The sequence below is a fragment of the Thunnus thynnus genome, chromosome 15 (genome assembly GCF_963924715.1).
Source record: "Thunnus thynnus chromosome 15, fThuThy2.1, whole genome shotgun sequence".
Lineage (NCBI taxonomy): Eukaryota > Metazoa > Chordata > Actinopteri > Scombriformes > Scombridae > Thunnus > Thunnus thynnus.
The window spans coordinates 4,888,996-4,961,084 of NC_089531.1; the positions used below are offsets into that span (position 1 = coordinate 4,888,996).

The 72,089-nt window shown below is 39.4% G+C and overlaps 1 protein-coding gene across 1 annotated transcript; it reads left to right on the forward strand.

Moving 5' to 3' along the window:
* Positions 1–2,493: 2,493 nt before the first annotated feature.
* dbpa (D site albumin promoter binding protein a) lies at positions 2,494–37,143 on the forward strand. The gene is made up of 5 exons (XM_067611994.1): positions 2,494–3,671; positions 10,535–10,803; positions 11,585–11,783; positions 31,974–32,227; positions 34,851–37,143. Exons 1-5 carry the CDS (start codon positions 3,476–3,478, stop codon positions 35,064–35,066), a joined length of 1,134 nt encoding a protein of 377 aa, XP_067468095.1. The 5' UTR covers positions 2,494–3,475; the 3' UTR covers positions 35,067–37,143.
* The last annotated feature ends 34,946 nt before the right edge of the window (positions 37,144–72,089 follow it).

Genomic DNA, 72,089 nt, shown 5'->3' on the forward strand with positions numbered 1-72,089 from the left:
AAATAAATCATAGTGACACACACACACAAAACAAGACCACAATGACAAACATGCAAGACTGCGGTTTAAAAAAACACATTAACACGCCTGAACATGCTGAACATGAGTTAATTGCCAGTGTCAAAAGACCAGGACATTCTCACACCCACTTCTTTTTTTTTAGATAAATATTAGAGATGTTTTTGTTTTTAAAAAAAATATTTTAAACTTTTTAATATCATAATTTTACATGTTTTATTTTAACTTTTTAAAATATATATATATATATATATCATTTAATTTGATTTAGTTCAGTCACATTTACAATGCAGAAATAAATGTTTTCCTGCAGACGTGAGAGGCTAATCCTCACACTCACCCCCCCTCCCTCCGCTGTGTCACCCACTCACCCCCCTCCCTCCCCTCCCCTCCTCTCTCAGCCTGCCAGTCACGCGGCAGTAGCATGGGGAAGCCTGTGGGCGGAGACTGTGACCTAATTTTGGCCAATGGGAGCCCAGGAGAGCCAGCGAGTGACCTAGATTCAGCCAATCGCGGCGAAGTACAGTCGCCGGTAGGCAACAGTCGGCGCGTGCCGGTGCCATGTGCTTCCTCGGCGTGAAGCGCGCGAGAGGCAAACAGGGACAGTCAGGGAGAAAAACAGGCGAAGCTAGATCCTCCTGGCCGTTTTTTTTATTAGATAAAACACAATTTAACCACCTTAATATGTCATTATTTAAAGACTACACGACATACAGTAGTGGTGTAAGTAAACACACTACTCATATTATTGAAATAAACATTTATAAATACAGAAATTCAACGTAAATGCTCCTAACGTATGTGTTAGGAAGTATAAATATGATTTGACAGTTGTAATGCCCTTTTTTTTGCTTTGTTTGAGCTTCTCGTTTTGACTCCAAATCCTGTCACGTTGTAGGGTTAAAAAAAACAGACATTTTCCCACATTTCTGAGCTGCGGTTTGACTGTGGAGGAGATAAGAAACAAGGCAGCTCAAACACCCTGACGTCTCATGTTAATCTTAATATGAGTCTGTGGTCATCGCTGTTGTTTCGGCCTCGCTGTTTAAATGACAGCGTGAGAGAAGAGCAGAAGGGGCGGGGTGCGTTCACGGTCCATCCAGGAAGGAGCTCAGCTGAGGAGGGGCGTGACTCGGTACGCAACAGTCGCGGCTGCTGTTCGCTATTGGCTGAAATCAGCAGGAGGTGGTGTGTTTTATGTAAATGTATGTTGCGTTCAGGTGATACGGGAGGAAAAAGAAATATATCAATAGTGGCACTGTTTCAAGCAAGCACCTGAAAGTTTTACATTTTGGATTCTGTCAGAAAAGGAGAGGTGTGTTTCTTATGTTAATACATTTTGGGTTGTTGTACTGCTGGAGGGGAAAACATAAAATATAGAAATATATTGAAAATGGCTAAATATTCTACCCATTAATGTAGATTTTTTTAAAAATTTAATTTAAAATTTTTTATACAAGTAATTCAACGAATCCTGCTGTCATTGTGAGACAATGTGGATTTTTCTTAACCTTATATTCTTTTCATGTTTTTACAAAACAAAGTCTATTGTTTTATGCAATATTGCTCAGAATATGGCATTCAATTTTATTTTCAACTATTGTAAATTCTTTCTTTTTAAAATATTATTTAGAATTACTTAATTTTGTGTGTATTTTTGAAAACCTACTTGGCAATAAACCTGATTCCAATTCATAGTGACTTTGCATGTTGCATTTTTTGCATGTTATTTTTAATTAATATATTTCTTGCAACACAAAGAAATAAATCAAATGATTAAATACAACCCTTCCAGCTGAGGTGAACTCTATTTTCTACTCATAAAAAACAAGTGAGATTTTCTGCACACTTGACCCTCTAAATATAATCAAGGATGGGTTTAACAATTGCAGGTGTTTTTTTTTCCTGACTTTGCATTCATCTTGCAGTTGCCAGCTGTAGTAGTACACGCTATGCACAAAACTTTTTCTCTCTTTTTTTTTGACATTTTTGCCTTTGTTTGAGAGTTGAAAGTGCTGTGAGAGAGGAAACAGGAGTAGAAAAAAGGGTGTATGACGTGCAACAAAGCTCAGTGGCTGGCATCAACCAACCAGACGCTGCATTTTTGTGGTATGTGTTTTAACCAGTAGGCTCCCGTGTGAATATTTTTCTCTCTTTTTTCCCTACTTTTTAACTATAGGCTAGTTTAACAACATTTTCTATTGGCACTGAATCAAAGCTAAAATGTCTTAAATTTGTGGCTTGACACCTCCTTAAAGTGAAGTTGGAAATTATATATTTTTCTATGCGGAAGTTCATATTTACCAGCTTTCCCATGAAAGGTGAACGCCTCACTTCGGCTGTAAGGGAAGGGGGCGTTGCCGGTGGGCGTGTCCCTTGTATGCAAACGATCCACGCCCCCTAGCGTCTTTCCCCCGTGAGCGGTGACGTCACGCGAGCGGCCCGTGTTGGTTCCAGCTGACTGGCAGAGAGAGAGAGAAGAGAAGAGAGAGAGAGAGAATCAGAAAGAACGACGAAAATAGAGAGGTGTGTGTGTTTGTGTGTGTGTGAGAAAAAGGGAAAGAGAGAGAGAGAGAGAAAGGGAGGGGGAGAGAGAGAGAGAAAGAGGGAGAGAGAGAGAGAGAGGAAAATAAGAGCCATCAGCACCATCTATCTGACTCTCATACTATTGGATATTATTATTTTGGGGGGATCTTTCTTTCCTTCATCTTATATTTTTCGCTCATATTCAATCTCAAGTTTATTTTTGTCATTTTTTTTCCTTCTCTTGGAGACTTTATTACCCCACCACCTCGACTCGACTCTATTCTACTGTTTCTAATCCTATTTCCTCACTCATTGCATGGGACTACAAGCCTTTATTTCTGTTTTTATTTGTTTGTTTTCTCCTCCGGACTAAAAAAAAAAAAATCTCCGAGCGATCAACCAACCAACCAACCGACCAACCGACCGACGGAACGGACCGGACCCGACCGTGAACCACCGCTTTATCTCTACAAACTCGAAGGGGACTTCACTCGTGCGCTCTCCAGGATTTAATTCGTCTTCCTGTGTGCATTTATTAGTGCAGAGACGAGTTTGTGTTTTTTTTTAAAGGGTTGACAGCAACTCCTGAAGCTCAGTCAGTCTGAGAGGATGAATAAGACTCACACGGTCAACATGGTGCCATTTTGGAGATAAATCCCCCCCCTGTTTTAATTTCGTTTTCTTGAAACATTTCTCTTCATGTGACGGGCGGAAAAGCGGGACTATCAGGTGGAGATCTTGAGCGCACACAGGCGTCACCTGTCCGCGCACCTTTTTGACGGCGCGCCTGTCTGTCAACTATCACTAATTGGATTATTTTGATCTTGAACTTACAAGTCTGCAGGTTGCTCTCCCTACTCCTCCTCCTCCTCCTCCTCCCCCCCGCGTCTCCCCTCTCCTCCTCCTCCTCCTCTTCCCCCCCTTAGAAGTTATGTCAAGGCCTCTCACTCAGCTCTTGCCGCCGGATCTTCCTGCCGGGGCCACCAGCCCCCAGTTCGGGGCCAGTAACCCGACTGGAAGTGGCCCCCAAGGTGGCCACCTGACCTCCATGACCAACCTCAAGTCGCTGCTTCAGCTGCCAATCAAGGCCGACCAGAGAGGCACCAAGGACTGCTGCGAGATGAAAGGTGAGTGCGTGCACGTGTGCGTGTGTGTGCACGTGTGTGTGAGAGCGAGGGGACATCCTATAGGCATGAGACGTCTTAAAGGGACATTATGAAAACACCACAGCCAACAAGTCACTACATGGAGAGAAATTATAGTACATGTGAATGTGCTATAAGTGAATTATAATGTATTATTATACATTTTAATGCACTATAAGTGCAATACAGGAATACATTAGGTAAAGTACATAAAGTACAGTTAAGATACCACAAACTTTAACTGTAATTTCACCCTATAAACACATTTGAAGCCCCTGCAGAAACATTATGGGAATATTAAAGTGATAGAACATGAAATAGAAATAATAATAAACTCATGATAGAGCCTCAATCCTTGCAGAAATATTGCAGGAATCATACAGTGATTATTCATTTGTGGATGTGTGTGTGTGTGCGCATGTGACTGAGTGGGTAGGTGTGATTGTCAAAGACAGAGGCCCTGCTTGTCCAACACACACACACACACTCACACACACACACATATACACATACATGCACATGCACACTCTGTTTTCACTTCAGCCTTCCTCCTTCTGGCCCTTTTTGCATTTGGTGAAATGAAATTATCAGCAGGAGGGAAGATGAGGATGGCTGTGTTTAAAAAAAGAAACACAATCTGGAGTGGATGCCATCAAAGAAAACACAGCCAAGAAAAAGAAAAAGAAAAAGAAGAAGAAGAAGCAGAAGCAGAAGCAGCAAACAGTCGTTTGTGTTGAATCTAATTTGCCGCTCTGTTTAAAAGAGAGGTTACTGAAGGGGATTGAATTGTTTCCCATCCACCAGCTGCCATGACAAATATTAACCAGGCTGCCTCTCCTTCCTCTCTGCTGTGGAGATGTCATAACTCCTAGTCAGCTGCTCTCTCTCTCTCTCTCTCTCTCTCTCTCACACACACACACACACGCACACACACACACACACGCACACACACACACGTATACATTGGTTTTGTTGGGCTTGTGAGGACATTGCCTTACTTCCCTGCAGGATTGCTCTTATCTAGAAAAAAAAATTATGCTTAAAATCAGTGTTTTTGTCAGTGTGAGGGCATGCAAAAATGTCCTCACATGCACAGGGGTCTGCCCTCGCAAGTATAGTTAAAACTCAACACACACACACACACATGCACAGAGAGGGAGGAAAAACAAAGAAATCACACTGTCCAAGTGTTCCCTGCAGGCTGGCGGCCCCTGGTGGCATTTAGATTTAAGTGCAGCTCCTTTCTCTGGAGTTTTTTCTTTTGTGCCTTTGCATGAGGAGGAGGAGGAGGAGGAGGAGATGGAGATGATGGTGAGCACGGCTGACAGGCTCTCCACGGAGTGAGAAAGCAGCTCAGAGGCCCGGACAGCCTCATTGTCAGCGCCCGTTGAGCGCATCCCCCTAATGATAGGTGATGCATTCAGGGGCCGTGGTGTAAAAAAGATGTCGGTGTTTGATGTTTTTTTTTTTTTTTGGTTTTGCCCGTGGCTTCTTGACGCCTTTCCCTTTCCACGATGCAGAGTCGATGTTTCGCTCCTGCTGCGCCCTCCTGCGCTTCTCCCTGGCTAGCTTTGTTTGACGCCTTCACAAACACCCACTCTATCTGGCACATCTCTCTCTCTCTCTCTCTTCTCTTTCTCCCTGTCGTTCCCTCTCACGTCTTTGAGTTGTTTTTTTTGTTTTTTTTCCCCTCTCTCACACTTTTCCTGTTTCCTTGCTCTCTTCTCCTCAGATCATTCCATCTTCCACTCTCGCAGCCCCTTTACTGATTTACATGTTCTCAGGTTTTATCTTGTCATCTTTACGCCGTATGCTCTCATTTCTCCATCTTCTTTCCAAACCCATTTTATTTGCATTCGTCTCTATCTCTTCTTCTTCTTCCCTCCGCTCTAAAATCTCTTCTCTCTCACCTCTCGCTGGGATTTGCATAGATCCTCTGTCCTGTTACCAGTCCTTCCTTTTCTATTTTCTCACTGCCACCTTTCTTTTCCTCTGCGCTGTGGTCAGTCTATCAGGCTGTAATGACTTGTCTACTCCAGTTCAAAGCGTCACCATCACTTCGATTAAGCTTTGTCACTTCCACTTATTCCTCCCATTCGTTTCCCCTCCTGCCCCCCTTTTTTCATCCTCTCCTCCTGTTGCTTCCTAACAAAGGGATTTCCCCGTTTCTTCCTATTTCTTCCATCCCTACAGAGCCTGGCAGGTGTTAAGAGTTGCTTTATTTTACTATACTTCTTTCTTCATGCACACAATTTAGTAATTTGTGCTCTTGCATGAAGAAATTGTGTCCAAAAATGAGTAATTTATACTGCTGCAGATTGTTAATCCACTGGAGCAGCATTATTAGCAACATGCTAGCAGTTTTGTTTTGTTTTTAAGGTGCCTAAATACTGAATTCATTCCATCATATTAATGTTTTTAGGTTATCACATTTGTCTTTGTCACCTCAACCCTTTTTTTAATGCAGTTGTGATGCTACATCAGCAGTTTGTTCAAGCAATACTGGTCAATTTAGCTGCTATTAGTTAGGTTCAAATACCACTTTGTAGCCTAATGTAGCGCAAAATAAACTGTGAAAGTTGTCAGTATAAATGAGATGCTTGGGTTTCAAGGCTGGATTACCAACCGGGCAACTGCCCAGGGGCCCCAAAAGATTTACTCCATGTCAATTGGGTCTACATAATTTGATTAATTGCAAATTAGTTGTACATTTGCAGCACTCAAGTACAAAATCGACAATGACAGGTCCTCCATCTTGTGGTCCTGGTCTTGAAGAGGAATTCTGTGTTAAAATCTAGTTTGAAGACTTTAATTGTTTTAGTTTTTTGAGCTCATTTGTTGTAAAGTTGTGTTTTTTATCAAACCGCGGAGAGAAAACTGAGGGAAAGGTTGTGTTATTCCATCATGGGAGTACTGTAAGGCTGCTACCAACTGCTATTTTCTTTAATAATCGATTCACTGTTCAGTGTATAAAATGTCAGATAATATTGAAAAACACTGATCATTATTCCCTGAAGCCCAAGTTAACATATTGAGATGACTCGATTTGTCTGAAGGTGTTGAGTTTACTTACAGTCGTGGAAAACTGAGAAAACTAGCAAATATTCATATTTGTGTGAATATTTTTGGCATTTTTTTGCATACAAATATTACTTAAACGATTAATCAATTATCAAAACTGTTACCAATAAATTTCCTTAATCAACTAATCCTTTAATCAACTAATCATCTCAGCTGTAGAGAGCTACAGTGTATAATGGGGGGTCAACAGGGGCCCAACAACAAACTGTTGCCCTGTTGGCTCCATAGGAGGTTAAACCGGCCATGTTGGCTTCAATTAAGTATACGTATATATAATAATAATGATATATGTGTTAAAATTTCATCAATATTGCTTATGTTCTTGTTAATTTGTTCACACAAATCAAATAATTTCAACATTTTTCCCTCCATGACACCTGCATGGCTCCTTACTTTCCTTTCATTGTGTATCTTTGTCTTTTTTTTCACCCATTTGTCCTCATCGTCTTCTCTTGTCTTCTTTCTATACTTTATACTTCGACACGCCTCCTGTCATCTGTCTCCTTGGATTCTCCTTTCATCCCTCCATCTCACTGGAAGTCACCAGTCTCCTCCTCCTGCTGTTACCGCAGTCCTTCCTCTCGTCTTTCTCACGTTTTCTTTGTTGATCCTTTGGCCGTTCTTCCCAGCATCTCACTTTAATTACTCTTGATTTGTAACATGGCACTTTTCTTTGGGCACCGTGCCCTGTACCCTCTTTGTTTACTTACTTTCTCCACTGAATTTGTTTGACTTTTTACGTTTCTGTCTTTCAGTCTTTCCTCACACATTTCCAAGTCTTTTCTCTCTCTCCACAGCTCTTTCTTAACCATAACAGTGCAACATTTGGAGAAATACAGTTCTTGCTATCTTGTTAGAGGCACTTGACATGATATTACATCAGCTACAGGCTAGCCTAGCTCAGTACAGCAAAAGTAACTATTAGCATAGCTCCATTTTAAGTGAAAAATGTGTCTTGACTCTATTTTTTGTGTGTAGGAATAAAAACAGTAAGTTAAAATCCTGTTTTCATTGTAGGGTTTCCAATATTGTTCACCTGTTGTACATACTGCTGATAACACACAAGTTACTAGCTAGCGACTGTAGTTAGTGACAACTTCTGTAGCAAAATCTGCTGTAGTTTGTCAAAAATAGCTCCAAACTGGTAACGTCTTCTAAGACCGTGTCAAATTTTCTACATTTTATTGCCACTTGTGTTAAATAAAAAGTGTTTGTTGTAACATTACAAAGCTAGGCTAGCAGTTTCACCCTGCATGCTTTCGGTGTTTATGCTAAGTGAGGCTAAACATGTCCTATCCTTTTAAAAAACAGACTGAACTACCATTTTATGTTTACTTCATTAGTCTGACATTTGTCCATGATAGCTGTTTTCTGTTTGGGGGTGTTATTTTAAAATTTTTCTCTAAGCAATCAAATCCAGCTAATTTTAAGTCAACACAGAAGCAGTTAGCTGCATGCTAGCAGTTAATATTGACGTAGATCAAATATGCAGATTTAACAGTTGTTATGTCTTTAAGTTGACTTGCAATAACCTGTACATTTTTATCAATCTCACCTGTTGGGGGTCTTAAAGAGACAGGAGCTAAGACTGCCTGTTAAGAGACAGAGGCTGAACTGAGGGGCTGCATAAAGGGTCAGTATAAGATAAATAATGAGTTTTTTTTAACTGTGAATCATGCAAAGATACTCTAGTGGAGCCCCAGAAGAAAAATATAGAGATGGAAATTAGCACAATAGGTCCCCTTTAAAAAATGACTCCACACGATTAATAGATTATCAAAATAGTTTGCGATTAATTTAATAATTGACCGCTAATCGAGTACTCGTTGCAGCTCTACCCGATTCTTAATCTCCTCAATCACACAGTCGCAAGATTACATCTACACAGAGTAACAGACACAGAGATGAAATTAGATCAACCTTTTCATCTGTTGGATTATACCTCTTTCTTTCTGTCTTTCCCTCGGCCCATAAGAGTTTGGTAATAAATACGCAGTAGATTAAAAGGAAACTGCCAGGCAGATGAGGAAGATGATGATATCAGAGAGATTATAAAGGACATGAATATGATGGACTCTCTGCTCTACTCTTCCTCCCTCCATCTCTCTCTGTCTCTCTTCTGCTATTTTCCTGCTGTAATCTTTGGTGTATTTATGTGCTTTAATCCCTTTAAATTATAATTTCCGGCCTTCCCGATGCTCTGCCTCAGTCACTCCAGCTTGTTCCCCCCTTTCTCGTTACTCTCTTGTCCCTGTCAGCCCGGCCCAGTTAAATATGCTCTTTTATTACTATTTTATTGTGTTTTATTATTCAGCGTGTCATTTATTTAATATGCACTTTTTGCAGCCTAATTCTTTAGAATAATATTACAAAAAGATCAGAGTACAAAACCTTCGCTGTAGTTCTCTTCATGCAGTGTTAAATGAGGTTCCTGTTTTATTTGCAGGATTCTCATTTCAAACTCAAAACAACTTTATTAATCACACTCGGGGCGAGTTACGAGCGGCTAAACTCGATAAAAGACGAGATCAAACCTACGCAGCATATAAAAGTCAGATTGCAGAGCAGATGAATGATTTTCTTTTTTTTCTGGCGATGGTTTATTGATGCAGTCCAAAATCTATCTTTCCACTGGACAACCATTCTCACCGAGAGGTCAAAGTTCAGGGTCGACTTTATTTATAGATGCCTTTTAATGATTGCAACTAAGTGCTGCACAGCAAGCAAAAGGACACAATGCTAAACAGATGTTTGTTTGTTGACTGTTTTTTGTCTTCTGGGTTAGATTTTTAGATAAAATATCACTTGAATGTTACGCAAATAAGCATTTGGGTCTCTTTCTGCACATAAATACGGTACAAGAAACCAATCGCAGATCAGAAAGTGATCAGATTTGACCCAAAATCAGTCGTAACCTGGAGTATTTGTTTCAAACCACGTCGGAGAAAAGCTTGTGGGACTAAACGTGCATCCTGTGCCTTGCTTAAGAGCTCTCAGGATGCACTGCAGCCTCTGGGATGTGCAGGGAATCAAACATGGCACCATCTGGCTGCCAGCACAGTGTGCGAGTGTGTGAGCAATGCAGAACCAGTGCTGGAATATTTCCACGTAATCGATTTGTCTCAAAACTTTAATGTGTCCATAACTGAACCAAATTATTGATATGATATATAATTAGGGATCATTTGGGACACCTGATCACGTGTTTTGCTTTAGTTCAGAGTCAATTTATCACAAGATGTCTTAAAAATGAGCCATTCTTAAATGTGAAATCATGTGTTTTTGAAATTTAATGACTTTTTTCCAAAGTGGACACGTACTGTGTTGCAATAAAAGACTGTTTTAGCTTGAAGTGCAAAAAAAAAAAAAAAGTGCCTCATGTCAGGTTTCATTCTAGTGTCAGTAAACCCTGATCACAGTAGTTCAAAGACGCTTTAATTACAGCGAACAAATTAAACCATTGTGGAGGAAATGATCAGCCTTTCATGCCTAGTTAGTTTTGCTGGATTGCTTTACAGCACGAAATACTAAACATCGACACTCCACGATACTCAAACTCATTTCATTTCCACTTTTTTCTAGCTGCATACTTTGAACTTGGGAGTTTTTCTTACCTTGTGAGAACACATATCACTTATCGACTCTTATCTTTCCTTCGCCCTTCAACACAAACACAAGGAGGAGGAGGAGAAACATGTGGAAAACACAAAACAGCCTCTTTGAGTATTAACAGTAACAAACGTTTCGTCTTTCCTTCCCTCCAGACAAAGACAAGCCCGTGGACTCTGATGAAGACTCGCTGGGCGTCAGTGCCGGAGGGCCCGGCGGGGTGGGAGGAGCCCCGGCCTCCGGCGCCCTGCGGCCCAACTCCCAGTCGGCTTTCCTGGGGCCGCTGCTGTGGGAGAGGACCCTGCCGTGTGACGGAGGCCTGTTCCAGCTGCAGTACATGGACCTGGAGGAGTTCCTGACCGAGAACGGGATGGGAATGCACAGTAACGGACCCAGCTCCACCAGCGCCCAGATCCCCTCTCAGGTAAGACTGGTTGGAGATATCATGAATTTCTTTCAGCTATGATATCTTGCTTATGGCAAACGACAAACTAGTGGCACAAATGGCTCCAAAACCACCATTGCTTGCAGTTACGTATAAAATCTGAGATTAACACCAGTACAATAAATTCAGCTAAGTAATGAACAATTTCAAAGATGTAATACAATCTTTAGAAGAGCAAATTCAAGCTTTATTCAGATTCATCTGGTATGATTACAAGGCAACCGGCCCAACTATCTTTGGAATAATGGGAAGTTTTCCTGTTCTTTCCTTCCTCCTGAATGGTGTAATTAATTGGCAGCCCAGTAATTCTCTCATTAGAAGCGCCGCCATTCTTTCTGATATGAACAGAGTGGATGATGGTGCGTCCGTGTGCACTGTACTGTTGGGGATTGTCTGCAAACCATCCGATGCCAAACTGTCTTCTTGAATCTCTGCCATTGTTGCTTTGTTATAGATTAAAGATTAATGATTTAAAAGCACTAAGGACTAACATTCATTTAAAAACAATGAACTATTGTCTGCGTTTGGCATGTGGACGTCTCAAAATGTCCGCGAGAGGCACTGTGGTTCAGAACTGTTGATCTGTAGTTTTGATCTGTAGTTTCCAGTTGGTGGAGAGGTGACCATGTCCAACACCTGGATTTAATTTTAGGAGAATTTGATGACTACAAGTAATAAATTAATAGTGATTTAATCCTGTTCTTGTTGTGGTTTAGTTTTGAAATAGTTGGTTTTTTTCTTCATTTTTCTCTCCTCCCAGAGCTCCCAGTCAGCAGTGCCCAACCAGAGCTCCCAGTGTCCCCCTTCCTCTCCTCCGCCTTGCTCCTCCTCTTCTTCCTCCATGTCCTCTTCATCCTCCTCTTCCTCACTGCTGGGACTGGAAACCATCCAGCCACAGCCGCCACCGCAACCCCAACAGCAGCAGCAAGGCATGATGGGAGGACCAGAGTGTCTACATGGTGAGTGGATGTGGATTTTTAAAACATCAACAGTGAGCTGGAGGGAAATTTGGAAGCTCTAATGGCCTTTTTATACGATTTTGACCCTTTCAGATGGACATTTGATAGAATTTTTGACAATTTAGTAAATCATCTATCAGTTATTTCAAAGTTAAACATAGAAAAGAGAAAACTTTTCTAACTGTAGCTCCTGACAAATCAACTGAGAGATTAAATTTAAAAACATTTCCACACCAGCTAATGCAGTCAGACATATATGAAGCTGTACATGCAAAGGCCTGGATGTGATTTGGCACTAATGAGGCCTCAGACTCATGATACATTACATTAACTAACCCGTTTCAACCACTCGACACCTTCAACAATAACCAGAGTAGGATTTTCTCCAATTATATGTATCTCTGTCTGATAAATGGCTGACACTCTGTTCTCCAGCCCTCCTCAGCTTTCTCCAACTGCCTGTTTTCATCCGTTATATATTCATAATTTATTGTTTCCTCTCTCTGCTGCTTTTGATGTGAACCAGAACTGCCAGAACCTCAGATGAGGCTTTCTGTGTCTTTTCTCCCAAGACTTCACAAGTCTGACAACTTCCAAATCTGACTAATAGAAACCATGAAGCTATTCTTTATGATGCTGACGATCGTGTTTTTTATCCTGTGAGCCATCGAATGAATCATCACCGCAAATATGACAATGATTTATTGATGACAGATTCCTACATGTCTTTGTTAATGTTGAACCGTTATATACACATTCAAGGGAAAGATGAGAGAGTGAGAGAAGTAGATGTTTGGAGAGAGCGATGTTTTTTGGGTGATCTGTGTTAAGAGTTGTTGTAACAGTTATTATTATTTTCCTCTTTTCACATGTGCATCTAATTGTTGGTCTTGCAAATGAAGCCTTATTGAATTGAACAAAAGACAAAGGGACGATTATACTGTTGCATCTAAGTCCAAGTGGACCATTGTAACCATAAAAATCTCATTTGGTATCGTGAAATTGTGCAGAAAGAATCAAGTTAACCATTTGCATCCACTTAAATTTCCATTTAAATCATGTGAAAGTCAGAAAAGAAGACTTTCCCAGCCTAAATCAACTACCACATCTGCCATGTTTCAGGCAATTTAAAAAGGTGTGATTGCCATGTCAAGTGTTGCCATGTCTGTTGGTTTTCCAGAGCTACATGCACTAGTCCAGAGGGTGGTAATAATGCACCTGAATCAGTCTTGTAACTGCCAAAAAACGCAAAAAGAAAAATGACTTAAACACTTTGGAACACACAGTTACACACAGTTTACTCAGAGCAATAACAGTTTAGCTAGCTTACAACTATCCATAAACTAACACTCGCATTCATGGATCATTCACTCTCACAGATCAATGCTCTTACTCATATACATCATCTAGAGTTTGAACTGATCAGAGATCAGATAAACGCTACAACAGCTCAACGCTCCTTCTGTACGATCGTATGTCTTGAAAACATCAGAGCTGCTTTTCCCGTTGCGTTAATGAGGCTGAGAGAACATCGGCTAATTTCAGTGTAACTTCAGCTGCCGTTGTCACAGAAGACAAAGCCTTCAAAGGCTTTTTCCACATACCATCACTGATGTTACACTCACGCTTGGAGGAAGTAAAGATTATGTGTTAGCCTTGGAGAGAATGATGCATCTATACGTCACAAATTCAATTCCTGTCTGGAATGCTTCTTGGATGCTTTTACACCTAGCTTGGTGTAACTTTTAAAAGCCGAGAGTTGCAGCTTATGGTCGGCGTCATCTTTACAGCCAGGACCTTCGAAATAGAGAGTGTGAGGTGTTGCCTTTCACGCTCTGGAAACAAGCCCCGCTACCTCGGACCAAAGCGGACGCTAGCTTACTGGGGACACCGAGCGCTGCACATTTGGGCTAACATTAGCTACTTTACCTAAACTGCGCCAACATGGCAGGTATCGTAATCAAGTACCATTAAACTGAGTGAAACACTGCGACTATAGTTCAACTCATTGTGAGTCCCGGAGCCGAGGAGAGCAGCAGACGAACCAACTGTCAATCACAGCTGTCAATCAACGCCTACATGGCAGACATCAAAGCTACTTTAAGTCTTCAAATCTTATTAAAGGAGCAATAATTTCCAAAATGACCACCTGCAGACTTATTAGAGATCCTGAATTTAGAGATTGAGACCATAATGACCTGTTAATAAAAATGATTGTGTTTCTAGAGAGAAGTTGATTCTTTTTGAATGTGAGTCAGTTGGAGCTAGCATCTAGCGGCTAGCGGCTATTGGTGACGTTGCACTTTAAGGTTCTTATGCTGTTGAGTAATGATCATGAGTAATGATAACATTTTTTTTGAGTAACTTGCGTAACATTTTTGGCCACACAACATGAATCTACAAAGATGGACCCACATGTGGGCTCTTCAGACACTGCTGCTCCCGCTTTTCTATTAGACATATTTCCTGACTGTGTCACTTCTGTGGGAGTCAGAAGGCGCAAAGAATCAAGGGACGGTTCAGATCATGTAGTGATGTTCAGCTCTGTACTTCATATTGTTGTTCATGTTGTACTCATACTCACTGAGGTTACATGCCATCAGTATGTATGAAGAGTTTAGACACATCTAAAGGCAGAGAAGAACAAAAACAGAAAAGAAAAACAGAGGGTAAGAAGTAGAAAGAGAGATAAACTGCCCAAGCACGATCTGATTCTGAGAATTCAGCCTGGAACATTGTGTTTGTCTTTTTATTCGGAGTCATAAACAGTAAGAGAAGAGATGTTTCACTGTGTAAAAGATCTGCAGAGTAGCTTGAAGAAAAAATAAAACACACACACACACACACACTCACAGACACACACACACACACACACACACAAAAACTACTGGAAAATGAGACACAGAGAAAAGAGAGATGCATGAAAGAAAGCAGCACAGCCTCAGCCAGGAGAGAGCTGCTACAGAGGAGAGAATACCACTGCATACTGCTGCAAGGCTCTGAGTGTGTGTGTGTGTGTGTGTGTCTCCATATCTGCCCCGAGTGCTTCTGTGAGTGTCTATGAATATACACCATCAGTGTGTGTTTGCATGCATTCACTTGTGCACGTTTTTTTTTTATATGTGCAGTACGCTGAACTTCGAACATGCATATGAGAGTGTCCTCTTTGTTTCGGCATTTGCATGCAACTGTGTAAGCTTTAATGCGAACATGCTTTCATGTGTGCGGTGCACGAGAGTGTGTGTGTGTGTGTGTGTGTGTGTGTGCTCTTTAGTCTGAATTATAAACACGTGACTGGGTTGAGCATGATGCATCCAGCCAGAAATCCCTCAGGTCGTTGTGGAGCTGAAGTGTTACTACAGAGCTGCTGCAGCGAGAGAGAATTAACCAGAGAAATAGATGGAAAATAGGCTGGAAATAATAATCTGATCCACATGCACATGTTTGGTTTGATTTTAATTCATTCTAGGAAAAAAGAAGTACGGCTTAGAGGGGAGAAAACACAGAAATATGGGTGCTTTTAAAAGGTGCTTTGATAAAAATGTTTACCTGCTTTGTTTCTGGAATTGCTGCAAATCATAAAAAATTACACGTGAGAGAACACAAACAAAGGGTTTTTAGTTTAAAATGGAGACTTGTGGATGTAAACAGCATAGATTAAACATATAGTAAAGCAGCTGTGGTCGGGTTAGTCTGTTTACTACTCTGGTCCAGGTTTCCTTGACTCACAAAGCCAAACCCCAAACATTACAAATAAGGTTTATTGTTTTGGTTTAAACCAATTTTCACCTGGAATTTATGTCCCTACACATCCAAGAGTTGTGTTTTCTGCTGCAAGAAAAGTAAAATAAATTAGATTAAATGAAACCTTGGGAGGAACACGGCTCAGATAATGTGCCACATAATAGAAAATATATATTAAAAAAAAGGAATAAAATGCAAATTAGCCTTTGATCATGTCTCTTGAGTTTGTAATTTATTATTACTAATTTTCAAAAACCAAAATAAACACTGATAAATTTCCTGGAGGTTCTTTTGCAAAACAAAATTAAAAATGATAATAAGAGCTGCATTTGGTTATAAAATGAAGCAAGATTTTCCAACTGCATGCCTTATTTCTATGCATATTTTAGGAGGAATTTGACATTTCCAGAACAGCTTCAGTTTTCCCAATTAAGAGACTGATATCTGAGGTGTATGAGCTGTTCATATTAATACCTAAAGACAGGAATTTGTTGGGTTAAACCCTGATTCAAAGTTATTTTAGTCTACACCCACTGACGATGCTCTAGACCAAAGCAAACACTCACTGAGCCACAATCAGTGAGGTTTTTCTGCCCAACTTTGCGATAAAAGATTTCAGGCAGATGTTAAGGAAAGACGTTCACAGCGCTTACCGTAACTGTAACTCGTCTTTCTCAAATTGGCAAAGCAAGTAATTGTTGAACTTTCCTAAAGAAAGGTCCTTTTGTTTCGTTTGGCTCGAAAAGATAGGAGAGGAAACATGATTCAGCTTCACTCGTAGTTCAAATCAGCCATCGTCAGGCTGCAGCTTCGACACTTCCAGGTCAATTCACTTAGTCAGAAAACTTCTTAATCAGAAACAGATTTATAACTCTAACATTAGATTCCCATGAGCCCGTGAATGCCAGAGGACGCGTGAACTCATTGAACTGCGACGTGAAGGCATCTGCAGTGCAAATCTTTCACAGCGTATGACAAAGGCGGTGCTCGATGATGATCAATTATTAAACTGAAGAACACAAAGCAATAGCGTTCATAAAATGTACATGAGACTTGACAGAATTTGATGAGTGAAATAGAAATTTGGCACCTGGAGATAAATCCCAAATCTGCAAAAAAAAACCCAAACAGATCTAATGAGATGGTCCTTTGCCTGAGGCTGATCTGTCCACCAAACTTCATGAGAATCTGTGTGGTTTTTAATTTCTGCTGACTGACTGACACACACACACACACGAAGAGACTGATGGTGAAAGCAGAAGTGGTGAAATAACTGTGGGAAGTACAGAAAATCACAAACAAGCCAATCTAAGAATATGGTTTTGATACTTTTAGACATTTATAAAAACTTGGACAAACAAACCTGAGTTTACACACACACGCAGCTGCTAAATTAGGATCTTGGTATTTTCAGATTCATCCAAAGTTGGATCTTCAGCTCTTTGACTGTGAACATATATTAACCCCATTAAGACAAAATAACAAATCGTCTGTTTTAGCTGAAGTAGTTTACAGGAGTAAGCTAAACCGAATTATGATTGCACTCTATTTAAGTTGTGTTACTGAAAGGTATTTTAGACGTCTAGAGCTGCAATTAATTGATTAGACAAAAGAAAATGATTTTTTTCTGACAATCAATTAATGGTTTATCTCATTTATCAAGCAGAAACACCAAACATTTGGTCGTTCCAGCTTCTCAAATTGGAGAATACAGTGAGGCCAAGTTTCAAAAAAATGGTCTCACTACTATGAAATGTCTACTACGGGGACTAACATCATCACACATGAATACAATTGGGTTTATTGAATCCACAAGAGTCTCACCTTTCCAGTCATACCAAATCTATCCAATTCCAAGACTGTTTAGAAACCCCAGTATGCAGAAATATTCAAATACACCATTTTTAGAATGTTCAAAAATAACACATTTACACTGCATGCAAAAACTACATGGTTTTTGCTCAAAACTGCATGGGATTAGCATAAAGTGGGCATGTCTGTAAAAGGGAGACTTGTGGGTAACCATAGAACCAGTTTTCAGTCAGATATCTTGAGGTGAGAGGTCAAGGGATCCATTTGAAAATGGCCATACCTGTTTTTCCCTCATCAAAATTTAGCCTTGCTCTGGAGCACTATTTAGCCCTCTTCCCGAAAAGCTAGCATGACATGGTTGGTACCAATGCATACCCTAGATCATCTAGTTTCATATGATACCAGAATCTTCACTCTCTAGCTTTAAAACTGAGCCCACTACAGCCTCTGAAAGATGTCGATGCCGGCGTCCTTGTGGAGTTTAAGAGGTTAAATCTAAGCGCCACTCCCAGTACAAGCATTAGCATTGTGACAGCTGTTGATGTTTGGCTAAACCATGTTATCTCAGTTAGCCAAGCTTAAATACGGTAACTAACATCATCAGTGAACACAAGTGGAAATCTTGAGCCTTACGGGACTCGTTTAAGTAAGATCACCCTATTTGGAAACGCTTTCAGTGATTTTCCAGTCAACTATCACAATTTTGGAGAAAGATTTGTATATTGGACGGAAACTGAGTGTTGATTTTCACTAATCCAAGTCATCTTAACATTATTTTGACAAACCAATCTCAACTCATGGTCTCTCTTCTAGCTTTTTTCCACAGCAAGCTCGGTAGCTTAAAGCCAACATGGCTAAGAAGTCCTGAGTGCTACTGATGAAATCATGGCAGCTACTGAGCTTATATGTCAACAAATCAATCTCTGTGACAACACTCGTTATATGATATGGTTGAAAGCTGCAGGAAAGCAATTGGACCTTGAGTTGGGATACTTTCGTCAAAATACTATTTACAAGGCCAAGAATGAACTTTTACATTATATTTCTGGACATATCTGCATCAGTAATGCTAACTTATTAGCAACAACATCACTGAATGTGTCTATTAGTGGAGGTATATACAGTAAGATAAAACAGGAAGGTGAATCGTCCTTCCCACAATGTTTGACCTGCCTCTGGCTGCAGAAATATCAAACACTGTAGGAGTGTTAATCAGTGCAGATATGCCACCTCACTCGGTTGTTCAAAACACTGGGTTTAAATATTATGCAGCCTGCTAAAAGGGCTGTACTCCTGCTAAAATGCTCCTTCACATATGCTTAGTTTTGTAGTTTTTTATTGGTAAAATGTCATCTAATCATGTGCGAATGCTATGTGCCATAATGTTCAAAATTTGATCTTTTGCATTTCTTAGTTTTCACTGCTAAAACGGAAAAAAACCCATCAAATCTGCGTACGTAGAAAAGGGTCAGCAGTCAGATTCTTGAAGCCCATAAAACCGCAGTCACTCTCTTCTGCAGACAGACAATCTAAGCACTGATTAGACTGTCCTTGGTCTTAGGAAAGATGTACACAAATTCTCCGGCTGAGCTGTATTCTCCCACAACCACAGAGCTGCTTCACCTCAAACAAAAACCAAATACCAGCGTCTAGACTGGAAGAATCCCAGATAAACCCTCTAGGAATCATCAGTGCGCTGAGATATATATATATATACGTACGCACGTAAAGAGTTTATTTCCAACATGCAGGCATTAAAAGATGCTAAATCTAGCTGTGCATTGTTTAGGAACTAAGCTGATCTGCTGTCTCTTTAAAGGAGGAGAGTGCAGGATAATGCCACGCTGATGCAGTCAGTGATTTAACATTCATGGCTGTGATTAATCCTGGCGAGGGAAGGGTTAAACAAGACACTGACTCTGCACTCTGTAACACTGCACAGAAAGAGGGAGAGAGAAATGCTGGAGGGGGGAGAGCGAGTCAAGAGTGTTCGCTTTGCATGTTTTGAAATCTCTCGCTTTCTCTCCCTCTCTCGCTCTCTCTCTCTCTCTCTCTGTCTCTCTCTCTCTCCCTGTCTCACACGCTCGGGCCATGTGCAGCCGCCACGTCACGTGCCGCTGCAGAAAGCATCGGAGCGAGAGAGCCAGCATGCAAGAGAGAGAGAGAGAGAGGGAGAGAGGGGAAGGGAGGGGCAGAGCAGGGGGAGGAAGGAGAGAGCGAGGCAGGAGGGAGATAGAGAGAGAGAGAGAGAGAGAGAGGAAACAGTGAAGATTACAGAGCGAATAAACACCGAGGACAAAGCAAAAAAGAAAAGAGATTTGGAGAGAGGAACATTTTTAGGACGGTAGAGTGAACAGTCATTTAGGGAGATGAGAGAGAGAGAATTTTAATTGAATTTTAAACAAATCTTTATTAGCAGTAGATACTAGAACAAGGCGTAATACATATATTTTTTTTTTTACAGTTTTACAGTCATCGAACACAGCAACCCTCCAGAACCTCATCCAGGTCCTCCAGAATAAAAGACAAAATTAAAGCCTACAAATTAAATGACCGAATAAGTCGTTTGACCATGTGACTCCAGAACGACAGTAGTCTGGCGCCTCTATCTGCTCTAATCAGCAGATCATCATTTGTCTGTGCTTTCCAAAACCGTCACAAATCACTGTTAACAAATATTTAAATACATACGTATATACATTACTGAGTCATATTTACTACGGCCACTAGATGGCGTCTGTCTAACGTAACAATATGTTGTTTTTGGGCGACAGACATTACGACTTATTGTGTCGTTTTTCTCGGGAGAGTTTCCTTCCAAAAATGTGTTCTTGATATGATGCTTATTGACTTTACAACATCATTGTACTCAACTCCGAAAAAATTACTCAAAAAATGCCTGCCATGTTTGGTAAAACGGTTAAAGGCAGTGCGTGTTGGTGGCAAACGCCGTATGTCAACGTGTTGAAAAAATGCCGCCGTCCTCGATGTGTATCACCAGCTTTTAGAAAAGAGGAACATTTTTTATCACATTTTCTCCTTCCTCCTACATACTCACCAGATTCTTCCTTAATCTGCATATTTCGGCTACTATACCCATCTGGTGTGTGTGTGTGTGTGCTACCGGTGTCAATCGACGTGTCATATAAGGCAACACTTTGTGACATGACAGATGGCGGATTATGTCCAGACCAACATCACGCAGCCTCCTCATTCATATCAGTGAGACCACTGACCGAAGAGGCTGATGAAGAGCTCTGCTTTAAGAAATATAATCTGTACTACAGGTTTTTGGGCTTCTTATGGTTTAGTATTGTGTATAATATTTGTTGTGAGCAGAGTCTGTGGATCTAAAGAGGCAGTTGACATCTTCTCCTCATCTCAAGCACGAACAAAATACACAAGTTTTCAAGCAGTAGCAGCACTTTAGAAGTTATTTGTAACCTGCAAAATGTAGCTGAAAAAGACATAAATATATACGAGGGGGGTTCTTCACATGTCTGTGTCCAGCTGAGTCTCATAATCTGCACGTCCATTGGCAGAGTGTGAGCAGTAATTTAGAGGAGGGAGGGAAGGAGGGAGGAGGTTATTACTATCACCACACTGTGGTGACATAACTCCCAGTCAGCGTGTTGACAGTAGGAACAGGGCTCCCGGGGTGTGTCACCTGGACTGAATTGTTTCTGGTGTGTGAGTGTTTGTGTGTGTGTGTGAGTGTCCACTTCTTGCACGTTTTTGTTTCAACACTTCCACATAGTTAAATGACCACATAGGTCGATTGTACCTGAACTCCAGTACGACCCATAGGAGCGTAAGACGCCACTTCTGTTAAAAAATGTTTTAAGGTGTCCCAACGCACGATACGTTTAGGCACAAAAACCACTTGGATTAGGGGAAGATTATGGTCGTCATCGATCATCAATCATGGTTGGAAACATGACGCTTGTGGTTGGAAACGGGAAGCGAACAGCGGTCTCCTGCAGCTAAGTCCACTTTTTGCGGTCTAACTGTCGATCCACCCAACCCGCCTCCTCCTGACTGTCACCTTGACGTCATCTCAACCACGTCACTTCCTCTCGTCGTCGTCATTACGGCCGCTAGATGGCTTTAACGTAACTAAAGGTCGTTTTTGGCGGTTGAATTTTAGACCCATACTGTAGTTTTTTCTTGTGAGGCTGGTTTGTTTGTGTGTGCAGAGACGAGTCCGAGCCTGCCTGGGCCGTCACGTGAACGTGTGTGTGTGTGTGTGTTCAGTGTCTGAGAGTGTAACACAAAGTGAAATTAAACTGAGAAGTAAACCAGATGTTAAAGAAGCTGTAAACTGAGATGAAAATAAAGTCTGAAGCTGATTTAAAATGACCACGTGCATCGCTAGAATTAAAACAGCTTGCGGCAAAGAGTTTAGGCTATTTTTAGATTAGATTGAATCAGATTTTTTTACTTCTTTTTACAAAAACGTATACATGTAATTTAAATTTTAAAATAATTTGTGCTTTTACTTCTTTATATTACAGTCAGCCATCTGTTATACCTATTAAAAAATACGTCATTATACACAAACCAGATTAAAACACTTAATAAAAAAAATAAAATATCCAAATCCAAACAAAATTTAAAAAAAATATGAGAAAACAGCACAAAACAAATGTGAACAAAAAGTGTAGAACAACAATTTTAATGATCAATTAATGGTGAAAGTTTATCATCTGATGAATTGAGCCTCTAAAATATGAGAATTTGCTGTTTTTCCTTTTTTTTTATATTCTTGTAAGTAAATATATTTTGTTTGTCGGACAAAATGACAATTTATAGACTTCCATATTTTCTTTACACAACCAATTAATCAAAAAAATAATTGACAGATGAATAATGGTTAACTCTATTGACTCTTTACATTATATATATATAGTGTCCAGATGTTTTTCCAGCTTATTCTTTGTGAATTAAATGACAGGAAGAGTTCACAGTTGGTCGTAGCTGCTGTTATGTAGGAAGGATCTGATGTGTGTTTAAGATAGAGAGGAAGAAGCCAAACATGGCAGCGGTGAGGAGCACGAGGAGCCGCCTCAGTGTTTACGTTACAGGGAGGGGAGACCTCTTTATGTAACACACTTCCTATATCACATTCCATGTCTGTATTGTATTTCCAGCCAATGTTTTTTTTTTTTTTTTTTCTGTTTGGCACAAACAGCTGCTGGCAAAGCTCACAGTTCATCTCCATGTCGTCCACTCAGCGCTGACGACAGAAACACCGAGCAGGAAATGAAACGCTGCTCTGAGATTTTATCTGATTACTACTACTGATAGTAGGAATAATACTGAGACTACTACTGCTGCTACTACTAATACTGCTGTTAGTACTGCCTCTGCAATACTACTACTGATAGTAGGAATAATACTGAGACTACTACTGCTGCTACTACTAATACTACTGTTAGTACTGCCTCTGCAATACTACTACTGATAGTAGGAATAATACTGAGACTACTACTACTGCTACTACTAATACTGCTGTTAGTACTGCCTCTGCAATACTACTACTGATAGTAGGAATAATACTGAGACTACTACTGCTGCTACTACTAATACTACTGTTAGTACTGCCTCTGCAATACTGCTACTGATAGTAGGAATAATACTGAGACTACTACTGCTGCTACTACTAATACTGCTGTTAGTACTGCCTCTGCAATACTACTACTGATAGTAGGAATAATACTGAGACTACAACTGCTGCTACTACTAATACTGCTGTTAGTACTGCCTCTGCAATACTACTACTGATAGTACAGCTCATACTGCTGCTGTCGCTTTTAGTACAACTGCTTAAACTACTACTTTTGATGGTAGTAGTACTGTTGAGACCATTACTTCTAGTACCGCCAGTAACGCCTTTAGTACTTCTACTCCTACTGTCCTATACTGCTAATAGGGCTACTGCTAGCACCACTGCTACTGCTATTTTTAGCACAGCTGCTAAAACTACTGTTATTGCTACTACTACACATACTACTACTGCTGATGTTAGTACTACTGTTGAGACCACTACCTCTAATACTGTTAGTAGTACTGCTACTCCTACTGCTGTTAGTACTACCAAAGAGAGGCCTATACTGCTTGTAGGGCTACCGCTAGTACCACTGCTACTGCTACTTTTAGTACTGCTGCTAAAACTAGTATTATTGCTATTACTACTGTTACTAGTACTGCTGAGGCCACTACTTGTAGGACTAGTAGTAGTAATGTTTTTAGTACTTCTACCACCGCTGTTATTATTACTGTTAAGACTACAAATACCACGAGTACTTCGGGTACTGCTGTTAGTACTACAACTTAAAGTATTACTATTACTGCTAGTACCATTAGTGCTGCTACTGTTGCTGCTGTTAGTACTGACAGTTATAGTAGTAGCAGCAGTAACTAACAATAATAACAGTACTAATAGTGGCAGTGGTAGTACTTTTATGACTGTAAATGCTACTGCTACTGCTACTATAACTGTCAGTATGCCTTCTAGCACCACTGGGTTACTGCGTCTACTAGAATACTACAAACTGCTACCACTACTACACTACTTTTACAATTACTGCTCCTGGTGCTACTACTACTTTAAGCTGTACAGTTACTGCTTCTACTGCTAGCACTAATACTACTGTAATTACTTCAATTAGTCAGTGGTTACTACTAGGGCTGCAATTAACAGTAATTTTCATTATTAATTAATCTACATATTATTTTCTCAGCTAATTAATAATTCATTTGATCTGTAAAATGTCAGTAAATTGTGAAAAAGTTCCCAGAATTCATGGGGACTTTTCAAAATGTCTTGTTTTTTGTCCGACCAACAGTCCCAAAGTCAGTTTATTATAATATAATAATATGAAAACTGGAAAAAAAAACACATTTGGGAAACTGGAACAAGTGAATTTATGCCAATTTTGCTTTAAAATGAGCTTAAATGATTATTCAGTTATGAAAAATTATTGCAGATTAAACGACTAATTGTTGCAGCTCTAGTTAACTACCACTGATAGCACCGCTAGCTACTGCTAGCTACTGCTAGCTACTTCTATCACTGTGACTGTCATTACCACAAGTACTACCTCTATAACTACCATAAGTAATAGTACCACCATTATTATTACTGTTCAGGCCGTGTTTCGCAGATAAAACTCGTTCTGTGAGTCAGTGGTGATTTTCCATGAATAAACCAACGGTCATGTAATTGTACCTATTATGTGATATTTGATGACTAAATATTATAGTGCGTTAATTTGTGCATAGAGGAGTTCCTCCATTTTTGTTCATGGTCCACTTCAAATTTTATTGTATTCTATTCTGTTCACTTCTTCTCACAAGGAGCAGGTGGTAACATGTACAGTATCACCATTATGGAATTTGACTACACAGTATAAGCAGAGATAATAAGAGCTCTAAAATAAAAAAAGTAGTTGTAAAAATGACAGTAAACACAACTGAAAAGCACTTTGTTAAAAATGTAAATATGACATTAAAAGTACAATTTCTTTGCAGTAAAGCATGAAACCACATGATTCAGTCAACACTTATACACTTTGTGCTGCAGTTAAAAATATAATGAAGTACTTTTCTTAATTCAAAACTCAGTGAAGATGAAAATAACTGACTTTAAAACCATTGAAAACGTACGAGCACACAAAAATCCATTCAATTACAGTAATCTGAATAAATGTTAGTTGTCACCTCCATCCTTGTATAATTACTATAATTACCATTGTCCCAGTAATTGCATTGTTTCCCTTTATTACATTAGAACAGAAAAAGGCTTAAACAGGTTTAAAGGGAAAAGCTCTGTTCTGCTTCAGGAGCTGGAATAAAGCTGGAAAGAGGATGATGATGCTCAGATATTGAAGTCTAGTGTATTAGAAGAGGCTTTTGTGCTGTAATTAACCCTCGTTTTTTATCTGCTTTATCTACCTCTACTCGGTTTCCTACATTTCCCAAAATGCCCTTCCATGACCCCCCCCCCCCCCACCCAAGAGAAAGACTGTGAATTTGTTGCATTCAGCTGTTGGGTTTTTATGTGTAGGTGGATCAAGTGAAAGTATAGTTGGATCAAGCAAGCGATTAGTCAAGAGAAAGAGTTGCTCACCTGACTCTCAAACCTCAACCTGTCTATTTTCTGCTGCTGTGGGCGTCGAAACTGGTCTCTCTGCCCACTGCAGCTTATTTCTCCCTGTATGAATAGTGAACACGGGCGCAAAATGGCGACTCGAGAGAGAGAGAGAGAGGGAGAAAAGCTAATGGTGGACCAAAACCAGACATTTCCTTTTGAATTTTTAGACCACTTGTACATTTTTCCTGCCATCAAACTGCAGTAAATTGCTGGACTTTGAAGAGGCCTTTTAAAAGTTTGAGTGGGAAAAAAAAAAAGGTTAAAGTCATAATATAGCAGTCCAGAATTCATCTGTATGCGTCTGTTGGCTCCATCTGACACATCCCGAGGCGATTCCTGTGACAGAGATTTTAGATTAAACAGTGGCCCTTTTTAAAATGAAGGCTTTCAGCCAGGATTTCTTGACTTGACAAGAATATGAATAAGAAGTGACGGCCCGACAGTAACTCTAAACCTAAGAGTCCTTGAATTTCACCAAACAACCCCATCAAGAAGTCCTTGAGCTGTACGTCCAAATTAATGTAAGAACTTCAGTGTCGCCGTTCTGGTGGAAATTCAGTGTGATGTTTCTGGCATGAAAATGGTCAAATTTAAATACGATACCAGCGAAATGATTGCACATTAACCCAAAAAACATCATATACATTTCATTGAAATTCACAGATTGATGGACAGAGAGTCGGAGAGACTGACAGGCGGAAAGATAAAAACACATAATCTCGGCTAAATTAATGAAAGCAGAGCGAGAATCCGAGAGTTAGCGGCTGCTTCCTCCAAATGGCTCCTGCTCTCTGACAGGAAATGAAGCCGCGCTTGGCGGCTGTTTACCCCGGCAGCAGCAGGAGCCGTGTTCTTGGATCAGTTTCAACTTTTTGCCCAAAATGGTTGTTATTAGGACGGCGCTTTGAGCAGACTTATCCAGGATCAGCCTCCTCCAGCTGCCAGAGTCAGATCAAGCCAGCAGCAGTTCATCTGATGGAGTCGCTGCTTCTCGGACCAAACAGATGGACCAGAGGATGTATAGACGGATAAAAAAGAGGATATATGGTACAGTTTGCACTGTTTGCACTCCAAAGAGACTCATGATGATTGTATGAAAGTGTGTATAGATGTGTTTACAGTTGGATGAAGGGCTACAGCTGCAGATTTTTCATAACACCTTCAACTATTAGTTTTCAATTATTCTTTGATTCATCCATAAAATGTTGTGAAGAACCAAGGCGCCAAAGTGATTCTCCAACCATCAGTCACAAATCCAAAAATATGCCACTCATATTGATTTACAATAATATGAAAAAGCAGCAAGTATTCATTTTGATTAGAAAATTACTTAAACAAAAGGCTTTTTTCCCCTAGAAGATGTTGTCATGTAGGAAGCAGGAAAAACCACAAGTGTAAATAATGAACTTAATGATGGCTGAGTTCCATTTAGCTGCTTTGGTTTCATGTTCCCGGTATTGTACGTTCCAGCTCACTGTCATGACTTACTGGGACTCATTAATAGAACAAAGCCGTCGTTAATGTTATTAATAACATCTGCTCTTTTTCTATGACGAGTCAGAGTGTCGGCCGAATGGGTTTAACATGTTAAATCACAATGTAAATGACTGAATGAATCTTTATTTTTTTATTTAAAAATGGTTCATCCCACATGGGATTATATGACACACAATAATACAAAGTATAAATAACAACTTCCGGCGATGGACATTCATGCTCTGAATAAAAACAAGAAAAAACATGTTTTTCACAGAAGAAAAAAGCTAAATATAAAAGCCGTACATGTAAAACATTTATTCTTAATGAGCAGACTTTATCCAAATACTCACACTGAGCATTCATGTGTGCAAGTGTTTTCATAATTTCAACATCTTCCATAAGAAGGTAATTGTTTTTTAGTTCTGTAATTATAATAGAAAGAGCAATACAAAAACAAAATGCATTTAATTTTCTACTTCATTTAGCTCGTATAACTGACACAGTCTGTTATTGTTCATACCAGCTAGTGCAGGGTGAAAACTGAGGAGTGAAACTGAGGTTTATTATTCTTCGGGAACAATAAATGAACAATAAATGAACAATAAATGAACAATAAATGAACAAACATCGATCAAAGTCATCAGTCAAATCTAAAATATGAGAAAGTCTTGCTCTTGAGTTCAAGGATTATGTCTTTATGTTGCTAAAAACTGGCAGTTTTGGTGAAGAACTTGATAATAATTTCAACAAATTTACACATGGCTCCTTATATATTTGTAGTAGAAATTAAACTGATTTACATTTGGAAAGCTCTGCACTAAATGAATGAACAAAATCTTTATAACATACCTTTTAGCATAAGCTTCATTTGTCTGTTAGATGCTTTTGTGCCTCCTTCTCTTCTTCTACACCTCAAAATCATGTCTGAATCAGGTGTCATATGTGAAATTAATAAGCAATTTTTGTTTTTGTGCCCCTCAATCTATTTTTAAGAAACAATATTCAAGCTTTTATCCCTTATCGATGCAGGGATAAAGCAGATTATCTGTAGTTTGCAGAGTTTATTTGTTTAGGCGGCGACATTTGACCACCGGTGGCATCGGATAACAAGACTGGAAATTGAAGCCTCTTTCAAGAGAAGAAGAATTTTAATTAGGTTTCGACTCCTCTGCCAAAATGTCAAACTCTGCAGGATGACATGTCGCTCAGACTCCGTCCAATAAACAAGCAGTTTGTGAGTCCATGTGACCTCTGTTTACAAGTCCGGGCTGATTGCAACTGGGCACTAGAAGCCCAAAATAACCAAATACACAAAAAAAAACCCTTTCCACTCTGCCTCGGACCAGAGAAAACAACTGTAATGTATGGTGACTGGAGAGGAGAGAGCAGGATGATGCATTCATGTCGTCTGAATCTAAGCTCTCGATGGGGAAAAAACAGCCTTTTTCTAATTTGTTACTTAAAGAAATGATGTAAAAACGTTCGTGAATGTCGGTTTTCTTTGCTCCTGGAGGGTTACATCAAAATAATTGAGGAGCAACGTGGAGTCGAGCTTTGTTTCCACTTCTTATTCACAGAATTTAGCAAACTTTGAACTCAGAAAAACCACCACTCACCATGTTTATATACCCATAATTCCCCCCACTTTTGCACTTGAATCACTACGCTCAGCGTGTCGTCAAGTGATTTCAGCTGGTTTTAGGGGGAACATGGGAGTATTTTTTTACTCCCCCCCCCCCAGCCTGCAGTTGAGTGTCAGTCTGATTTCCCAGAGCCTGCTAAAGATTTGGTTGTGGTATTGTGGTTGACGTCCATAATAAAATGACTGACAGCTCACAGCGGCGGTGAAATATCAAATCAGTGTCAACCGTGCCGCTCTGACTGACGTTTCCAGGTTTACAAAACGCTCCGGTTGCATAAAATCCCAGACGATCGAGCACATTTTGTCTTTCACAAGTGTGTCTCTGTGATTCGACAGAACCGGCTGCGGGATTTTCTTGACACAGTAAAACAAAAAAATGAGATATAAATGAGATATACTTATGTCAAAAAGGCATTTCCTCCACTCTCTTCTCTCTTCTCCCAAGTAAGAATAACTCACAACTTAAAAATAACGTACCATAAACAATCCCCCTGTCCTGTTTAATTTGCTCAAGTATCTGAGATCTTTCCACTACTGTTTTGGACGATATTGGTAACCAGCACTGTAGTTATTTATAGTCTGTGGCAGAGGGCCTAGAGCTCCAAAAAAAAAAAAAGAGTCTCACAAATGGTGCCACAATAGAGGTCTGACTGGTGCTGGATGATTGCTCAACAAACATTTCTATTCCAAAGGAGACACATTTGGAAATATCTTTTTTCTTTTTCTAAATAAAAAAAAAAAAAAAATTGTGAAAGAAATGTTTGATAGTCAGCAGCGTTCAGGGATTTGACTGGAAATAGACTCACTATTCTCGGTTCTATTCTGTTACGTCCAGTAAAGCAGCGCTAATGCAGAGTAGCCTCAGGCTAATAGCATCAAGGAGGAGTTTTTTTACATTCGCTGCCACATGATTTACTATCAGGATCCTATAATATAAAAGGACTTTTGAACTGATTTAGCCTCTCTTACATCAGTAAAGTCTGTTTTGTTCTATTAATTCCTGGTATTTAAATGTTGTTTTCTTTTTTCCGACACTGTTATCAAGCTTTGGCAACACATGTGAAATGTCACGCCAGTAACATTTACTGGAATCCAACTGAAAAAAAACTGCAACACTAGATCGATAACTGTTGTTTTGCAACAGAGCATTTTTTAAAAATGTAATTACACACAATAGATCTGTTTTCTTTAAATGTCCTCTTTGCAGTCCAGGTTTGATCCTTCTGTTCATATATTCAGCAGTAAAAGCTGATTTTTTTTCACATCAAGCACAGCAAAGGGTTAAACAAAAACCTGATCTTTCCTGCTTGTTAGAAATCCAGCATGAGGTGAACCCGCTGCCCTGCTGAGTGTTTCTGGCTTCATACCGCCACTTGGTGGCTAATCAGCATCACAACAGCAGCAGCAGCGCCGCCGGTCTCCACAGATCCTGCCTGTAGAGATCTGACAGCTAATCTGAGCTGTCAGATCACACAAAGAAAAAGAGCCAAAAACCAAAACACACGCAAAAAGGAAAAGAAAAGAGGAGAAAGTTTGCTGTTTACTTGTGAGGAAATTTTGGATTAAAGGGGAACATATTGTCCAGTATCCATAGGATAATCCTCTTTATGGTCAGCTCATCTCAGTGGGCCTCAATCTTGGCTCCCTGCTCTCTGGATGAAGAGAGAGAGAGAGAGAGAGAGAGAGAGCAGAACATGTGACTCTGTAGCCGGCGGCCTCTAGATGAGCTGAACACCACCGTTAATGCTACACAGTTTGACCTATGTGAGCTTTTAAACACCAAAACTAATGAAGCTTCCTGTATTTTTAATTTTTGTGCAATTATAGAATAGATTTAAATCACATCATACTACTACTAGTAACAGTAATCTCTATTTTCACCTTTCAAACTATCAGTTACATGTAAAAATACAAAAATATACACAATTACAACCAATAATAAGAATAACAAAACCACAAGTTTCTTTTTAATGCTCTTTAAAGATGGAGAAATGCAGGAGAGATTATTTCTATAAAGATAATTAAAAATAATATTGTCATCCTCTTATTCTAAACTTAAAACAATCCCACTAAAAGATTTAAACCGGTGCATTTTCATTGGCTGGAACCGATAAATATTTGATGTCCGCTGCAATGAACGCTGGGTCTAAAGGGCGTCACAGGAAGGCAAAATGTGAGAGAAACCAAAAAAAATGTAATCAAAGGTTTTACAGTTTCATGGACTGTTCATAACATCCAGTTTACTGCTTAGTGGATGCTGTGATTCACACACACTGGCTCACAGCATCAGATAGTGAAATATAACATATGTAAGTATATATATATATATATATAAATATATATATCTGTGTTCTGTGTGTGTTTGTCTTGTCATCATCATCTTCGGCGTGTGACATGTGACCGTCCTCCGTGAGGGCAGATGGACTCTAATCTGCAGATGATGATGATGATGATTGGACAGCTAAATGAGTAATTAAGCCAGTCCTGCTCACTCTGAGTTTATTGCATCTGATTATAATTTACTGGAAATGCGTAAACAATTAATCAGCTTTTAATGAGTCTCTCGTCCGTCTGTGCAACAGTATTGATACGACTCTCATAATATTGACAGTGTAGTCCGTGTAAAATAATCAGCAGATCTCAGGTTCAAACTTCTGTGTCAGATCCACCTTCATCATCTGACTTTAGTTTCTCTAAACAAGACTCAGAGCTCCGTAGCTCTGTAGCTGAGCCTGACCTCTGACCTCCCGCTGACCTTTGCTGCAGCAGCTTTGCAGTTACAAATCTCAGCATCTGCATCTGGCGCCGTCACGAAGGAGGCAGTTAGGATAAATATAACTTAAAACCCCATGTGTGCACATCCCAGTAGTGATATCTAAAAATAAAAAGTCTCAATCAGTTTCTGAAGAGACTTTTTGAAATTTTGGAGTTTGGAGCTGCAAACTTTGCCATTTAATAAGTCAGAGAATAAAAAAACTAAGCAATGGATAAGAAGGAACACCTATAACTAACTCAACTAATTGACAGTAAATTAATCAGAAACTCTTTTGATAGTTGAATAATTGTAATTTTTCAAAGCAAAAATATCAAATATTCAGTCGTTGCAGCTTCTCAAATGTGAGAATTTGAAGTTTTTCTGTCATACATGATAATAAACTCCATCTCTTTCAATTTTGGACTGTTGATCAGACAAAACAAGACATTTTAAGACATTTTAAGTAATCGATTAGTCAAGAAAATAACTGGCAGATTAATTGACAATGAAAATATTTGTTATGTTTTTTGTTATAACAGAATGAATCATCCTTTCTCTCTCTCTCTCTCTCTCTCTTTCTCTCTCTCTCTTTCTCTCTCCCAGGCGGCCAGGTGGTGCCTCAGGACCCGTCACCCTCTTCTACCTGCCCTCCTGGGCCCCCTGGACCTCCAGCAGTCGCCAACGGTAACAGCGACATCCAGGTGAACTTTGACCCCGACCCAGCGGACCTGGCGCTGTCCAGCGTGCCGGGCCAGGAGGCGTTCGATCCACGGCGGCACCGCTTCAGCGACGAGGAGCTGAAACCCCAACCGATGATCAAGAAGGCCCGAAAGATGCTGGTCCCCAACGAGCAGAAGGTACTACATCTCCCACAGTTCTTTGCTTTTTTCCTAAAGACGAGTCTCTGACATGCTTCACCGCAAATCAATAAAGGCAATGATGTTATTTTTGGAGAAATATGAAGGGAAACAAGCTCACTGACAGCCACACATGTAAAAAATCAATATTACAAACACATTGACAGGCTGAAAATGATGCAAAAATCAATTTTTACATTGTGTGAAACAACCTAAAGATACATGATTCTGATGGCCAATGAGAAGAATTTAGTTTTCTATAAAAGATTATGTTTCCTGTCCAGTTAGGTAGAGCTTTATTTTACTGTTTTTTACTGTAAGTAGTCAGGATTCATGATTATTTGTCCTATAAAGCTCAATATTTTAGCTATAGTAAGGTCAAAGCCACCACATCATCTCTACAAAAAATAAAAAAAATAAAAGTTAAAATGAGAAGTTTCTAAAGATAAACACTCTCTCACAGATCAGAAGAGGTCAGATTTTCCGTCAGTGTCCGGCTCAAGCAGAAACCGCAGCGTTACAAACCTTAAACTTCATCATAACAAACGCTGCGGCTCTCTGACAGCTGCTGTATTGATGTGGGAAAAAAAAAAAAAAACTGAAGTCGTGTGACGGGCCACTGGTATTGATGCCGCCTCATAAAAGTCCCTAAAATATTTTGTACTCAGCTCATTGCACACAACAGGAAAAAAGCTCTGATCGATGGCTCAGCGCAGAGCAGCTGCAGCTCTTCAGGCCGGTTTGTAATTTATAGAGAGATGAAGGCGCCTCACCTCGCCGTCCTCAGTCATCGGCTGGGTTTGTTTTTTTTTTACAAATTATTTGTACGTAGGTTTGGAAATAAACGATCTCTGACTAAAGTTAAAGATGAGGCTCAGATTGCTCATAAATAGGTTTTAATATTCTCTGCACTGTAGAGCTCATGTAGGAAAATCTGTCTGTGATTAAAAGATGATGAAAGATATTCCAGGATCACAACATTAAGGAGATTTTTTTTTTATTTTTTTTTACATAAATTAGTTTTAAAAAGTATTCTCAAAGCGCTGATAACCCCTAGAACTATTTTAAAACTGCTGCAATAAAATTAATTTAATTGTCGAATGATGTCAGCTTTGGCGGATATAAACAGATCCAGTAAAAGACTCTCTGGGGAAACGTTGTGAAGCATTTGAGCCTGCAGTGATTCCACCGGCGTAAATCATTCACACGGAAATCTCTACGAGGCGTTACTTTCAATATGAAGTCCTGTCTCGCTCTCCTTAAATCCAAGAGTTTAACAGCAATCCTCTTCTCATGAGACTCTCATTGGCCATCAAAATGTCTTTCATGCCCCAAAAAACAATGTTGCTGCAGATTTTTTTTGCGAGGCTGCAGGGCATCTGTCTGCAGTGACGTGTCTTCATTCATTCATTCAGACGAGCAGCAGAGCAGCTGCTTGGCTTCATATTTGTTTGTAATATTTGAATTTTATTGTAGTCCATCCAATAATTGAATATTATTAAGTTTAAACTGATGTGAAGGTCTTTTCTGTACATGTATTGGTGTTTATGTAGCTTTCAGTTGTCTGTTAACATCGGTGACGATACATGAGGAAGAGTTCTTGTACTGTCTTTTTCTGTATTATTGTACTTTTATATCGTGGCCACTTAACCACCAACAGAGAAGCTGTTTTCAGATCATCATGGATGATAAAGTGTTTGTAGTCAGTATGATAACTGGTAGCGTAAAGAAGTAGTATTGTTTAAAGGAACAAACCACATATTCCATCTTTTGAGTTGTTGACCTGTGTTTTTAGTGGAAAAGGTGTCAAATAGAAACTTCTCAAACCACTTCTGCAACAAAATCTACTCACCGTCCAAACACCATTTCCCCCCTAAAACCTGCCAAAATACGGCTAAAACACAACTTCACCGTACGCTGTTTACCTTTGTTACACAAAACATGTGAGCAACTGTAATGCTAACTGTGCTAATATTAGCATTAATAGATAAAACATCATCTTCCTGTTAGTTTCTTGGCAAAAAGAACAACAGATGAATCAACAAAGTGGTAGAAAATCGCTACAAAGCCACAATCGCTAGCTATATCATCTAAATAAAATCAAATATTAACAATAATACAGTTAATTCAGCTAATTAAAACTAGCTATACTCTGTTTGTATGTTGTTTTTACCCATTAACACACCATTACAAATATGTACTATAATAAAAATAGCCAACTACCAACAGACTAGAATGAGAGTTACCATCTTTACTCACTGATTTATAACTAAAACTGTTTACCAGAACCATATTTTAAAGTTTCCTGATTTTACAATTTTAAGAGATATTATATAAGTATTTTCCATGGCCACGGTATAAAACTAACTACAGTAATTTAGTAAACTATCACGGTTTTTAGGGTTTTTAGGGTTTTTAGTGTTGCAACTATGCTATTGCTCAGCTGTTGCCACCTTTCCTCCTTCCCTTCTTCTCTTCCTTCTTTTCCTCTTCCTCTCATCACATAACTGACCCTTCTCATACCGCTCTCTCCTCTTTTTTGTTTTGTTTTTTCCCCTCCTCTCCTTCCCCCCAAACCTTCTTCCTCACACACCCCAACATACCACACCGCCGCCGATGACAGGACGAGAAGTACTGGAGCCGGCGCGTCAAGAACAACGAGGCGGCGAAGCGCTCGCGGGACGCCCGGCGGCTGAAGGAGAACCAGATCTCGGTGCGCGCCGCCTTCCTGGAGCGGGAGAACGCCGCCCTTCGCCTGGAGGTCGCCGACATGAGGAAAGAGCTCGGCCGCTGCAGGAACATCATCAACAAGTACGAGAGCCGGCACGGAGACTTGTGAGGAGGAGGAAGAAGAAGAAGAAGAAGAAGAAGACGACGAAGGGGAGGGTGGGGGGAGGAGATGAGAAAGGAAGAGGAGATGAGAAAAGGGTACAAGGCAACCCAACAACAGCAGCACTTTAGTTGAAGTGGCGCGAGAGAAAAGGCCAGCGTAGATCTGCAGTAAGCGCCACGCGACACCGGGCGTAAACTCGACAAAACGTATTTTAGTGCGTGCGCAGTGCTTCAGGATGTCACAGCAGAAAAGCACAGCGACGCCATTTTTTTTTTTAAAACCCCCTTCCCCTCCCCCCCTTAATCCGACTCTCTTTGTACATGCTGCTTTGCTGAAATCCACACAACGTACTGTATCACCTTGTGTCACCTCGGCAGCTTTTTTACGTCACCCTCGGTGCTGTGTGCTTACGCCCGGTGTCGCGCGGCGTTTTTTGCAAATAGTGCGCTCCGGCCGCTGCTCCGGCCAGTTCAAACAGGGTGTTGAATTCACATTATGCCAGTGAAATCTCACTTTTTAAGCTCAAGGCACGAACACAAGCCAGGAGAGGTCAGATGTGTAATTTTTTTCTATATAAATAGGACAAAAAAAAGCATGTATATTTTTGAACTGGGCAGGAAGGCAAGACTAGTCCAGCAAAGAAGAAGAGGAGGAGGAGGAGGAGGAGGATGAGGAGGAGGTGCAGGGTTTTCGTCCATAACGCAAAGAGATTTTGACATAGGATTATTGTATATTTTTCTATTAGCAGAGGTAGACAGGAGGAGGATTTTGGAGATAATCTTTTGTATATTTTATATATGGGCTGCGGGCGGGCGGGGGGGAGGAGGCTGTTAGCTGGACAGTCACGGGGCCACACGATTTCCTCCCAGCTGTTTATTGCTAAAACAACAAATAATCTATTTTCGATTTCACGGAGCTGGTTAGTCAAGAGACGGAGGCGTAACAGAGAATGTATCACGGTTGAATCAGGTATTTCACACGGTGCGAGACGAGACGAGGTATTTTAGTAACGATTGTTTTCGGCGTGAGGGCGGCGGGGGGCGGGGGGGGCGTTGGGAGGAAGACGGTGAAACAAAAATTGTATAGTTTTAAGAATTTTTTTTGTGTTTGTTTGTTTTTCTTTGTGGGGCTCGTTGAAGCACTTGATTTTTTTTTTTTTTTTTTTGTTATCTTCTATTTGATTCCGTGTCTGGTTATGAAATATAAATGGCAGGGCTTTTACCTTTTTTTGTGAAGGGGGGGGGGGGGGGGGGCGGCGAAGGAGAAAAAGAGAGAGAAAAACAGGAAGTAATTAACCGTCAGAACAGCTGGATGTGAGCAGATGTTTGAGTATAAATAAGGTGGAGAATTTCGCTGGCAGGTTTGCATTTGTTTTGGGTGAACACGTCTCGCTCAGACACGTACTCTCCAGATACAAACTGTTAATCATCACACTACATGACCGCGGTCTTTCTCTCTCTATTTACTCCTCAGTTTGTCCAGGGAAGTGCAAAAAAAATGAAATACTAACTGGTTTTAGGGTTGATTTGTCCAGATCGAACAGTGACTGAAACCTTCAGCATGCAGACACACACACACACACACAAACAAACTACGACACGCACAGTCCTCACCCAGGTTTTAACCCTTATTGTTGTTGTTAATGTTGTTATGGACTTCTATGGTGCTGATCTGATCCTTCACCTGATGCACACAAACACACACAAACACACACACATTGACAAAAAAAATCATACCTGCACACATACAAAACACTTCCACCATCTCAAACACAGTACTGAACTGCCTATACCCTTTCTTTGTCTTTTATTCCTTCTTTTTAGTTTATTTTTTTCTTTCTTTTGTTGCATATTGTATCGATAAATCATATATAGATTTACACACAAACACTTGTCTATACCTCTCCTTCAAACTTTACCCAATGAGAAACGAGAAATGCACCCTACTGCTACTGTACCATACAACATGTACTATTGAATATTAAACTATTCTATCACTAGATATATATGTGTATATGATATATGCTTGAATCATGTGATTATAGTTGTAATATACATAATTGAATATATTACAGAAAAACCCATTGGAATCATTTGTCAGTTTTTTCTCAGGTGTTTTTGTCTGAGGTATTAAATACACATATTAAAAAAAAAACATGCAAAAAAAAAAAAAAAAGTCCATGATTCGATCACAGAAGTTGTGGTTTGATTTGTTTTGGTTTTTTTGGGGGGGAGGGGGTTTGTATTTTTTTTTATTTGTGATTCAGTTTTAGCCTGGTTAATTAACTCACTTTGAAACAGGAAGCTTTCTCCTCTGATCAGCTGACTCTTCACTAAGCCCCGCCCCCCTTAGTTACTGTTGCTATGCCTGTCAAACTTTCTGTAGAAAGGCTGTGTCCGAAATCTCTCGTCGGCTCGTTCGCTGCTCCCAATAAACCAGACAATCAGTATTTTACTCAACAGGGAGCCGAAGTGAAACCTGAACCTGAACACAAGTAAGAAAACTTGTAACTATGCTAATATGCTAATATGCTAATAACTAAAAATCTTGGAACCTTTCTCAATAGTATGTCATGGCTTGCTTTATATTTTTAGTTAAGTACGAGAGTTTTTTGAAATAAGATTTAATATAATTTTATTTCAGTATTCATGTTTTTAGCATCCTTTACAATACAAAACATTTGCAGGCTAAAAGTCAGAGAGGAGCGAACACTGTACAAGTCTTCACACAGATGACATTACAACTGGAAAGTTGAAACAAACAACTTTAGAAGAGACACTGGTGAGTTTTATGGATATGGACGAAGCCGAGTAACGATGATGTAAGTACCCGTGCAGCCATGCTTGTAGTTCTTTTAACGGGAGCTGTAGTTTTTTCTGTGCTTACAACAAAAATGTTTAATTTTGCTAAAATAACAAAGGTTTAAATGTCTGATAGCAGCTGCTGTAATGGAGCTAAGTGGACTTATAATATGGAAAGTAAACCCCAAGTGGAACAGAGGTTAACCAGATGTGACGTCATGACTTCAACTCTCGATAGTGAGCAGTAAAATTAGATTTCAGAGGCTTGTGAATCATCGACATTTTGTATCATCAGGTCTATTGTCGCACGACTGTTCATTTTCACATCTATAAAATGCGACGTATTGCATTGCCGGATTGTATCAGTACACTCCAGGTAACATTGTGGGAATTTTTGATACACTATAACTGTATGTTCAGACAGATTGTGAAGCAAATTTTTTGGCACACGTGTGATTACACAAATATGCGTCCGTGCGAGCTGAAAATGTTTCAACTTGAGCGAAACATTTGCATGTTTCCCCCGGGCTTTATGAATGAACTTTATAAATGTGAAGAGATGAGAGAGAGGTGAAAGGAAAAAACAAAAAAAACTAGAGGGAAATAACAGAAAGAACCGGAGTATCAGAGGATGAACTGAACACAAACAGAAACACTCCCACAGACACAGTCGGTACTTCTGTTGCTTTGCTTACGGCTAATGTACGGTTGGTATTTTGGCTGTTTGGGGCAAATAAACACAAACGGTCGAAGTCAGGTGAGTAACGTGAAGTGATAATTCACTTAAAGAGTAAAGAGCATAAAATTCACACTCTAATAAGATGATGGACAGATAATACAGAACACTATGTAGGTAATAAAGATTGATTTTGGACACAGCCGTTGACAGTGATGGAAGGTTTAGCACTCAAACTTCATAGTAATATTTTAAACAACAAGTTCTTGATTTTAGACAAAAGCAGCTTCTGGTTTTTAGTCGGAAACCATCAATTTTTCCATCAGAAATGACAACTGTTGCTTTCAGATTTTACCAGCGTTAGCTAGCTAGCTAACTAACATTATAAAACAGATAGTTCCAGTTCAGCCACATTCAAAGCCACTATAAAATACTCTATAAACACACACCTGTGACCACATTACATCAGTATTACTGTGCCAAACAAATTGTTTCAAAATGTCAGATTTTGTTGGGCTAATTCTGGATGAGTGGTGGAAAGACATGGACAGGATGGAGGAGGAAGATAAAGAAGAGAGTAGACATGCTGAAATTAGTAAGAGAGACGGTGAAGAGATGGAAAAGTCAAGAAACGAAGCCAAGCTCGTTAAAAAGACTATGTGGTCCGTTTGCTTTTTTCAGACCTGGTGTGCCGAGAAAGATCTGGCTATTGATTTTAAATCAATCACCAAAATAGAGCTGAACCAGCCTCCCTGTCAGTTTTATTCTACTGTAGAAAATGGGGAAGGTGAACCTCTGGTTGGCCGACATGCGGGGCTTAACTGGTACATCAGTGATCCACAGATCAGCTGATCCTGGTGTCTGTTGAGTTTATCACCAGCAACGTTTTAGTTGAAGTAGTGAAAATACTTTGCTGAGAAGGATGTGACAAAACATCCCACCACCAAGTGTTAATGGAGGCAGACTACCAGAAAATCAAGCACTGAATCCAAACACACCTGAGGGTTGTTGTCAACTAAGTCTAGTTTGAAGTGCGGCTGCATTTGGGACACAGAGCTGAAGAGGGGTGAAATCCTTTTGGCTCCACTGACTTTGTAAAGCTGCCGGCACCGAGACAATCTACACCGACCGCTACTTGCAAAGCACCACCGTACAGAAACTCTCTGAAGCTGGCCTAGAGGCAAGAGACATCTTACTGGCGCCCAAACTACAACGAGAGAAGATGCTGGAGAGAAGATCCTCGCTTCTGGCATCATGCAGTTAAAACGCACCTGTTCAGAGTCAAACACCCCAGCAAAGAAGAGCGCTAACGTGATTGAACACTACTTCAACAATTGCACAATTACCGGCATTATTCAGATACATCTTTAAGCACTATCTATAAGCAGGCTTTTCCCACTGTGTCTGTGTGTTGCTTGGCAACCGTCCTGCTAAATGTCGCTGAAGAATTGCTTGGAGGAAGAATGATTATTTGTTATCAATAAATTATTGCATTTTTTTGTTGCTGTGTGTTTATTTTATGAAAGCTTGCCAGGTATACTGTATGTAGTAACCGTTTTATCAAAGCAATAAGCCCTGCGATGCCGGCGGTTTACAGTGATTGTAGAAGAGCTAAGGGGCGTCGTCAGGCACGACAGCCTCTTGGGGCTTATTGCTTTTAAAAGCAATGAGCCCCAAGAGGCCTATAAACCACGGCCTCTTGGGGCTTATAGCTTTATTAACTCTAAGTTACGGTTGCTATGGTATGATTGGACAATCGCAGTCCGGGGACGGGGTTTAGTAAACAGTCCATTTAGAGCTTTCATGTCTACGTTCAGAGATGGCAACCAAATCTTTTTAATAAAACAAAAAGACTAAAGATAATTGTCACCTTCAGTTCAGTTGCTAGTGTTATTATTGATCTTGTTTTTGTTGATACTATTATAAATTTATTTTCAGTTGTTTCATCCAACAGCTGTTATTTGGCTCTCATGTGAAACCTTTTTTTTTTTTATTATTCCCAAGAGCAACCTTATATTCCATTTTCCTTGGAAGAAAAGTCTCAGAGTTTCTTATGCTTCTGTCTGATGATGGAAGAATGAAGCCATGTGTTTTTTTCTGTTTTGATACCTGGGATTTTGGGGGATTTCTTCACACATGTTTCAGAAACTTTTTGACAGTGCTATTTTTCTATGTGACTGTGTTCAGCGTGTTTCAACTGTTTCTGGTGGACATTTAAGGTTCACTCTTCACGTGGTGGCGGTGTTGGTTCGCTGCTGTACGATAAAACAGCATTGCGGGTAATAATGACAATAACAATAACAACGATAACAATAATGTACACAGTTTTGTTATTTCTTCTTCAACTTTGTGGATTCTCAGCTAACTTTTCCTTGTTGTGACTGACTGTTATAAACTACAAGTACCATAAGCTCAACACTACCCCGACTCCTCACCAGTATTGTGTGCTGTCCACAGGGACACATGTCTGGCTTTTCTCCCCTCCAAACACCAATAAAGACTTATCCTTACTCACCAACAGACCTTTTCTGGTGTCTTGCTGTGTCATCTGAAAGTGTGTACATACCAGGTGGTAAAACCCACCTCCCGACGGACAACTACGACCTTCAGGGGGAGGATCACGTGACAGACGGAGACAGTCGAAGACATCAGTAGGCTAGTTTTCAATAGCTTGTCTTGTTGTACTGTAACATAAAGGAAACAGTGAAGAAACTCAAAACGCAACTGTCACAGGAAAAAACACAGTTAAATAGGGCTGCAACTAATAATTATTTCCATTTTTGATTAATTGATTTGTTGCTTCATCTATAAAATGTCAGAAAATGGTGAAAAATGTCAGTTTCCCAAAGCCCAAGTTGCAACCTCGAATGTTGTTCTGTCAATTGTTTTGTCCTGACTAGAAATCCATAACCCAAAAATATTAAACTGACTGTCATAGAGGACTAAAGAAACAAGAAAATATTCACATTGAAGAAGCTGGAACTCAAGAATTTTTGTATTTTTTCTTTAAAAATGACTCACAGCAATTAATCGATTATTAAAATAGTTTCTTGTTAATTTTCTGTTGATCAGGTAATCAATGAATCGACTAAATGTTGCAGCTCTACAGTAAAGTCTGTTAATCATCCTGCTGTATTTCTTTATTCTTTCACCTCTGTTTAGTTTGGCATATTGTGATTGGAATGATGCAAAACATTTAAAACATGTCACCAAATTTATCAGATTTTGAAAACTAAATTTAGAGATCCTTCAGTTGCTTTCCAGTTTGTGTGAATCTGTTGTGCAGTAAAAGACTTTGACCAACTCTGATACAAATTCCTGCTCAGAGAAATAGCAGAAAATAACAAGGATGCAGCTCAATGCCAATGTAGAAAAAAACACAACAAATTCCTACCAAAATGTGTCAGTTGTCACATTAAAAAGTCATCGATTAACCCCTAGTCACTGAGCTCTACAGCATATGGACTCACACAGTGTTCAGTTGGTAGCATCACCATCGTCGGTCTCATGATCCTCTTGTTGCAGGTCGTAGTCGTCTGTTGTGAGTCTCAATAACCAGCATGGCTGATTGTTGGAACTAATTAATGAAGCGTTGTTAACTGCAGTTCCTTTACTGGCCACTAGAGGCTGGCTATAGAGAAAAAAAAGCCAATATTAATGAATTATGTGAATGAGAAACCCCCCCACACACAAAACAATCCAGCCACCCCAGCAATACATAAAGAAGTGCATATAAAAGAAATATGTGTTAAACACATTATACAAACAAAACCAAACCCAACAATGAATCACTACTACTAACAAGTATTATAGCCTGATGTATCTAATTCTTCTGTGCCATGGAGCTCCATTGGTGTCCAAAAACTATTAAAAACACATCACTGTTGCACTGGGTTCCTTCATTACCATAATTACAGTCATTGTAGTTTATTTTGACTCAGTCCTACAAACACTGTCCTGCTGCTGGAAATACTCACAAGCACCAAGTGTGTATTAATCTACTGCTGAAAACCGTCCACATCAAATGCACAATTTACTTCCTGTTTCAGTAATGACATATTTGTGGTCTGTTTTTAAAGATTTGGTCTTTCAGTAGGAACCAAAGGGACTGAGTGCCACAAACAGGGTGTGGAAGCCTTTAAGTATCATTAAGAGACAGACTAACACATTACAGGTTTTTGTTTTTTAGTGGGCATTAAGAAAAATATATAAAATCACATCAGCCTTGTTGATCGATGGGCTTCTTAACTGTCGTGATTGCCGTCTGCTCCTCCCTCCTCACCTTCATCAAGGCTCCAAACTGTTGCCCTAATGTGGATTTCCTGGCTCCAAACATCTGGGAATATGGTACATCCATGTTTTCTCTGCACCCTGAAATGCAGTACTTATAGAGCTGTGAAGAGCCGACTATTTTTTTTCTCACTATGAGGTTTGACTGCCTGTTAGAAAAACTGTTCAAACTCAAGTGTCAGCTCTTATTTTTTAAACGTTATTTGACATTTAATTGCAATATCACAGTATAATCATCTGTCTGACGCTACTCTTCCATCTCTCTGTCCGTGTGATGTGTTGAATAATAAAATAAATCTTTTACACAGAAAGTGCAACAGCAGACCATTGGGAGGCACTCGGACACTTCTGACAACTCCTCTGTTCAGACATCAGAACTACAGTGATAGCGTGCATATGTGTGTGTGTGTGTGTGTGTGTGTGTTTCTCCTCATTTTCATGCAGTTTGTGTAGCTACATGTGTGTTTTTCTTTTAACCAAACACGTGTGTCTGCATGGAAGTATGTTGTTATGTATGTGTTTCCATGGATACGGGTATGAATTGTGACAGAATAGACAGTGAAGCCCCTCAGCTTTAGTGTGTCTGAGTTATGTAACACACAGCAGCCTGGTGTGTGTGTGTGTGTTAGTGTGTGTGTGTGTGTGTGTGTAGGAGTGGGGGTGGGGAGGGTAGTGAATCGCCTCACCACCTGTATCTGGTGGGTTGTTTCAGCTGTTCGCCGATGTTTGCGTCACCAGCTCACCCCCCCCCTCCCTCGTCACGCCGCCGACCATCTGCCCAAGCTGGTGTCTATACTCCAAGCCAAAGCGGGGCTACGTCGGACCGTTCTGTGCCGCCCTGTTACCGGGTCCTGTCACCCTGCTGCTGAATTTATTTACAGTCAGACCGAAGAGACCCACAGAACACGGCTTTGAAATCAGTTTCATAACACGCAGCTATGTCTTTCATTCGCTCGTCAAGCCTCAATCCTTTTATGGTAAGTTCAAACAAATCACTAGATTACGTACGGTAGATACTCTGATCCAGACCCAGACCCCCAGGGACCCCAAACGTCTCAGTTTTACTCCATATCATTTGGGTCTACATGATTTAATTAAGTGAAGTGCAATCTGAGCTCATGAAGAGAGCTTGTGGCAAGGTAGTGTTATTGTCGTTATCAAGAGATCAGACAGTTATCTTCTAATAATCGATCGAGTGTTCCTGCATATTTATACCCAAATTCATTCGATCGCTTCCAGTTTTGATGTTTGTTTCTCAGCACTGAGGTCACTGAGGCGCTGAGACTGACATTAAATTATGTTGAAGAGTCAAAAGACTTTCCTGTACTGTTGAAGAACATAAAGGTGATTGACTGCAGAGGTGAAAATATCAGCATCAGAAACAGGTTTACTGCCGAGTAGTTTTGCACATAAAAGGTAATGTGGTGCATAACAATCAAAACAATAGAAGGTTAGAGAAAAGTACAAGAAAAGTCAGGTGATCATAAATAATACATATAAAATTAAGATAGATAGAAGAAGATATTATCTGAGGATGTGCAAAGACTGTATAAACAGTATATGTAATGTGCAAATGTGGTAATATAAATATGATGAAGATGAAGATTTCTCAATAAATAAGGACACGGTTTGGTTGTGATGATGACTATAATCCACAAAAACAGGAGAAAGTCTGAGACAGAAAGATCCAGAGTCGGTGTGCGCAAGTAGAACCAAACCAGAGACACACGTGGAAAATTCATGCTGCCATGTGTGTGTGTGTGTGCGTGCGTGTATATGTATGTGTGTATGTGTGTGTATGTGTGTGTGTGTCGTCTTCAGACTCAGAGGAGAATTAGGTGAGAGGTGAGTTCGATGTTCCACCTTGAGTCTCAATGAGAACCAGATGGGCGACCATCCTCGCAGAGTAACACACACACACGCACACACACACACACATGCACACACACACATTTTACTTATTCCTTTCAAATAGTCCCGTTTAAATTAAGTTTACTTTATTGGTATGATTATAAATTAAATAGAACAATCTTCTCTAATCAAATTCTAACTTCATTACATTTACTTTATGAGTTCATTGCAAAAAAAAAACAAAAAAAAACAAGGCTCAATATGAAAAAATTAAACAAAATGTAATTACAAATTCCATCAGTAATGATCCCAGTTAATTAAATTAATCATTATTTCCGAGACAGATAACACAGAACACATCACAGCAACACACGCTCGTCTCCTCTTCTCCCGCTTGAAGAAAGATCTGGAACATTTTCAAAAAAAAAAAAAAAAAATTGCCTTCCCTTTTACACTCTGCTGTCATCCCTGTAGCCTCCTCGGTTGCCGTGACAACCACTCAGGCAACGTGTGTGTATGTGTGTGTCTCTGTGTGTGTTCGGAGAGTTTCCACCTTCCTCTAAATCTAAGAAGTATTTTCTCCCTCGTTTCCAGTCACTTAACCGCGACAGACGAGTATCATCAGGATATACATCATGTTGTCATGGTGAGGACGCTGCAGCGCCTCCTGCTGGTTCGCTACGGAAGGAAAACATAAAAATTCAGATGTTTGATTAATGATGAAATAAGATGAAACCCAAGAAGGCTGGAAAGACAATTCATATAAACAGAAAAATGTACATTCTGTGCTACATAGTACAATACAGATACATTTATATATATAATTAAACAGCATTAGGAACATTAATAACTAAGGTTTAATTGTTGTTAATTGTCAGTTGTGGAGCCATTTAGACCACAAACTGGGTGTTTAAGATCTCAACTTGTTCAGTAGATTATTGATGAGAACTTTCACCGAAGCTAATAAGCAGGAAACTGAATTGAAATTGAAGACGCGCTCGTTGTCAGTTGCAGTTTGTGTAATTTAGCAGCAGTAATTATATGTAATCAGCTCACTTCTGAATCAAAAACAATCTTTTGCACCGTCAAGAACTCCTTTTATTTTTGTTTGCCTGAGCCCACTTCAATCTTTGTCAAAAACGTCTGCGTGTGTGTGTGTGTGTTTTTCTGTCTAAAGGTGCCTTTACACACACACTGTGTCGATGTCAGGTTGTGCGAGACATCTGTAATAAAATCTTGGTCACAATCTGTGTCAGACTGTACGATATCAGGTTGTCAGATTGTGCGATGAATGCTGGTTGAATCGCAGCATAAATAGAAAAAAACGGTATGAAAGCAGTGACGCATCATCCATCTGCAGCTCTGATGTTTTGCAAAATGCAGCAAAAGTCCCCACAAACCTTTACGTTTCATCTCCGTCGTTTTTGTTTGTGTGTATTAACCCTCCTGTTGTCTTCCCGTCGACTGTGCAACCCGAGTCAAAATTGACCCGGGAGGACAAAAAGTCCACAGATGCTATAAATTTTAGTAAAACACCCAAAATTCAATGAAAGTAGTGATCATTACTTTTACTTGCAAAGTGTGTGGTATGGAACCATCCATGTGATTTTCAGGTAATCCATATTTGTGATATAAAAACATTTGAAAACGGGTCAAATTTGACCCGAGGACGAGAACGAGTGTGTTTTCCCTCTAAACTTTATTGAAAACTGCTCTTACAGAACGTCCAGTGTATTCTGTGTCACTTCATGTCGTGTTGTGATCGGTTGGTTTGTAGTCGTGGGTCGTAGCGGCAGTCAACGCTGTGAGAATTTGGTGCTAAATTTCCGACACTGTCAGTATTTTGCCTCCGGCTGTCTTTGATCACCGAAGCTCCAAATCAGTCGCCGTTGGAGGAGTCTCCCAGTTGGATCCATTTCTCTCACGATTGTCAACTTCCATCACAGACAACCCAAAATCACACAGTGTAAAGGAGACACTTTCAAAAATACCGCTGGCATTTAGATGACCTTATGTGTGTGTGTGTGTGTGCTGGTATATCTACCTTTGTGAGGACCTATTTAAATTTTAGGCCATCCGAGGACATTCTCAGAAAATGAAGACATTTTGGCTGATTGCCACTTTGGAACAGGCCTTCAAAGGGCTGCTTGGGGGGTTTTAAGGTTTTTAAGGATGTGGTTTTAAGGTTAATGTTAGAATTAGGTTAACACGAGGTCCTCACAAGTATGGAAGTACAAGCGTGTGTGTTTGTCTGAGCAGACATTGGGTCAGATCGGGGTTTAACTGTCACATCTGTTGCGATGTCGCTCTCTGTCTCGCTGCGACGACGTCACTCCAAAAGTCTCTCCGAGGCTCCGTTTGCCCTAAAAAAAACCCTTCAGCAGCGGCTCCACCTGATCCCAACCAGCTGTCAATATTAGATTGCTTCCCTCTGCCCTGCGAGGTTGACAGAGCGCCGGGCAGGTGTGTGTGTGTGTGTGTGTGTGTGTGTGTGGAGGGGGGGGGGCACAAACACTCAAGGTTTGTATTCATTCACCACAAGCAGCAGGATGAAACAGTGTGAGAATATAAGAACACAAACCTTGAACTGACCCTCACTTTGACTTTTATCATATCAAATTGTCAAAGTGAATTATTTATTACAAGAAAATGTCAGATATTCAAAAACCTGCCTGTTGCTTTTGTAGTTTTTTGTAGTTTTTTTAGTTTTTATTATTCCTGACAGTGAAATGTTAGTCATTGATGTTGCTGATATTGCAAGAGGAAGAGTTCAACCAGGCAGGAATATGTGTATAATCACACACACAAAAAAGCTTTTATGCCTTAATAAAATTACAATACAAAGAGTAAAAATTGACTTTTAGCAGTTTGAGGTGTCAAGCGAATAGTTTCACAGTGGTGTCTTTTATAATTGATGCTTTCAAGGAAAATGTTTTCATTGTCAAAAAGTTTGGCAAAATCTATTTCAAGGTATTATTATTATTCTTATTATTAAAGTTGTTGTTATTATACAATATCATATTTTATATTTAAATATATTTATAGTAGACATTATGATATATAATATATTTAGTATATTTTATATATTTTTGTATACTTGATCTTATTTTATATCATAATATAGTATGTTTAATGTTATTATTGTCAGCATACTCAGTATTATTCTCATGTCATTCATTATTATTAATTTATTTATATGTAAAACTGAGGTTCTAACAAAAAGAACGTTCCTTGAAATAATAGCCATCAAATATTATCTTTAATTATGTTTGATTAAAATCAATGAATGGATTCCACATTTTTGCATTTTGCATCAATGAGGGTTGAGTTGTTGAAGGTTTTGTGGAAACATACAGTGTATTTGAACCAGGTGATGCAAAACTTGCATTAAAATGCATAAGGTAGCAGCATGAGCTCATGCTTGATCTGGCATGAAATGGACCTGGACTGGAAAGAGACTGAAATGGACTGGTATTCTTTCAGTACCCAGAACTTTGAACACAGGGGCCTCCAGTGGTGTGTTGGTTCACATGTCCTTGTTATTTAATTCACTAATGAGTGTAGAAGCTGTAACTCTAATAATTACATCATTAAATAATCAGATGATACAGCCGTCTTAGGTTTAATGAGGAAGGACAGCGACTTTTCAGAGTATTATTTAGAAATTCAAAGATTTGTAGCAGGTGTGATGATAACCACCTGGTCTTGAATTTTAAAAAGACAGAAGAGATGGTGTTTGACCCTCGAGGACCCGACCCCACAGGTCATCCATGATGAAACCATCTCACAGGTTGTCTCGTACAAATACCTTGATGTTTTTATTGATAGTTCGCTGACCTTGAGCGCGCATGTTTACAGCCTCTGTAGTTGATTACAACAACGTTGAGAGAGATCAGGGTGTTGATCAGAAGTTTATGGTAGACTTTTATCAAGCGGTTCATGAGAGCTTAATTAAATACGGCATCACAGCTCGGTTTGGTAAAACCAAACTAGTCCAACTGATGCAGACTGCTTGGAAGATAATAGGTGTAAGACAGCATCCATCCCTGCAGTCTACCTATGAACAGGCTGTTCATCTCTAATCTTTGGTTATATCACACTACACACGTTTGTCGTTCCCAACGTTCATAATCGGGCTAGATGCTGGAAATTTGTGTGGACTGATCCTGGCATAACACAAACCAACAAGATAATAACTGACCCATCCTGTGTGCTGCACACTGAGTACCAGATACTGCCATCAGGGAGGAGGTTTAGAGTACCACGTTGTCGATTGAATAGATTTAAAAACTCTTTTATCGCTACTTCCATAACGATTTTAAATGGCAGAAGATGAAATAAGAATGAAATCGATATAAAAACCAACTGAGCTTTATTTTTACTTATCTACTGATGATTGACTATTTTCCAGTTGTTGTGCCTTTCTGTTTGTTTTATTATTATGTTTTTAAATATATTTCTTGTTCTCTGTAACCGTCTCACTCTGTCTTTTATGTATATGGAATATTTTTTAATGGATGAAGCATAGGTGGAAACCTGATCCAAATTTCCTACAATATGAAACAATCTTGAATCTTGACTTTACTGGTATATCCACTATATGGCCAAAAGTATGAGGACAGCAAATATCAGTGAGCATGTGCACATCCGTACATTTTGTTGTTTGTTTGTTGTGTTTACTAACATAAAAATACACAAAAGAACAAAAGAGTATCTAAACACCGACAAATCATTCCCCAAGTCTTTACTTCCAAAGGGATGTGACAACGTTTCGACCACTTTCGGTCTTCTTCAGGTCAGAAATATGTGGACACAGCTGTTTGTGTACTTTTAGTCTGGAGCTGTCTGGACGACGTTTCTCTAATTCCAACGAAGGGAAATTTTTATGCTGCAGCATAAAATGATATTTTAGACAATTTGTGGCAACAGTTTGTGTTTTGGCTCTTTCCTGTTTCAACATGAACAATTCTTTCATGAACGCAGCCAGGCCCATAAAGAAATCATTTGTGGAAGAACTTGACTGGCTCGCTCGGAGCTGTGACCTCAACACCTTTGGGATGAACTGGAATGCCAACTGTGAGCCAGGACTTCTTATCGGCCAACATCATCATGTGCCTTTTTTTTTCTCTTGTGTGAACTTTGGAGGAAGATCAATGCCCGAAGGGAAGAAACGGGAACATTGGAAGAAAAAGAAATACATAGCAAACAGAAAAATAAAAGCAGCTCTTTCATAGACCATTTGAATCTAAAAACACAGTACAGAATACTTCAGTACACTACATCAGTTAAACTGTAACACACACACACACCTGTCAGGTCTGCTGTGTGTGTGTGTGTGTGTGTGTGTGTGTTTGTGTTTGTGTGTGCGACTATGAAGCGGGCGGTGAAATGTCAGCGGCAGCATACTGATGAGAGAATCAGCCGGTCTGATCTAATTGTCTCCGGGCCGCTGCTATCGGGATTCAGTGGGCTCAATCAGACAGAAATGCATTGTGGGACCTCGATCATGGCGATTTCAGTGCAGGGGCTTTCACACTAATATCTCGCTGATGAATGCCGCCGTGCGAGCCAATTAGGAGCTGAGGTAACATAATGTGTGTATATTTGTGTGGGTGTGTGTGTGTGTGTGCGTTCATGCACATTTGCATATGAATATCTCCCACTGTCACATAAAAAACATTGTAACTCACCTTTTTATGTGTTGATTATCATGTTTAAAGACAATATTTTGGAGATAAAGATATTCAAATGACATTTCCAGTGTAGTTCCATGAGGTATTTTGTATTTGCCTGCAGTTCAAGTGTGAATCTTGAGCAGAATATTAAAAGAAAAAGGATAAAAATGGATATAAAATGTAATATTGACTTTTTATTCACAGATTTATATGCATGTGTCTCTATTTCTGTTTACATGTGTTAGTATGTCTGTGTGAATGTCAAATAAGATCAATTTACTGTTGAAACAAATAAAATAATTATTAAAAGTTTGAACTTTTAGCTTTTATTTGACTCAGACCTGAAACCTGTCAGTATTTCAAATAGAAATAAGGAGAAGTGCAGTTTCACAGTGACTCAAGAGTTAAATAAGAAGATATTTATAGAGTTTTTCTATAATTTATAACACTAACATGTAAAGCTCTTCTCACACATGATTCTCACTGATTTACACATGTATAACTTGCTTTGAAGAAACAATTAAAAACTTGCTCCAGTATGAAACTGGTAGAAGCACTTTTAATGCAATGCACATTGTAGTTCATGTAGAATTTTCAGGATAATTGTGGATATTTACAATTTCGGCCTTGTGTTTTGTGGGTTTTACCATCATTTCTATCGGTTATGATAGCACGGGACTCACCGAATGAAATTTATGAGATCTGGGAACGATATCAAAAGAACCGTGAGTCAGAAAAACAGAGTCGATGGTTATAAACAAACCCACAGTTTACCCAGATGATCTAATCCACTTTATTTGGTGGTAAAACCAAAAGTGAGCACACCTGAAATGCCGCTAATTATACCTCATTGAACAGGAAAACTGTGCACACACACACAAGTACTGTTCAGTAGCCGCAGGAACATGTTTTGTGCTTTCACAACGTTTCTTCATTGCTGGAAAAACAAACACATGATGGTAATATTAGATGAGCTTAAAGCAAAATTTGTAGTAAAAAGACTCACATTATTGCAGCCAAAATGTAAAAATATGAAAATGGCGTTGTGCTTTAATAATCAGGATGAACTCAAGAGTTTTCACTCTTGATTATAAATGTCACCTCTGTGAAATGCAGATTGTCGCAATATGTCAGTAAGTTTAACGTTACTTGATTATGATACCTGCCATGTTAGCACAGTTTAGCTAAAGTAGCTAACGTTAGCCTGAGTGTGCACCGCTCGTAAGCTATAGCGTTCGCTTCGGTCCGAGGTAGCGCGGCGTGTTTCCAAAGCGTGAAAGGCAACACCTTATTTGGAAGTTCCTGGCTTCAAACAGCAAAAATGGCACCGATTATAAGCTGCTACTCTGCTCAAACTTGCTCCAATGTAAACCAATGGGTGACATCACACTTCGCCACGTCCATCTTTATATTTAAAACCTGTCTGATCCTCTGTGTACAATTTAATCATGACTGATAGAAACTGTGGCTAAAACAACTCAAGTTTAATAAAAATGTAAATGCAAGTTGTCATAAACTGGAATTAGAAGATTTAAGTAGCACATTGTAACTCCTGACCTTGACGACAAAGTGTCATTAACAACCTGCCAGAGTGAAATCCTAACTTTAAAGCAGCCTATAACTTTCCTGTGATTGCACTGTTATGATGTGGCCTTGTCAGGGCCTGCTGACATTTCCCGGTTTCCACCAGTTCGGCGGGGACGAAAGGTGAAGCATGATTAATGAGAAGATAGACGGGGGACGACAGCAGAGGAAGGATGAGAGATGAGTGCGGGGGTGGAGAGGGTGAATCTGTAAATCAGTGCTGATATGATCTCTGTGGTTTGTTCTTACGGGGTAGCCTGAGGATAACTAGACATGTTCTTGGCTAATTTGGCCGTTTTAGTTACATTGATGTTATTAACTATTGACACCACAAGCCTTCATGCTCAATTCAGATTCTGTTTTTAGGGATGAGTGTTCATTTACCTCATAAATTTGAATGAATTTTTGTCCACTTGGGGGCAGAAGAAACAAGTTATGAACACAACACTGACATATCATCACCTTTTTAGTTGATATGTTGTTAGCAAACAGTTGTTTTTTTACACATCCAACAGTTATGGAGCAACATTATCATTCATTTGGAGTCATGTTTCTGTTCACATGGACACACATTATGTGCCACCATCACATAATTTGGTGTTAAGAGGTCGTGGTCACTTCACATATTTCTGTGAGATCAGGCGGGTAGTGGACACTGTGGTTTTTAGAGCTTTTTCTCTGAAAACAGTTGCGGCTGATAATGACGTAAACAATGAGCTGAAAGTAACTGTGAAAGCCTCCATAAAGCCGAGAGGAGCTGCAGAATCGCCATTCGAGACGTTTGATACATTGTTTTTATATAAAAAAATATCGATTATAGCTGCTTAATGGATGTTACCAAATCTGAATCCAATATTTGATAACATCTATATAAGAGCAGTTCAAATTATTTTGGGTTATTCTAGGGTGAAGAGGTACAACTCCTCTTAGATATTAGTAACTTTATCAGGATCAAGATCTTTTTCCTCCAAATCCTCCAAACAATCAACCAAACAAAAATAATTAAATTACAAATGTTGTTGTGCAAAGTATCATATTATTAAAACGTAACATCTCTGACGGGAATGGAAGAATCTAGCAGGAGCTGTTGGCTGTTTATTTTGTTTAAAAGGTCACATACAGGATATGTGATTATATTCTGTAGTTATGAGATTTATATGAGAGATGTGCAGTAAATTGGAAGCTTTACATGGATATTTATTTATTGTTGATTTCTATAGGGAAAAGTACATATCATGGGGCTAATAGCATGTATAATTTATAGCCAGAGCCAGTTTGTAGATTCTGTCCCTGGATGGACCTTTACACAAATACACAAAAACAACCAGAAAGTACGTAGAAAAAAGTAAAAAACACCAAATAATATTACAAGAAAATGACCATAAAACTCAATGACAAGCAGCAGATCATTCATGAAAACACAATCACTGTCACTGATGAGATGATATCCCTACTCAGTAAGTCCAATCACGTATACAATACAGAGTGCAATTAAAGAGTGTAACATTTGTGATTATTGATAAAGGGTAATGCACTCTGATGAACTGGGTTTAACTATTAATCAAGTGTGATTTGATTTTATTCTGTAATAAACAAGATACAACAACATAACAGAATATTCACAGAAAAAGAAAAGAAAACAAAAGTTTCAATCTAACAAAGGACATGAATACAAAGCCAAAATGTATAAAATGCAAATCCCAATTTAAAGAAACAATACAAAATTTAACACAAAATTATGACTGTTACAGTAAAAGTTGCATGTGTATTCAACCTCTCGTGACAAGATTTTGTAGCAAAAAACTGGCCAGTTTTACAGTTTTGCACTGTTAACTGACTTTTGTGTGTGTGTGTTGTTTTTATTGACACATTAATACACAAAAATCAATACCCAAAACCAAACACACACACACGCTTACACACATCAGAACTGGGGACACTCACAGCTGCAGTGTGACTGTATGTAGTGAAGCTCGGGGATCCCCAGTGTCTTAAAATTACAATAGGACATGAATTTTTATTCTGAAACACAGTGCTGGCCTGAAAGTTTACACAGCCAGCAGCAGTGTCTTACTGAATACCTGCAAGTCATTAAGTTGAACTCTTGCTGTTCCCCCCTTAACCCTGGATTTACCAGTCCAGCTGTTAGCGCGCGTACATGAACATGTCCAGGTTTGTAACAAAGGAGGATATTTAGCTGCAAAAACAATATGATTTGATATAATATAGTATAGAGACCAGACGAAGCAGTACAACATGAAAAAAAGTCCTGGAAATAGAAAATAACACACAAGAAACTAAAATTATGAATCCACTGTTAATTAAGTATTATAATTGACTTGCTATATACTGCTGACATTCAGTATGTTGTATAAATGTGGTATTTGCATTGATTCATATTCTTTTCTCATGGAGACCAATCTATTTTAATGAATAAATATAGAGAACACATAATTACAACAAATTAAAGTCACATTGTGTTGTAGAGAGGATTAATGGAGGAAAAGCAGCAGGATACATTAATGAAAAAAAAAAAGCTTGATTGACTGAGGAAAGTTGATTTGACCAAAACATCCATATCCCTGCTCCACAGCCCAGAAGAAACACGTGACTGCGAATATAAAAAAACATTTTTGAAACTCAATGAGATGAAAAACTGTATAAATAAAAGAACATGTCCACGGTGTCCTAATGACAGACAGCGAGAAGAAGAATAAAAGAATGTCGCCACACTGACAAACTCCCAGCAACAGGTGGCTTTCAGCCAATCACAGCTGAGGATCCTGTGGGAGAATTTCAGTGAAATTATAGTAAAACGCTGCATTTAATTTATTACTGATAATTCTGGTCAATTAAATACCTAATATGTGGTAAAAAGCCTTCATGTTAAGTCAGATGCATTTATTATATTTTGGATATTATGAATCATGGTTATGACATGCAACAAAAGTCTGCAGTGCAAATCGTAATGGGGACGACATTCAGGGCTTGAATTGAGCCAGAAGTCGTCTGTACAGAGCACTTAAATTCAACTGAATACTGTTACTTATCACTCAGGATGTAATGTTGTTGTGCAGCTGAGTGTGAGACACAATATGTGATTTAGCTCAGATGGAAAGCTGCTGGATTACATTCCTGCTCTGCACTTTCAAAATCCAGCAAGTAGTTGATAATTTGTGCACGTTAATTACTTTTTTCAGATTACAAATGAGCAATTTGAGACCTTAAATTAGAGAATAGGTTCACATTTTTTCAAGTCTGTCCTAAAACAATAGTCAGGTGCACATTAACACATGTTTTTCTTTTTGTAATCATTTCTCCTGTTCATACTAGCCATTCATAGATCCCTTCATAATGCACTTACAATGTTAAATTGGGGATCACTTATGTTGAAAGCACATTTGAAGGGGATCTTCTAATGGTCAGTATGAACAGGAGGAATGATGATGAATGAATGACAGCAAGCAAAACCTGTTATATTGTTCATTTGACCACCTGACTGTTGTTTTATTCTTTAAACAGTCTTGCGCAGGATTTTTACCCACAAATGCTCTATACGCACATTATGTGTGTGTTTTGAAAAATGCCATATAAATAAAAATCTTAACTTATACATCATGTAGGATGCTGTTTTATATCATTGCACCTTCTTTGAAGTAATCCAAGCACAGATCTGATCTTCTGAGCTGAGCTCCAGAGCAGGTTAGCCATCTAGCACAGGTTTCCATGGTGATTTAACCTGGGTCAAAAGTCAGCCGGCTTTCAAGAAAGAGAAAATCTGGGGTTAAGCTAAAAATTTCCTCGCTAACCCTTTAATCCCTCCTTGTGAAAAGGACCGGTCGAGCTACAGATATTGATCAAAAACTCTATCAAACGGTGTTGCTGTGTTGAGGTGATTTTGTGCTTTTGAGGCGTTTAAAGTTTCCTCTTATCATGATTTTAAATACTGAGAATCAGGCTCAGGAGGAGCAAACACTGACAGAAAAGTCAACCGCAGCACCTTAGGGCTTCAGCTGGGTTGGGCACACATACAGCCAATCGAACTCACCCGTATATACAGTTTCGTACATTGAACAGTCCCTATAGCATCCTTCCATGTGACCACAGATAGATCAATTGTTCTTCTCTCTCCTGCTCTGTAACTTCCGCCCCTGAGCCTCATAACATTGTTGACTTGGTTTGACTCGGTGGCTGATAACGATGTGATCCAGCGCTCGCTCACTTGTGTGCTGCAGCAACTGTGGGAGGCCTTGTTCTGCTTGATTTATCCTCATTAGGTGCACTGTTGAAAAATAGTGGCTGAAAATGTTCCAGATGCACAGCGACTGCTGCCAATATTGGTTGTCAACAAGAATTATTATATGCAGGAAAAATGGCTAAATCAAGCACAGCTAAGTGCAACCTGCAGAGAGAGAGATTCTTTAATTAGTTTCAGCTTACTCTATTAGAGTTCATTAAATTAAGGTTGATTTAAGCTATATACAATGTAATTAAATATAATAGACTGTGTGTGCTGTGGAAATCCACCATGATAAACAAAACTGAAAACAAAAAGAATCTGTATATTTAAAGCACTATTTTTAATTAAAAAAAACTAATATTGCTGACTTTAAGAATTATAAGAAAAAAGGGGTTATGTTAGATACATAATAGATTTAAGGAAGCATATTGATAACCTTTCTGTGTGTCACTTAAACAGGAGGTTTTGTTTTCAGCAGCCGCACCTTCAAACTGATGGAAAAGCTGCTGTGTTTTTCAATTTGAGCTCTTAAATACCTGTTCAGACTAGCTTCCTTTGTTCATTTTTTAAACTGTGCTGCTTAACAGATGTTCAGTGTTTAGCATTCTGAGTGCTAATGGACAGTTCATTAAAGCCGCTATTTGTAAAATTAATACATTTCAAACTCTGTAGCCCTCCAGTGGTAAAACCATAGACTGTATAAAAATAATGGATGTAGCCATCGTAATGTCACCCATTGGTTTGTGGACTCACGTTTTGAAGCCTTGAGTTTGGCATTTTGACCGTCGCCATCTTGGATTTTTGGAGTAATGAGAAGAGACCATATTTGGATGAGAGGGTGGAGCTGACCCTAGTTTGGCTAGCACAGTGCATTTACAGTCTATGTTTAACTGTTTAATGCTAATGCTGATTTTCGCTAGAGAAAAATGGGCTTAAAACCATTGAAACAAAATGTTCTTACCAGAAAAACTGAACATCTGACTCCTTAGAGGCTCTTTTAGTACAACCAAACACTGAACAAGACTTGTTTTTAGGCAAAATGTTGCAATTAGCATTCATGAACTGAAAACAATGTTGTCGCTGTGGTAGCAACTTGTCAATCACAACGTAGCCACACCCTGAAGCATACCCTGATTTATCATCAAATTTAAATACAATGGGACCATAATTTACAAAATGAACATCATGCTGTATTGAAGAAGACTTGAAACTAGTGATTGAGACCATAAACTCATTAGGAAAATGTTTACTGAAGTAATAAATCCATTGAGAAGTAGGGTCATTTTCCCATAGACGTCTATACAAATGGACTCCTTTTTGGAGCCCAGAGAGTCCCCCCCTGCTGGCCATTAGAGAGAATACAGGATTAAGGCATTTCTGCTTTGGCTTCACTTTTCAGACTCGGAATTACCTGCTTGGGTTAAAAAGGACACACTGCTTTTTTTTGTCACTTGGGGGCAGTGAAACAAGTTTTCTCCATGGATGTATTAAGAGAGCTGGATATGACGCCTCCGCTCAGCCTTGCCAACAGTGGCCACCTGTAATAGTGCAACGAAAAAATCCCCTGCAGCCCCAAAAGCATTTTCCCTGCAGACCACCATTATAAAAACGTGTCTGTAAAACTGTTGACAGGACACCTCCAACTGCAAACAAGGTCTATTATTACATGAGGGCTTTATATTTGTAAAACTGGACCAAAGTGGTGGACTGACCTACCAACTGACAGGCATTCCCATCTTAAGAGCCGGTTTTTAGCAGGTTAAATAGAAACTTCATCACAGTGTATACACTAGTCCCCCTTCATCATCAGTACAGAAGGGATAAGTGTTATCTAATAGTCCTCTACATCAACAGATGAATATGTTCAGTATGTTAAAAACTCCTCCTATAAATCATGATTTGAGGATAAAAGGACACTTGTGTGCAGCGCTGAAGGAATAAACACACATCAATATTGTTCTGAGACATTTATGACACCTGTAGATTTTTAGTTCAAGCTGACCAATTTTAGAGCATTGTTCCCTGGGAAACAATTTAACACTGAGCGGATTATCCTGGTTAAATAAAGTGAAAGAAAATGGGGCCGGTGGGATCGCTCTGAGCAGAGTGGGTGGATACTCCCCAAGTTAGAGTCTAATTGGTCCAAGGGGAGCAGCCAAGGGCATTTTATGTTGGAAAAAAAAAGACCTTTCAACAAGATTTAGGAAACAGAGGAGCTTCCTACATCATTGAAAACACTTGCCTGCATTTGCACTGCTAAAAGCAGCTTCCTGGGTTGAGAGCAAAGTGTCGACACCAGTTTAAGTTTGGTTTCAGTCCAACAACTGTAAAGGAATTTCTTTAAGTCTGACTCTCTAATCATATTGAAGCAACTTGAGGCTGTAGGAGCCATTTTTCGAGAGTGAAAAAGATTTTTAAAGGTCAATTTTTTTCTTAGATAATGTAATCAGACCCCAACAGGAGCTCATTTGATCGAGACAAGTGTAGGTCTACGTTTGATTACTGATTACTGAAAGAACCTTTTCCAACCACTGATTGCAAGTCACATGTTTATATCCCATCTTCTTCTGATTCGCCATCAATACTGTTAGATTTGTTGAGTTTTATCCGATACTGTTTGAAAACTGCATCCAGTGAAAACTACGCAGGCCAACCCCCGCCTTCAACCTTTATTGGAAGTGTTGTTAGATTGCTGCATAACTGTGCACCTACACGCACAGTGAGGGCAGTAGAAGTCAATTTAGCCAGGAGAAGTCACTGTGTTTATTTGAACTCACGTAATAGCACCAAATTCCAAGAAAAAGTGATTACTAGCCTTGTTCTGAGAAACCTACGGAGGAGTTTGTTAGGTATGAGGATGTAATCCAGACCATCTGCAGGAAATGAGCCAAAACACAAGAGTTTATGGGTAGAAAGGGATGGATTATTGACACCTGATTCCATATGCTTAAAGAGCCGAACAGAATAAAATGAAATGCGGCCTCAAGCTCATACTAAGCTGCTCTGGTGTTATTCTATATTTTTCTTATTGTCAACAAATCCCCCGAAGAGACCAAAACCAACAACGTGTTAGTCCATCTCTCAATACTTTCTGACTATATAACCTGTCTCTGGCACTCAGCCCCAAGCCCATTGGTTCCTACTTACATAAATCTTTAAAAACTAGTTACAAATGTATAATTTATATTTCTAAGTGGACTCAGTAATTTCCTTAAACAGCTGGGCTCTGTAGCCTTTATCAAATGTTACTGAAAAAGGGGAAAATGGTACTTTTGTTGGGATATTTTCAGTGAGTATTTCCAGCAAGATACAGTCTGTCTCTTAAAGGTAATACATGAACATCTCACCCAGTACAACGGTGTGTTTTTAACCACTTTAAACAACAATGGAGCTTTATGGCACAGAGGAATAAGATGTATCAGGCTTTGGATACAAAGGCAACACTTGTTAGCATACCTTCACTGTTGGTTTTGGTCTTTTCATGTGATTTACTGACAGTAAGGAAAAGTAGAATATTGGAAGCTTTAGCCTTTTAACTGTATATCAACACCAGAGAGGAAAAAAAAAACAAAAAAACATGATTCATAGCTGAATTTAGAGTTGCTAAAATCCAATCTGACGGGATGACACATTACCAAAACTCTGTTTATAAGCCCTGATCCAATTTAAATTAGACTGCAATTAGGCTAATGAGCAAATACAGAAATGCAACTAAATAAATGTTTCCTTTCTGAAAACAAACTGTGATTGCACCATCTATCCAAGGGGTCCTCTGCGTGAAGGAAAAAAAAAAAAAAAGTTTGCAAACTGGAGCTCAACCACAAACTGAAAGTATTCATTTCATACAGTGTTTGATAGATTTTCAAATTAAATTGGTGACTTAGGAATAAGGCGGTGACGTGAGGTGTGAAGAGGCTCAGTGATCCGGCGTTACAGTAAGTGTTCCTCCTCTAATGGCTGTTTATGGAAGACTGCCTGTGTGAATGAATGTTAATGACTTTTCTGGGAAAAGCTTTTTGAAGAAGCTGTTACCTCCTACAAACCCAGCTTGGCTTCTGCCTCACCCAACCTCACCCCCCCCCCCTCCCCACCACCACACACACACACACACATGTTTACTTAAGTCACTTTTGGGGTATTTACATAGATTAACATTCCTTTCCTGGAGACCTACCCTCACCTTAACCGTAACAACTGCTTGCCTAACCCTAACCCGTACCCTAACCTCAACATAACCCTAAACTTACCTTAACTTTAAACAAACCCTTTAAACCCTAAAATGAATAAAATGAATGATTTACGTTAAGGGGACTTGCTTTTTGTCCCCATAAAGGAGGTGAGTCCCCAACAACAGATTCAGGTCCCCATAACATGAGGAATACCTGGTGCGCACACACAAACACACACACACACACACACACACACACACTCACACACACACACACACACAAACACACACACACACACACATATAGAGAGAGAGTAAGGATGTGCAGAGAGCCCAGTATTTGTATTTGTATCTGTATTTGTTGAGGCAGCAAAGGTATTTGTATTTGTATTTGTATTCGAATAAAAGTGGAAAGAGGCTTAAAAATTCTGTTTTTGTTTTTATTCCACTTTAAAATTCCACTAAAAATTCCACACTAAAAATTTAAGTGTTGCAATAAGTGTTCATGAATAAACTACCTCATGAAGGAGGTCCCCACACTGGGTCCTGACCTGGAGTCTCCCAGATCATAGACGACTGCGTTGACTACTGAGCTAAAACTTTACTCATCACCTCATGCAGACAGACCTCTACCTATTTATACACCCATAACACAGAGACAGCACAGCGTGTAACGTGTAGGGAAGAAGGCGATTATTGCTTTGCACTTCACATTTATTGCCTATTTTTTACAACCTAACTTTGTGGAAAGGAGAAGGGGAACAACAGCGTATGGAGAGTCGCTTGAAAGCTCAGCTTTATCTCTGGGGAACACCCCCAACTCCGGGAGTGATGTCCAAATTAGGAAATGTGCGTCATGTAGCAGGTGGATGTGACTCCCCTCGTTGAGACCTGCTGATAGACGTAACAGCGGAGCAGAGGAGAGAGACTGAGATAGAGATGTATCCGACCTGTGCGCTGGTATTTGACATGTTGTTTTTCTTCCCCAAAACAAATAATTTTAAAATTATTTGTATGAAACAAATATTCTTTAAAAAAACCCACTATTTGTGCTTTGCTGAATAATGTATATGTATTCATTACCTGAGTAGTAACACTTTCAAACATATGCAGTACATTCATTCATGCTCACAGATAACGTGTTACGTACATACGGATGCACATTTACATACAGACATGTGCCTCCCTTCAGCGCAAGCACACACACACTCGTATCGACACACACACACACAGATGCTGAGTATACTTCATCCAGTTTGGTATGCCCCATTTGCCGTCTCATTTGCCCACTGAACCATATCTCTTTGTGTATCGTATTATTTTTTTTTCCACAGACTCTAATTAAGGTTGTGTTGCCTCTGAGAAAGTCGTTTGTCTCTACATCACCTCGCTCAGTGGCTAATTACAGCACCGTCATGGCACAGCGATATAAATGAGGAGTGATTCAGGTCAAGACTTTGTTGTTAAAATGATCTCACAATCTAATTTGCATATTGTCGTTGATAGCCAAAAATATCATCTTATCAGGCTGAGAATTTAATTTTTTCTTGCTTGATGTGAGTGCTCTGTTGCACTTTGTTTAATGGGGTTTTAAAGGGTTTCATGAGCTGAAGAGGTCGGGGAGAAGCATCTTTCTGGGGGAACCTGGCTTGTAGTTTGCTGTAATGGATATTTTGTTGGCAGAAGAATAATGACTTTAATATTTAGCATCTATAACATATTAGTTTTACAAATATCACTAATTTCGGGACGGATTTCTTTTGTATTGTCATCCTTCAGTTCAAATGACTCAGATTTGTTATTTAACTTGTCATTTTTTAACATTTAATAGTTAAATAGTGACAATTCTGACTGGTCTGTGAGGAGGTGAGACAGTCAATATTTTTAACTCTCCACCATCTTGAAAATAAGCCGCCTCAGACAAATCTGGGTTGTATTAAAGCACATTTTTTGGGCTGAATATAAGGTAAAACTACATAATATTTCTTCTCCCTCTTTTCCCTGTTCATGGATGAACTTTATCATCACTGATTGTCCCAATTCTGGAAAAAAATCAACTCAGTTTTACTTGTTATGTTCAAAATCTGCAAATGTAGACAGTGAATTCTGCTGTTTGAAATATGAAACATTCTTGGTGATTTTTCTGTTGTCAGTCAAGTAGTGAAGAGACTCTCCTGGTTGAATAATCAGTAGAAAAGATGAGCAACTGTGTTACAAAATATTTGTTTCTTTGATAAAAAAAAAAGGTACAGTACAAACCTGTAGACTTAAAACTTAAGGAGGGAAGACCAATACGACTCCGAAGGAGCATTTCAATCATTAACACCCAGTCACCGACCCATAAAGTCGAGCTGAAACCAAAAATATTTCATAGATACTTAATAAATAAAACACTCTCTGAGATTCTGGGTAAATACTATAAAGTGTTTTGAACTTGCTACAGCTCGTATTTACACCTCTGTCTGACTTCTTATATAACAAATAATACTCACAGGAAAAACAATGCTGAAATCATTAAAACTGATGAGTATAAAATAAACTTATACAACTGTTAAATTATCCAGCAGACTCCGGTGTCTCTATGTGAAGGAACATTGAAGACGTCATTAAAGGGAAACACTGAAATGTTAATTTACAACAGGAATTTCACCTCCTTCCCTCAGGGCAGCAGAATGTAATAAATGGCACAACAGTTTACCTCTCATTCACACAATCATACAATTTGGGGTTCAACGTCTTACCCAAGGACACTTCAACATGCAGACAGGATGTTGCGGACCGAACCACCAACCCTGTAACTAGCGGACAACCTGCTCTACCTCATGAGCCACAGCCACCCTTTAAAACAACATAACTTGCCTCTATAATTGGTGTTGATGTTAGTGTTTTACCCAGAATAGCGGAAGGGTCTGTATCCATCTAACTAGAGCTGCTTTTAGTTTTTAAAATCTGTATTTATATAGTTTTAATATTTGTATGTTTTTTTTTATACTTTTTCATGTTTTTGACAACAGATTTTTGCTGTTGTTCTTTGTCATCTGTCATCATCTTTTTGATAAGTGGCAGCGGATCAAATTTCTGTCTGGACTGCTGCTAAATTTAAAATTAAAGAAGCAGCAGTCTTGTAATTTGATTCTTGTGGACTCGGAGGTGCAAACACATACACCAGACTGCCCGGTCAGAGGCACGTTTCCTGAAAAGACTTTTCCAAGAGGCATGCAAAAAAGGCCAAAGGTTTTCTAGGAAAAGGGGACCTCTGTAAATATTTTCTCTGTTACATCACACTGTGGACCACACACACACACACACACACACACACACACACACACACACATACATACAGAGGCCCCATGTTCTTTCTGTCATGCCTTACCCTCTTACATCACAGGTTTTACCCTTGTAATAACTCCACCCCTCTCTCTATCTCTCCTTATTCTAGCACTTACGTGACCTTTGACCTGCATTCCTTCTCTCCCCTTTGCTCAGTTTTTCCCTCCCTTCTCTGTGCTCTGCCTCTCAATTTCTTTTCATCTTTTACTCTTTTATATTCCTATACAATGGTGGAAGAAGTATTCAGATCCTTCACTTAAGTAAAAGAGCAAATAGAGTGATGTAAAAACACTCCATGACAAGTAAAAGTCCCGCATGAAAAATCCTACTTAAGTAAAAGTACATAATTACAAGCAGCAAAATGTACTTAAAGTATTAAAGTAAAAGTACTTGTTCTGAAGTAACTGATGTATTATTGTACGTGACATTATTAGATTGTTAATACTGATTCATGGGAGAGGAAAGATTACAAAATAAAAGTTCTGATACACAAATCTGTTTTCAGTTTTTGGACCTTATCTCTCATCTTTGATTTTTGGTGAAATATTGGATCATTTAAACATTTATTGCTCTGTTAACAACTCATAGACATCTGACATGTGACCCTGACTACACACTACACTGCTTTATGTAAGACTTCCTTCTTCTTCTTCTTCTTCCTTCCTTCCTTCCTTCTTTTCCTCCTTTTCTTTTGTTTCATATAACTTCTTTCCTTGTTTAGCTCTTCCTTCCTCCTTCTGTTCCTTTTTCTCTTCTTTCCTTCGGATCTGCCCTCATTGCTTCCGTCCCCGATCGTCCCTTCACCTCCTCCCTTCCTCTCTGTCCTTTCTCCTCGATATGTTTTCATTTCCTCTCTCCCCCAGTGTTTGCTACAGATCCTTCACTCTTTGCCTTCTTCCTTTCAGATACTTTCCCCCCCGATGTGTCCTCATCACCTCTCTCTCCACCTCTGTCCCTTACTTCTATCTTTTTTCCTCCTTATTTTTTATCCCTTCTCTCCACCACCTTCTTTACATATCCTTCTTTCCTTTTCCCTCCTGATTTGTTTTCATCTCTTCTCCACCTTTGCTGCACTTCTGAACTTCATTTACTTCCTTCCTCGACCTCTCTCTGGATTTGTCTCCATCTCGTTCTGTCATCATTTACCCCCCCCCCCTTCCTCTCTACAATTGTTCCCTTTCTTCCCACCTTTCAGTCCTGATTTGTTTCCATTCCTTCTCTCCTTCCTTTTTCCTTCTTTTCCCTCCTGATTTGGTTTATCTGCTTCACCTTTCCACATATCCTTTCTTCCTTCTTTTTCATCATGATTTGTTTTCATCACTTCTCTCCCCCCACATTTCCCTACCTCCTACTTTCAATTTATCTTTCCCCTTTTCCTTCCTCCTTTCTTTCTTTTTTATCCCCTGGTTTTCACCTACACTTCCCTCCTTCCTTCATTCTTTTCCCTTTCTGATTTACTTTCATAATTTCTCTGCTCCACACTTCCTTCTTTCCTGATTCGTCTTATTCCTCTCCTCCCTTCCTTCAGCCTCTCTCGACTCTAAAAGGTGACTTGGCTGTTTCTCCGTACCTGCCTGCCGATTGGACGTTGTCATGGAAACGGCCGCTGGGTGGTGGGGTGGGGCGGGGTGGGTTGTTATTGTTGGTGGTGGTGCTGGTGGGGCAGCTCTCGTCTTGCAGAGGTGGATGAGGTGATGCTCTGTTATGCATGAGCACGTGTGTGTGTGTGTGTGTGTGTGTGTGTGTGTGTGTGTGTGAGGGCTTAAGTGCTCAGGCATGTTTGTACTTGATGAGCTTGAAACTTTGCTGTATTTGACATGTGTGCGCAGTGTCTCAGTGCATGTAATGATGCATGTGAAATTGATTTTCTCGCAGTAAGTGAGTGAGCGTGTGTGTGTGTGTGTGTTTGTGTTTTTCTGTCACGTTTGACAGCCATACCCCCTTTTACATTAGTATTCTGTTCCATTGCGAGTCTGTGTGTGTGCGTGCTGCACAGAGCTGCTTTTGGCCACACTTGTATCCACATCCGTGATTGTGTGTGACAGCGGCCCACTTGTTCGCACATCAATATTCATGCATGTCAGTGACAGTGTAGCGCAATGTTGAATTTCCACCTAATCATACTTTCTGCATGTCTGTGTTTGTGTGTATGTGTGCCTATGTATGTGTGGGTGGCATTAGCTAAAGGCAAGATGAGTGTACACAAACACACACACACTTAAGCTCCTTCACCACATCAGGTAACAGCTCAGCTGGAGCTGTGTGTGTGTGTGTGTGTGTGTGTAACTATACCCTTAGCTGCCAAAGAAGAGCCACAGGAAGAATGAGGTGACAATCTGAGAAAAACAAGGATGGATAGAAAATGCAAATCTGGGTAAGAATGGATTGTAAAGAATTAAGGAGAGCATGACAACACTTCTCGTGCTTTCCACCGGATTAAAAGCAACAATTAAAAGAAGTGGAACAACAACAGTGACAACAAAAACATCCGTAATCCTTAAAGTGAGAAAGCAGCTATGCAAAACAAACACTAAAAAAAAAAAAACTAATTTTCATACATTTGGAGTATACTTTGCAATATTAATATTACTAAAACTCAATAAAGTGGATACATTATGAATGATCATACCAAACGCACCCATATTTTTAAAAACAGAAAAGGATAGCCTTGAGGTAAAAGAGTAAACCAACCCTCAAAATATTGAAGTCAGTGTGTGAAATATTCAGATTAACTTTATTGTGCTCCTGAGGGGACTTTTGGTCCAGGCAAAAGTGAAGAAAGAAAGAAAGAAAAAAAAGGATTCAAAGTGGTAATCCTCTATATCCTCTTGTTTCTGTCAAGAGTTTTGTTGTCTGACTCTTCTGTCACCAGCAGTGACCAAAACTGCAGTGATGTAGGCAGGTATGCAGAGATTAGTCCGGTGGGTGTAATACAATGAAGGATCATTACGCTCACCTCTTTACCTGCTGTGTTTAAACCAGACAAATCTGTAAGAGTGTGATGCAGTTTGGTACAAATTATAAGAAACAACTTTCAGATACATCGGTTTAGTTGAACTACATATTAGCATATTGGGTTGTTTATTAAAAACTCTATAATGAGCACATTTCCCGCATGCTACCAAATTATAAAACCCTTTCAAAGAACTAAATGTAACACAGCAGCTACTTTTAGGAAATTAATGAAAAGATCTAATCTGCTAATGTTAGATTTAGCATACAAAACTACACACTGAACATAAAGTAATATCTGTCAAAGGTTCAATGTGTAGGTTCGTAAGAATTTTTACTTTAAAACATTCCAAAATTAACAAAAATTATCAAGAGAATGGGAAGAATAAACAAATAGGGCAAAGACCTACATGTATTGTGTTGCAGAGATATCTACTCAAGTTAGCATGCTAACCAGCTAGCTCTGGTCCCGGCCTGCACGTACTGTCTCGTCACTTTGTACCTCAGGGGCGATAATGAGTTACTGTAGCATCCAGTCTTCCCTCAGTCCAACATAAGAGGAAGAAGAAGTAGCACTGGCAGTAATGGTGGAAGCCAGGCTAAATGCTGTTGAAATATTCGCTGTAGGACTGTTACTATGTCATTTTATTAAGTTTTAATATTATTTCAGGTGAGAAAGTAAGCATTTTGATTCCCAATATGTGGTCAGTTTATCTAAATAACGGAAAGGCTGCAGCCAGCTGCTGCAGCTGGCAGAGGAGACATCAGCTGTTCATGTCAGCTGATCCGATGAACTCCACTGGGCTGCACCAGCTATGTGAAAGCTGGCCATTTGGCATTGTAGTTCATAGTTGTAAGCTGGATCGATATTGAAATAACATATCAGTAAATTACATCTCTACTGGATTAGTGTGTTGCAAAGTGGCAGCAATTAATGAAAACATGAGGCTGTGTGGCAGAAAAACTGCTGTTTTACCATTAATGAGTTCTGTGACATTTTATGATTTACACCTACCCTAGACACACGTGTGTAACTATTTACCTAGAGTTATGTTGTAACTTATTTCCATGGTGCAGCTGCTTTCTGATATGTGCAGCTCATTTGTAATTTATCACTGTCTCTAATGTCTCCATCATATTGTGGTACCTTGACAATGCCATAGCACAGATTCACTGTGAATAGGAAGCTTTATGCTATATACAGTGATGATGGTGGTGGGGTGATGCGTTTTGCTTGGATCAGATGGTCAATTCTTACACATTGAACCTTTAAAGGATTGTCAAGAATCTAACACATCTAAGACATTTTGAAAAAAAAAATGTCTTTGTATGAACCCAAATAGCCTATAATGAGTGGGTTCTTACCAAATAAACCAAATTAACACTTTTTTCTGTTTTTTTCTTATAATTTGTACCAAATTGCACCACCCTCTGTGTAAAATATCCTAAAAATTAACCATTAAATACCTGCAAATTACTAAACAAGTTTCCAGGAAATTTGTAAAACCTGTAAAATAAAGTGTTACCAAATAAGATTATTCCCCAAAATGTTGATCTATTGTTCAACACTCGTTGCTGTGAAGTTTTAGTACTAACTAGTTCTCCCACTGTGCATCATGAAAAGATTAAAATATCAAAAAAAAAGCAATCACATCACTTTCTCTGCACTGCTTGATGTTAACAGTCAGTTTGTGATCAGACTCACGACTACCAAATATCAGTATTTTACAAACATACATATTCATGGCACAGCTGTTCAGTTTCTACTTTCTCTTATAACTACTTGGTTGAGTGTGAGGAACTGTTGGTGGAGGGGGGTTTCATGCTTCATTAACTTGCTGTGTTAAGTGCCAAACTGCTCTGTGAGCATCTAAATTTAGTTCATGGTAAGAAAAAAAGCATATTTAAACTAAGCCTCAGTGAACCCTTTCAACTCTTCTTCTTTCACCCTCCTACTCCTGCTCTCATGTTTTTTTGTTTTTTTTTGTCTCCATGGGGAATCAAAGAGCGATTAGAGGGAGGCGATATTTCACGTCTTGTTTGGTCTCCGCGGTGCAGCCGCCATCATCACCATCATCATCGTTATTATGAGCAGCAGCGGTGTAGCGCAAAGCTGCTGGGGTTTAATTGGCTGCTCTGCTACACGAGGTTAGCTTCATTTGCAGGCCTTGTTATCTCGCCAAGTCTGTGTGAGTATGTTTGTGTGTGCGTTATGTCATTGAGGGGAAGCTGTAACAAGGTTAGCTGTTAGAAAGATTGCAAAGTTTGGCCGTCTGGCTGGTTGGCCATCATGGTGACTGACAAGCTACAGTAATAGGCCGGCAGATTCAGGCGCGTCGCAGCTGCGGGTTTTACAGGTGTTGCGACACTTTCAGAGAAACATGATTTCACTTCCCCACCTTTTTCCTGAGGTAGTCATTGATGAAATGAAACTGAGTTCCCCTTACATGAAAACCTATTGGTCAAGTTGATTTAATGGCCATCCAGCCAATCACAGCCATTTGACCGACCCACCAGGTCAGGGAAGAGTAAACAGTTGAAGTATAGTAGAGTTATGTGCGTGCATTCAGAAATGGTCCTTCTGTCACTTGCTGCTGGCTGTAATAACTGATTAGGGAATAACAGGAATAACATTAGTCATTAAACAAAAATTAAAGCCAGGTGGCAAAGTAGATGTTGTTTGTAAAATCACTACTATTGTGGTTTTTAAATAGTCATAAACAAAAGTGAACATTCATATTTAAGATGTGTAACATTGTCTGTTTTATGGTAATGTGTTGCCTGCCTCACAGTAAAGTTTTAACAACCAAATTAATGTTTATTAGCATGCTAATCGCGAGTTAAGCTAATCGCTAATTACCCACCATGCTAGGTGGACTTTGGCTAGAAGTTTGTACAAGTTACCTCTGTGTCTAGAATGTAAACTCACATGGCTTATGTTGTTTTAAGCTAAATGTCAAAGGATTATGTTGCTTTAGATGTCATAGTTTTACTCCTTATTTCAGTGAGTAATGTGTGTTTTACATTTAATATAAGTCGCAATAAGTTATAGTTTGTATTGTGTATTAAACCTACAGCACAGTAATGTTACTGTTTGTTGTTGAGCTTAAAAAGGGCTCAGATGGTTGTAGCTGTGGCAGTAAGCCTGTGAGAGCTAGTCGCTCACTCTCTGCACTCACCAGCCTCAAATCACCTGCTTATATCCTCCTGTTGGCTTTGAGGTGGACTTCAGATGAAGAGGGACGGCTTGTTCCCTGTGGCTATTGGAGAGGAACTGATGGCTGCGGCTGCACAACCTCCTGGATGACTTTCAGCTTTTCATTTCCCAATTAGAGACAATTAAAGCATCCCTTTGGACTCCTACTAAAAGAGACACTTTTCTTTCTTTCTTTTTTTTTTAATTCAAAACCATTTTGATTCTACCAGTCCATGGACTCAGAGAGGACTCTAAGGGCATGTTGAACCTGTAATTGTTAATGTTATTAAGCCAATTATTTGAAGATAATGATTTGTTTTGCATCTATAACTATCCATTTCATTTTAATGTTTTAATTTAAAGTGTAAGTTTCCTTTAATTTCTTGTCTATAAGGTATGTAAGGAAGTAGGATCAGGATACTCTGTGATTATCTGAAATAAGGATAGCTATGTTCCAACTGCTACCAAGCCCTAAATAAATTCTCCTGAAATTCTACAACTCTAGTAGTAGAAAAAATTGTAGAAATGTAGAAATTCATGGCATTCATTTTGATTTGGAATATTATGGAGACTGGAACGGGGGCCGAAGGCGGGGGGTTGCGGTGCTTATGTCCCATCCCTAGAACCCCCACACTTTTAAAATCACTGCTCCACCTCTGCACTGATTCAAGACCTTTTCACACAAAGAAACATGCAAGACAGGTGGAACTGAAAATGTGTCATGACCAGCTTCAAACCACTTCATATGCTTTATTAAGCTTCCTTATCTTCTTCTGCATTTTATCATACAGTGTTTTCTTCAATGTAGATACCTACAGGACATCAATGAATTCAACTTTTTGAGACTTATTCACATAAAAAACAAACAACATCTGAGAACAGTCAGTCAGGAGCTTGGGCTTGATTGTGTGCTTGAGATAAGGAAGGCTGGATTACCAACAGGGGACAGTGGGCAACTGCCCCAGGCCACAGACCCTCAGGGACCCAAACCTCCAGGTTCAATTTTGGTTGATTTAATTGCAGACTCCTTTAGTCTCATCCACTGTGTGGGAGACGGTCCCAAATGCCTCCGATAGACACTTTTAGAGGAAGTGGCTGTGCACTGGTCTTTATTATCGCAGGGAAAGTTAACCAAACGTGCATTTGCCAAACCAACCAGTAAGTCCTCATCCGTCATGGTGTTAGAAAACACTTCAGATAAAGCATACATCTCACCAAGTTTGTTTTCAAGTGGGATTCTTGCTGCCTCTTGTGGCCGATGCAGAAAAAAAACCACTTGTTAAAGCAACATCTATAACAAACCAGTCGCTGTTTTCTGCTTTCTGCAATCTCCCAGTCACAGCTTGGTGAAGCCGGATCAGGCGAATTGGATGCCAGATTTGAAAACTTACTTGGATAAACTACAATAAGATGAGATTAATGTTTAATTTGAAGTGTTTTTTCTGACACCATATGTCAGTTTTATAAAATGATTAACTTTCCCACCTCTGTTAAAGAGCAGAGCACAAACAATTCCCTAAGCTTTTCCATGGGAAGCACGTTGGACAAAGCATAAAGGTTTCACAAATCTGAAACTGTGTTTTAATGAGTCTCCGGAGTCCTTGCTAATCCAGATTTGACAGGTCTAAGTGTAGTTGTTTTTGATCTAGACTTGGTCTAATGTGGCCTGGATGGAGAAATATCAGTGAAATCACCCCTTTTTTGTGTTTTCATTAGTAAAATAAAGGTTTCACAGATCTCACACTGTGTTTAAACAACATTAGGGATTTTGCTGCAATGTCTAACATTTTTTCAGAAGTGTAAGTGGTAAAACAGTCAACCACTAAATATCATTATTTATTTTTCTCTTTTGTTCTCTCAGGAAACAAACCAAACAGCCAATCAAAGGTCATGGTCAGTATTCAAAGTGGCAAATCAAAGGAGCGGACTGTGTGTTCCATCCCTGCCTCCAAAGTCTCAAAAGTCAACTTGATGAGCGAGCAAGTGTTGAGCAGTTGCGAGTGCACACAGAGGGTCCAGCTCGTGCTCGTCACATCCCCGTGCTCGCAGAACCACATGTGTGCACACGGTGCAGAAATACTCCCTGGCAACAATGCTTTTCCACTTGTGGATACTGTTCTTTGCACTTGCACACTTGCAGATACTGTTCTGTGTGCTCGTATCATGTGCACGCACCTGGTTTTTATGTGTGCAGGTTTTGAGACTGATTTAACGCCATAAAAGAGCCAATAATCAACAAGGAGCCACGCCAGCATTTTCCAACATG

Bases quoted from the DNA above. Each gene is read 5' to 3' on its own strand.
- dbpa (XM_067611994.1), top strand. From the start codon at position 3,476: ATGTCAAGGCCTCTCACTCAGCTCTTGCCGCCGGATCTTCCTGCCGGG. The intron at 10,804-11,584 runs GTAAGACTGGTT...CTCTCCTCCCAG, and splicing joins GCGCCCAGATCCCCTCTCAG to AGCTCCCAGTCAGCAGTGCC. The intron at 32,228-34,850 runs GTACTACATCTC...CGCCGATGACAG, and splicing joins TGGTCCCCAACGAGCAGAAG to GACGAGAAGTACTGGAGCCG.